Raw genomic sequence first — 72,089 nt, forward strand, 5'->3', positions numbered from 1 at the left:
ATGCTTTTGTTGCACACAGACTGTAAAATATTTATGGAGACAATGTGATTTGGGTCAAAGCATTAAATAAAGTAAAAGTTGCTTTATTCAATATGTGATGAACAGTATTCCATATTAAAAACCAGAGGGAAAAGTGTTCAAATGAAATAATATGCTTAAAACACATTCATCTTTTCAAAGTTCATAAATGTTTTAAGAAATGCAGAAAAACAAGTCTTGAAATCCATATTTACTGTACACAACTGAAAAAACTAATAGCATTTATTTACTCCAGAGGGGGAAGTGACTAAAAAATTGGTATTTCATTATCAACAACAACAAAAATGTTGTCCTTGGAAATTACCACAGTATTTATTGTTGGGCAAGTTACAATAGAGTTATAGCTCTTCTCTTGATAAATTAATAAAGCTGTTAGGTCAACATTGATCTAGCCAGAAAATATTTCCTCCAAGTCTGAGCGTATTTTTGAAGCTTGAATTCTGCAATATTTCTGCATTAAAATATGTGGAGAACACAAAGTGAATTTACTTGGCAGTGTGACTTCTGCTTTTTAAACAATAAACATTTTGGAAAGACCTAATCCCATAAAAACTTAAGCACAGGCTTAACTTTATGCATATATGAGATCAAACATGGCCTTCAAGTAGTGAGTTTTTAAAGGAAAGCAACTTAAATGGCCAAAGGTATTAAACACTGCTGACCTGCAGGTACTTAGTCCATGTAAAATATGTGTAGAATACAGTATACAGATATGTGACTGCGCAATTCTTGCCTAATTGAGACTGAAAATAAACCATTATTTGGCTTTCATGTTGAATGGATCAGAGGAAATCTATCCAGCCTTTAAGACTTCACCAGATCCAGGACTTCCTACCTACCATTCTTCTTTTTCATCATGTACACCTCAACATTCAGTTTTTTACTTCTCCTGCTGGCTTAGTCTGTCAGTCTGTCACCTTCTCTTCCTGAACCTGAATTTCGTTGTCCCCCATAAAACTGACTCATAGAACACTGGTTCTGCCTCTTTTTTTTTCTTTTTTTTTCATTTACTCTTTCAAAACTTTACAATGCCACAGCGCTTAAAAAAGCAGCTGTGTAATTACTACTCAGAAATGAGTTGTCAAGGCTGGAGGGTGTTTCCAAGGTCCCATATAAGTGCTGGGCTCGTGTCATGATGCTCACACCCCGGGTCTGATGTCACATATGCTGTGAGCTACCACTGGAGTCAGGTACCATGGCTTGCACAACCTGCCAAGCCATGAAGGTGCAGTGGCTCATTGTATGTCCAAGGCAGATAGTTGTTGTTTTATTTGTTGCAATCTTCTAAAAACTAAAGACAAAAGAACCATGCTTTTTGTGGCTTTTAAGCACTGTCAAGAGGATCTCAACATTAATTGGAGCTTAATAACTAATATGAATGCTATTTCTGTTCATTTATATTTTGAATTAATTTGTTTGGGGTATTTTGCACTGCTTATGCCTTCTTCTCTGTTCATTCTTAACACATCTGACATGCTGCTGCATAAGTAGAAGCAAAAATGCCACTGAACCCTCACAAAAGTCTTTGAAATAAATAGATATGTGTTACAGAAGAAAGTAATGTATTAGAAAGGAATTCAGCCTCTGTCTTGTGCAAAAACCAGTTAAAGACATCAAACTCAATACCCATTTGACTTCACAATACTCCCCCAGAGAGTCACTGTCACAGACAGAATTTTCTTGTGGCAGTTCTTGTTTTTTCTTCTATGACAAAAATCTCTTTGGTGACTTTCAAGCCTGGATAAAGGAATGGGGCACATCTTGGTGAACTTTTACCAGATACCTGCATGTAGGAATTTGACCTATGAAGGGACATACTGACCTTAGAGAACCATCAGCACTAAGTGATAAAGTGGGAGAAACAATATTTGATTTAGATACCATTTAAATAATTTCTGATTTTACTTTAGTCCAAATTCTTTCTTGATTAATGATGTGAAAACAGTGTCTCAGTATCTTCAGAATCAGTCATCTCTTTTTGCTTGACTCCCAGTTATTAAAAAATACAGTTATGCTGTCACATTTATTTCTATAAAAAGTTGTGCTGTCATGAGAAAGGGAGTATTTGAAAAAGTCGATAACAAAATAAAGTCTTTACATTTTACTTTTAAAATATCCTGGGTTTATAAGTCATATATACACTGTAGACTAAAACTATAGCACCAGATAAATCCCCACACAAACACACTGGCTATGCAAGAGTATTTTTGCAACAAATGGAAGAAATGGAGGAGGAAATATACTGAAAATAAGAATGCCTAGCTAAGAAGTGTCTCTGAGGTACTTTTTAGAGACAAACTGTTTTGTAAATTCAAGATAGGCAGCAGAAATATGTTGCTACTATGCAGAGAAGAAAACCAGTTTCTTCTTTTCCCTCTCTTGTGAAAGAAGACTCAGAATTAAGTAGGGTATCCTTCCTTCTGGGTAACGGGTACAAACTGTGATGTCACTTGCTTGGATCACAGCAGATCATTCTGCTTTCAATTTCTGTGTGTCACAGACCTTGCAGCAAAATATCCCTTTTTATATGTTTAGATTAAAATTTTTGGAAAAGTTTCAAGTATTCCCTCAGCAGTTCTCTTTTCCTCAGTTTGCCAACAAAACCAAAGCCCAGGCCCATTTTTTCCATATCCCTGAAGCCTGTCTGAGGACTGACAGTTTTCCTCAGTACCTGAAGCACCTCCAGTGCAAAACACACAAAGACTTCAGACATGGTGCTGATGCCTCTGGTTTGGCTACCACACATCCAGCGGGCTTCAGATGGATGGGACAATTCAGCAAAACTGCGAGAGTTTTGACACATATTATCAAAAACATTGTAGTTCTTTTGAATTTGTGATAGATGTAATTCATCATTATCCATTTTGCTGGAAACTATGGGGGTTTGACAATTTGTGTCAAGAGCTACCCTTCACATCAGTTACTGATGATGATCTTGTGAGTAACCTACACAAGATCTGAAAGCAGCCCGTCCCCAGAAAGGTTAACTTATTGTGGTAAACAGCCATCCATCAGTGTCCTTTATGTTCATGTCTGGGGATAACAGGGATTTCACCAACAGCATATATTTCTTTTGATCTTGGTACCACTGATAATTGCTGTTCTTTTTGTATCCATGCTGGGTTTCATATGGATGCCAATGGTACATGTACTTCCACTATATTTATTAGTTCACCCTGTGTTACCTGCTCCTGTATAAAGCTGGTACTGTCTGGCTGTCAGATTTAAAGCCTGGGATGACTAATGACTTCCCACAGCTAACTGTTAGAAAGACAGAAGCTTTTTTAATTGGGGCTTCCTGTCAGCTAAAACAAATGTCTCCTCTTCACTCTCTGCTGGAAGGGTGTCATCCTGAGCTCACTCATCCTATGAACAGTCCTGTCATCTTTATTGATTCAGGACCAAGTTTGATCCTTGTGGTGGCTGGGTTTCTAAGGCAGTGTATAATGCTTGACTTTCAACATATCAACATGGCACATCATGACTACTATAGAGATTCAGATATATTTTCTTTTCTTTCTTTCTTCAAGAGCATAGAAACAATGCTTTTTCTGGCCTTCCTAAATAATCTGGTAAAAAGTACAGTTCTTGCAAATATCATTTTCCGCTTTATTATTTTTTTCCCTTTTAAGACACAAGAAAAGCTAAAATTTTCACTTATACATCAAATCTAAAATTTCCAGTCCCTACATGAGGAGTTTGTCACTAAAAACCTAAAATATAATAGTCATTAATCCAACTAAACACATATTTCATGCCCTCTACACAGTGATTTTGGCTGAGTCACCATTGCAATAGTGACACCAAAGATATGGACCAATGCCAGACAAAGTCAATTACTTTGGTTTTCAGCGTTGATAGGGTGCAGTCACTTTGCACTTTTGCCTCTGCAAAGTCAAGTCAGAAAGGCAGGGCCATACAGCAATATATGATGATGCATATCCAAGGAGCAGCAATACCTGTGACTTCATTGCTATCTGCCAAATGAAAGCATTTATTCCAATTGTAATTTTTAATTATATTCCTTTACTTCTTACTTATCTATTGATTTTCCCCATGATTATGTCATTTCAATGACACCATTTAAATATGCACAGTTTAAAATATTTTTGTTCTAAGAATAAAAACATACAAGAAATATAAAAATATAGCTACATTCATGTATAGTGACAAAGCCACATGAAGTAGATGTACATGATTTGTAATACTGCATGGTCTAACTCAAAGAGGACACATAGGCTTTATATTACAAAGGGAACTGAGCTGAAGACTTAAACAACTTATTTCAAAAGACTGAAATAGTCTGTCCCCTGAGAACCTTAGATACTTCTTTCACCTTATGTGCTAAACCTTGTTTTATATTCTGTAGTTGCCAATCTTCTCTCTATGTCTGCTTACTGATGTTCAGCCCTGCGGGTATGCTCCTTCAGTTTTTCTTTTTACTGAGATTTGGGAGCCATATTCTAAAGTTCAGAAGTGTTACTGTAACCTTGGCCATATTTATGTTTGAACTAACTGTTTCAAGGCTGCTTTTTCTGAGAGTAGACTCGCGTGAAGTTATTTTACCCAAGTAACATCTTGCAAATTACTCAAAGCAGATAATACCCTTACTTGAATTATCAGGGTGAGGATCATGAATGCAGGATAAACTATAAGGAATGTGTTAACTGCATCAAGTTAATAGGTAACCAAACAATATAGTAAAAAAGGATCTAATTTCAATTAAATCAGTGTACAGGTACAAAGGGAAAATAGGTTTGTTCAAACACAATGATAAAGGTAATTTAAAACATCAATACTTAAAAAAGCTATTGTGATCAGTTACAAAGTTGCTGTAGTGAAATCTAGTGGTTAAATATCAGTGGGATAAAGTGTTCTAACAGGTATATTCTTTCACTATAGAGTTAATGTGAATCATGACTATTGGGGTTAGTCAAGACCAGGTGAGAGCAGTGCAAATTCAGTATCTGACAGACAGAGGAACTGCCACATTAAAACATGTGAAGGCATGTGCCTTAAAATTTGGGGGCTCAGATGTGTTGGATAGATTTCTGGTTCTTTCTAAGTAAGGTGGGGTGTTGCGGAAAACTTGATCCCCTTGTCATGAAGCAGTTCTGTGGGGATGGCAATGAAGGACTAATGGCACTCAGGTGGCTTAGTATGTATTCTCCCTGATATTCACGGTTCATTCACTCAAGACAGTCGCACTTACTCGCATCTCCAGGTTCCTGTATTGCTTGGGATGAAATCAGTGCTAAACTGGGGTGACAAACCCTGGTGTGCAGACATGAGGACTGGGGGCAGGATGCAAGTACCTGTCTGGGTTAATTGGCATAAAGGCACATACCAGCCAGCACAACCCACTTTCTGCTGACCTTTGTGTGCTTTCCAGCCCAATCTCATTTACACAACTCTTAAAAAGACCAGCTGATCTACAGCCAACCAGAAATAAAACCTCTACATGAGAGCACTTGTGCTGTCTCAATACTAGACTAAACAATCTGACACCCAGTTGCAATGTGTGAGTGACAGAGTCAGGAAAATAAGCTGAAGAGGAAAAATAAGGTCTTTGCTTCAAGTGCTGTTAGAGGGGTTGATTATTGTTTTGCATCCAGTGCCAAATATGTGGGTATATATCTTATTTTTTAAATATTGCACAGCAGTTCCTCTCCTTTCCCTAAAAATCTGTCTGCTGGTTAATTTCATAGATATCATCTGAAAGGCAGAGTTGCCAGCTCCATGTAACCCACCCCAAACCTAACAGCTGTACTTGTGCACATGCAGCATCGAGCCATCTGTGCAATGTAGCACAAAGCACTTACTTGACTTAGTAAAGGACAAGACAGAAAAGCTTTAGAACTGTTAAGAAACCTTTCTTCTGAGGAGTGTTTTGGCCAACTTGCTCCTTGTTTCCTGGGAAGCGTGCGGAAGCGGGTGTCTTGGAAGAGCCGCGAGGAAGTCTGGCTGAGCGGGGTAGCGTTCCTTCTGTGGCTTGCGGTGTGTGCACACCACCATTGGTGGAACAAATGGTAGCCATATGCTTCCTCCTGCTAGCTAGCCAGGCATATGTGACCACTGCCCTCCTTATACCAGCTCCTCTGTGTTACCACTCGAAAATCCAGCTCCCCAGGAAGGACCGATCTTGTTGATGTGATCTTTGCCAGGACCCATACCTAGGAGCAAGGAAGACGTGGCAGAAGCATATTCCCTCTCCTTTAGTGGCTGACTTCAATCTGGCTAATTTGCCTTTGTAAGAGGAATGAGTGGGGGGTTGTTCTTTTTCTTCTTCCCTAGTGTCTGTGGATTAGAATGGAGACAGAGAATGATTCAGCAATCACTAGGGTGACAGTCAGGTTTGATGGATATATTAACACTTTCATTTCATTTGTTTTTTGGTTTGTTGTCTTCTTGTTTTGTTTTTTAAGAAATAATGCAGCTCAAACACCTGACTTTCCAAAAACATGCTAATTTTAATTATGCTTTTTACTGGTGTGTCTCTTGACTTCCATTTGATTAGTTATATGTTGCAATATTGGAAAATGAAAACAGTACCCAGACTGTAGTGTCACTAATTCACTCTGGCTATGGGACGTGACAGTTCATATTCTGTGCAAAGTGCCAGTTTCAAGTACCTTGAAATGAAGTTAATAAAATGATACAAAGAATTAATTGCCCAAGAAGCTTGGGCTCAAGTTATGCTTCCATCAAGGTTTTGAATAGTGTACTCTACGGAGTGGGAAAGAAAGCAGGATCTTGATTCAGCCAGTTTTGGATTCCTTTTCTAAATAGAAATCAGTTTTAGGAGTGAAATCTGGACTGTGTTTTACAACATTTTAAGTATTTGAGACTATTTTCTTCATTCAGGGTCTATTCTAATTAAAACATGCCTACAGCCCTGGGCTAACAATTCCTTCAAAGCATTTTGCATTTGAGTCTTTCAAAAACAATCAACGTCTTTGAAAATAGTGAAGTAAGCCTCATTTATAAGAATAGTTGTGGCTCCACCCCTGAAAACAGGTGTTGCAGGAATATTCAGTTTCCAATCACATGACAGTGGAAGTAAAGCTCTCTGGATGTGATCAAACCGCTTAGGGAAACTGACAATATATTTTTTAGCTACAAGAAGAGAAGTGAATCAATAAAGTATATTTCAAACTGCATCTGAGATGCACACAGGTGCTCTCTCTCAGCTGATATTTTTGTTGGTGGAGTAAAAGGTTGATAGGATTAACAGAAAAATAAGTCTTAAGTCATGTCAAAATGAGTTCAAATAGATATCTATAAGAAAATAAAATATGTGGTGAGTCTTTCTCATTGAAACCTGGATTAACATTGTGGACTGCTATATTGTATGTATTTTTTTCAGTAAATTAACTTAAACCCCTTAAGTAGAGTGGAGTTTCAGTCACAGGGAACTCTTGATTTGCTTTTGCTTTTCGGTGGAGCCTGTCCTGCAAGGCAGTTACTGCTTGGGTTGTTATTAAAGTCACAGCTCATAAACCATGAAGATAGGCATAAATACTCCCATCACTGAAATGCATAAATCAGCTTGAATTTTCTCTAAAATCAGATACAGTTCAGATGTTGAACAGTTATTTCAATGGGAAAGAGAGTTTTAATTTCTTCAATAAATGAAATTAAGAGATCTAATGCTTGATTGGCAAGTGTGTAGGTGGATCTGATGACTAAAAGGAAGGAACCCCTCTTGAACAGAGAGGAAAAAAGTGGGAAATGATACTTCAAAATATTTTGGCATTAGAGACAGTTAGAGATTACTCTCTAATATGGATTTCATATGTGAAATTATGGAGCTGATGAAAAGTAGTCTTCTCATACTTTATGCAAACATACTTTTCACAATGTACAAAGATCTGGGAGTATTTTGATACATTTTCAAACCTGTGAAATGGGCATATTTATACTTATTTTACATAACTCCCAGAGGATTATTGAACGAACAGGGTTATATTGTCCTTCATGCAGTGCAAACTAATAAGAAAACAACATGTTTCAGAGCAGGTATGGTCTAGGTGCATCTAAATGAATACATAAACAGGATGGAACCAAAAAAAAAAAAAAAAAAAGGAGGAAAAAAGGAATTTGGAGATTTGGCTGCAACTATATTACATTATGTTGGAAAGTAAAGCAGCAGTTAGTGTTAATGGGAATTCTGAAGGTGGCTGGAGCAGAACATACAGATGGATTCAGCTGGACATGAGGATTGCAGCAATGATATAACAGACATTAATGTTTCCTGTGTTCAGGTGCAACTGAAGCTGAAATTTCACTGGTATGAACTTCCAGTTTGAATTAAGCTTCTAGGACATTATCTTTTGAACCCTCGAAAAGAGTATAGCTACTTTATCATCAGAGACTAAAGACTACCGTCTTACTCAAGAGTATCTGGAAAAAAGCACATATTTTCCTGCTGGAGGTTTGCCCCCTGGCATCTTGTCCAGTTTTGTCTCCATGTGACTGAGCAGACTAAACTTCTACGTGGCAATCAACAAAACACACTAGACAATTAGTAGACATTTATTTTATTTGGAATTATACACATTTTCTCTCATAGAATAGAGCTTGTGCTTCCTACTATCAGACAAATATTGGGCTTAAAAGGAAAACAGCAGCACTCTACTGCTTTAAGAGCAGAGACAGAAAGGCTGAAAATTAATTTTTAGTTAGTCTCACATGAAATGTCTGGATGTGCTTAGAAGCATCCAGATATAGGTCGATTCAATATACAGTGAGTTTGCTTTTTCTAAGTAGAAAATCTAAAATGTTTTGGTAGAACTGAATTTTTTTTTAGGAAACAGTCCTATGAATATTTTATTTTGTGCTGGCAAAGCATTCATACAAAAAGTGACCAGATAGCTCTGCCATAATTCTTGCTAGATTTATTAGTATTTGTATTATATTTTGTTAAGTAGATACACAGGCCTTTGTAGATTTGTCTTTTTATAACCTTTACAGCTAAATTTTAACAGAGAAAGTTAGAAACTGAAGATCATGTATCTGTTCAGGACATTGAATTTCATACACCTTATATGTGGAAACTGGCATGTTCCAAGAATTTTCTCTCTTCTCTTGTCTCAGCTTTTGACACTCTTCTGGAAGGATCTGGGGCTCTATCTTTCTGACATTCCTAGGAGGAATGAGAGCTAATACAAATGGATTGATCCTGAGAGCAAAGCTAGAAGATTAAGAAAACAGGTAACAAACTTAGCCAACCCCTCTCTTTGCCTCAAGAAGCCACTTTACCTTAAGCAGTCACTTTACAGACCATTGCAAACTCACTCATAATCTATAAAATGCAGATATCCATCACTTTTACTAGGTGGTGTCTGTACCAATAGCAGGGATAAAATGAGATTACACGTTGGTTGCTGATTTCTCACCATAAGTCCACAGCCATAAGAGCAGTTAGAGGAGCTCTGCGGGATAAAACATTCACACACACAGACCCACGAGACCTTATTAAACTTAATAGTTCAGAAATGCTATGAGCAGTTATATGAAAAATTAGAGCCTGGCATCATGCACAGATGAACAGATATTTCTCTATTTTTTCAACTTCTCTCTGTGATCTGCATGGGAGAGGGAAGGTTTCTTGAATCTCCCTGAAGTTATGAAGAAAAAAAAAAGAGAAAAGATGAACTAATTTAAAAATCTACCCCAAGGGAAGGTTGTTGGCTCTGGTGGGTTTAAAGAAGATTTCTAAAAACCTTTTTCTTGGTCTTCTTCATTCATTTACTTGACATGCTCTTTTCCTTGAGGGATTCAGGTGCATCCACTTCTGCCACTCTTGGTGCACAGACTTAATTGTAGAGATTACAGAAATGACATCTCCTGTAAGCTGATCTTATTCATCCATGACGATAACAAACCTGACAAAAGTTTGAGCTTGGTCAGTACCACACGAGCTAAGAACTGATGATCTTGGCCAGAGTGTTGATTTTCACAAACAGCCGTGCTGAGCGCTGCATTCCCAACTGGTGTGTTTCCTGTTGCATTTATCAGAGCCTGCAGTGGATTGAGCTGGAGAAAAGGAGGCTCAGGGGAAACTGTGTCACTCTCTACAACTACCTGAAAGGAGGATGAGCAAGATGGGGGTTCTGCCTCTTCTCCCAGGCAACGAGAACATGACAGGACCCAAGCTGCTCACTGGTAGGTTCAGGTGGGACATTAGGAAGAATTTCTTCATGGAATGGGTTGTGAAACATTGGAATGGATTGTCCAGGGAGGTGGTGGAGTCACCGTTCCTGGAGGGGTTCAAGAAATGACTGGATGTGGCTCTTAGTGCTGTGGTTTAGTTGACAAAGTGGAGATGAGCCAAAGGTCAGACTCAAAAATCTCAGAGGTCTTTTCCAGCCAAATTGATTCTGTGATTTTGTGATTCTGAGCTCAGTATTTGCTCTGGGAACCACAGCTGGAAGGAACCATTGCCTTCTCAGTGCTGAGATGAGTAGGTGCATTATCTTCTCTTCCGAGGAAGGTACGCCAGATCAACTACAAACAGCTATGGGTAGTGTAAGAATGATGGCACCCAAAAAGTATCCAGTTCATAGTACTTTGGGAATTGGATGAGGACTTTGATACATCCAAAGTCTGAGGGAAACCTTAGACCTGTCATTTTGTGCAAGGAAGAATACACTTAATATTTTATGGTATTTGAATCCTAGGACCTATTTTCCTAAGAACAATTTTATGTTGTAATGATTTTAATTTTACAGACTCACTGGAAAAGTGATTTTGCATTTTACAGCTTCTATTTGTCTTCTCAATCATATGTTTTACAGATTAAAATAAGAACAGGAGACTGATATTTGTGCAGGCAGGGAATATTACAAGATCCTTCTTTACACAAATAGATTAGTGACAAATCTTAAAAGCTCAGTGAACTCTACTAGCAATTTTAATTCTCCTCCTAATAGCTTTTGATAAAGACTTCTGAAAAATGAACTCTAATGTATTTCATCTGAGTGTTCCAGAGTTTGGAGATCTTAGTGTCAGATACTAAAGAGGGTTCATAAAACTACATTTACGAAACAAGTAAAGTATGTAAGGGAGCTCTTTGCGAGATAAAGGCACTGCAGCTTTGACATATGGAAAGTGAGATTTCTAGTAAGTGCTCTTTGGAGTGATGATCCTATTAGCAAGCACATAGCTTTATAACAACTAAGTTGTATGGTATGACAAGTCACACTTCACTAAATCAGACAGTTTGCTCTTGCTTGCTTTTAATCAGTTTGTGAGGAGCTTGCAATTTCTGCATTAACTGTGTAAATTAGGAAATGCTACAGCAATACTTGAACAGAAAGTTTTCAGGATTTTCCAAGGTGCATCTATTACCTCAATTAACAGTAATCATGTGTCCTTGCATTGTGCTCCAACAGATATTCCTATTGAATGCGCTACTTTGCTGATAAAGTGGGATTTTTATTTTAGAAAATAAATTTTAAACAGAAGATACAGTGTAGATTTATTAATGACTTAACTATCCAAAATCACATCCTGGATAAATTCCAATTTGGGTAATATATTTGCTGCTTAGTTAAAGTTAACCTATCTTCATAATTAGATACACTGGGATACTCCAGTGGAATAACTTGAGGTCAGTTGGAATTGTATTAATTTATACCAATGAGGATCTGGCTCAATACTTTTCTTCACTTGCCCTAGGATCTCACTAGGGAGACTATTAATAGAGTGGCAACATCACAAGGGAAAGGAAATGGGGAAAGGGGAAATTGAATAAGTCTTTAAAAATAAATTTAATGCAATCAAGACTACAGACAGTGTCAGAAATGAAATTCTAGTTATGCAGCTGCTGCGTACACTTGCCATGGGACAAAGTTCTTAATTTTTCACCGTAGCACTTTCTGTATTCAGCTTTCCCCTGTGGCAGTTGGTGTATTATGCTTACAGTGCATCATTCAAGTAAATTCTTTCCTATTGTTTTTATCTATCCTTTTGTCCATCCGTCTGGATAGATCTGCATCCCCTCTTAGACTCTGGGACAGGGGACCAGGAAGCTCATGTAGTGCCATGCCTGTGTGTCACCAAGTGAACACAGAATGAGATGGGGCACGACAAGCAAAGCCACAGCAGTGTTCATCAGTGCTTGGGGCAGACCCTGCTCCACTGGGCTTGTTTCACCTCCTGCTGAAAACCCGTCACAGCCTTCAGTCCCTACTGCTGGAGCAGGAGAGAAGGAGACAGTGAGACTTGGGGGACTTTCCCCCTCTTCAGGGCTGTCTACTCTGCTGTGTCTTTGAACACACCCATGTATGCATGTACACACAAACTCAAATTACACCTGAGTTCTCTGAGTTCTTTGAAAGGGAATTTGGGAACAATGGAACATTATTTCAGTTACTGTTTGCTTGCTTGAAGTAGGTCTCAGATCTGCTACCAAGTTGGCTTCCTCCAAGTCAGTAATGGCTTATGGAAAAGGAGAATAGGCACTCCCAGCTTGATTTTCAGCTGCTCAAAAGTGCCAGCAAACCTTTTTCAAAATTATGCCTTTATATCTCACGTACATAAATGTAAAACATTTGTTTTTTTCTGTCAGTCAAAGTCCAAATAATATCATTGACTTTAATGGCAATAAAGTTTAATAAATGCATTTTTCTGTGTCAATATTGCTATAATACTTAAATGAATTAATTTAACTGTGTTTGCTCTATGGTTTATTTTCAGCAAAAAAATCCAATCTACAGAGAGAAGATATTGTATGGCTTTCATTTGCATTTATTTTATATTTGCAGTATTTGACATCAGACATAAATCTGTGCATATGTGCTGGTAAATACTGTCATTATGTTTTAAAAGGGGGAATCTTTACAGGAGTGTACTTAAACGCAGAGTTATTGTATCACATCTTCAATCAAAGCTATGGACACTAATACTGCTTTTAGGATGACTTCTTTGTTTGTGCTATACATAATTTTTGTGCATTGTGATCTGGCAATGGACATGATGTTAATGACAATATACTTTCCATTAGGCAAGCAGCAAGGTTGGATCCAGCCTGATTTATAAAACAACAACACAACAACACTAGTTAGGGCATTGTATTCTACTTGCCAGATGGTTAACTCCCATGGGTTAATGAGTATACCCAAATTCTAGATGATTTAAGATGTCCTGCGGATATTTCCTTGGGTACGAGGATTGCTGGCTGTTAATTTACATGTGTACTGTATTTTTCCCTCTCTCTATTGGTCTCATGAGGATTCTGAATTTCTTTTTCTCCATAAAATGCTAATAAGCCACATTTAACATCTTCCCCTTTTGGTGCTCTGACCATCAAAACATTGTTTTCAGATTTCAAACACTTCATCTATTAGACCAAATTAGTTCCTCAGAAAGAATCAGGAATTGGAAATTTGTATATATATATATATATACAGATACAGTCTCTCACTCTCAAACACTTATATACATAAATACATGTGTATGTATATATATATATATATATATATATATATAAATATACGTATATATATACATAATACACACACCCACACACACGCCCACACACCCTTTCCTTCTCACCTTTTGCATACTATTTTCTTAAGTGCATTTTCCTGGAATTTCTCATTACTTCAACACAAGAAAATCGTTGAGCATATTAACAAATTTTAGCCAACTCTAAAAATCTAAACTATTGATTAGTGTGGATTAAATCTGCACTTTGTTTTATACCAAAGAAAAAGTCTGTGTTTCTGTGTCACAGAGGGTTGTTACCATTCTTGACAGCTGAAATCCCTGAAAATAATTTCTCTATAGTGGTGTTACCTCTGACTCTGCCTCACTGGCACACATTCACCTTGAGAGAGAAGAGTTTTAGAAACAACATGAAAGGCTTTCATCTAGAGGGAAAAGACATGATTTAAGGACAGCTGTTTTATTCTTGCATGTGGGGAAGAAGCAAAAAAAAAGGTGAGTAGAAATTGCAGGGCAGTATGTCAGAATTTCAATGTTAACTGAAATAGAGATAGAGCAAGCTGTTTTATCAACATAACTGGCCACCAGCCTTGTTCTGGTTTCTAGCCCATCTGTATTATCAGGTCACCTTATACCCCTCATGTACATTCAAAAACTCAGAGGATTAGGTACTAGAAAAGCTGAGGAGAGATGGTTGGCAAATGAAAAGAGAGAGCAGGAAATGAGGAACAGCTCTTTTGTACAGAAATATTCGTGCTGATGTCATGAAATCGCTCACAGTCATGTTCCTTGTGGCATCAGTTGCTGGCATCGTTTTGTGGAAGATACTCTAATGGAAAGTTCTTTTCTGATTCTCTATTATCTGTGTAAGGGACACATGTTCCCTTTTACCTATATAGAGGTTGAATTTAATTTTAAAAAACCCTACTAAACTCTTAAGATAAACAATATCCTGAGGCAACCAGTTGCACAAGGTCAGCACATATATTGCATAAATAATTTCTTTTTTTGTTTAGATAAAGTGCTTTTTTTCTACAACTTTTTGTATCTTTCCTAATTTTTGTTAAAATGGTATTTTAATTTACTTTTTACTTTTCAATTCACTCCTCAGAGCATTTTATTTGTCTTTTTTAATTCATTTGTTTTCTGCATGTTGCTCAGAACCCTTTTTGTACATCTCCTGAGACCTGAGTGTGCAATGCTGTTCAAGCATTGCATGTTACTGCTGTTTCTACCACTCACAGCAGCAGCAACAAACCTGGTGTTTACAGAAGACTCTCCACCCTTTTAGAGATATTCACTGACTTCTGGATTCTTTCTATCACTTCTTCCTCTTAGAATGGCAAAATTTCAAAATGAGATTTAATATGAGGGAAAGCCATCATAACTGCAAAGAAAAAAAAAACCACCTATTTTGTGGCATTCTATATGCATATTCTCCTCATTTTTTCTACTATAACTTTACTAAACCAGAAAGTTTTCCTTGAACTATTAATTTAAACTTTTTTTCCCCTCTGAGTCACCTCAGTTAATTTCAAAACCAGCATTGTGAATGAGGTAGATGATTTCTTCCCGTCAGCATCACTTGATGAGAATTCTGTTTCCCCACAGTAAAACTGAGGTACCTGGAAATACCATTCAAGTATTTCAACAGCACATAAACCAAACATACAGAGCCATTAGAAAATGAGAAATACAGCGGACCTTCATCAGCATATTTATATACCATTTCATATAGAGACGTCTCCAAGCAAATTTGGATTCACTACTCAAGTGAGTGGTTGATGTTCAGAAAATCTATCATCATATCTTAGTGCTCCAACTTGGTTTTCGAGCTGGGGATAATGTGACAGGGATGCAGTGAGTGCCCTGCTCTGCTCCAGGGAGGAAGGGGCTGGCAGGGTAAGCTGCCATTCCATCCCTTCCACCTAGTGAAGCATATCAGTAACCTGAGTCAAAGACAAGGAGTGTTGAAGACAGAGAAAGTGGAGGCACTTCTGCCCCGTTGCCCATGACAATTAGTGAGCAGAATGCTGGCACGCACAAGGTACTGAGCCACCCACAGTGCCCTGCGTGCCTGCATCCGCAGCAGCCTGGGTCAAGAGTCTGCAAGACACCTTCTGTCTGGCTCCTACCCCGATTTATAGAAACCTGCTTCCCTGACTGCAAAAGCTTTATTTCCAAACCTGGGTAAAATGATCAGAATCCACGACTTGAAGATTTACTCAGACCTCTGCAGCTAATTTGTACCATGAAGATCCATTCCACCATGGAAAGCCCTTCTGAGGCTGGAGATGGGCCTCAGATACCTGCACAGATCCCCAGAAGAGTGCTGAGCCAGGTATACACTGTTCACTCTGCAGGTGTGTGCACTTCACTTTTACCAGTTTCCTGGACTCATTGTTTGGTCATTAGGAGCACTGCCCTCTGCCTTCAAAGCACACTTTAAAATGGCAGCTCATGCTCCATGTACCTGTCTGGAGACCTAAAAGCCTGGATGCTGCAAACAGGTCTGGTGTCACGGACTGAGACTGAGACAGCCACCATGACCAACCACACAGTTATGGGATAACATCAAAGCAGAAATACACAGCTGTATTGTCAGCAAAATGTCTGAGGGCTCACAGTGACAAACCACCAGCGCTACAGGGACTTTGTTTACAACCCTGCCCTTCTGCCTCAGCTTTTTACATATCCACAAATATGCAAGGTCTGATCCCAGGGAAGTAACTCCCTCATAGTTGTGGTGGGAGGTAACTGTGGCTACTGTATTACATCTTCTCTGGGAACAAATAGCTGATTCAATGTTGTTGGTTCCTGATAAGGAGTATCCTGGCTGGTTCCTTACTGACAGGACAGCTGGCAACTGGAAGATGGGGAAGCCTGCTCAGGGCTCCTTAATTCACAGAACCCTGGTAACCAGACAAGACATGAAAGTGTAATTTTATATGGAGCCTATTCTCTGCTCATTGAGTAAGTTTTCAACTTAATCTCTTAACACCAAAACCATAAAAAATCCTGACAAGTATCTCATTATAAAAGCACCTAATTCTATTCTTATGTACAAAATCTAGTAATAATACAGTTAAGAAACCGATAGTGTAGTGGGCAAAGGAACAAGCAGCAAACAAGAAAAGTATAGACTAAGTGAGCCAATACATGGAAAGAGTTACAGGCTGAATGCCCATCTATGGAAATCTAATCAGCATGGGCTGAATACGACTCTGCCACCCAAACAGAGCATTATAGGATGCCAGCTGCATCTGCTTCTCCTCCTAGTTATTCCTATTTTTGAGCATAAACCAAGCTCTTAGGGAGTAACTTGTAATAGCATACCCAAATAAGCAATGCTGTGAGAGATGTTGTAAACCTTTAAATTGCCATTAGCTAATCAAAATCATTGTTCAGTGACCATTATATTTTATTAAATGACCACTGAATCAGAATGTTCTTACTGATTTTCAATTACAATGTAGAATAATTTCCAAGACTCAAGAGCACCCATTAGCAGCACTGGGACCACTGAAACCTCCACTACCAGGAGGAAATTCAGTGCTTAAGAAGCTAAGTTAATTTCTTCTTGTAGATGATTATTTCTAGGCAAACATATTTCAAAAAAGATTTCCTAGCAGTAACTAATGTAGTCACATACAAGGGTGTGACCTTCCTCTTTTACTTTTGAAAAGTCCCATCTCTCCTGTTTGAGAAGGAGTAGGGGGGAGCAACACAAAACAGGCACATGGAAGGGCAGAACTTCTTCCTCTGTGAAGGGATAATGCCAGAGGAATGGAGGATGACAACACCTCCCACCTTGAAGAGGATTCTTCCCTGGCACAGGAGCACCTCAAGAAATAAAACACTTTTAGAAAGGTTGAGACATGACATATTAAATCTGCTATGTATTGTGAAAATGCCTTTCAACTTCTATAATTAGAAATGTAACAGTAACTAACATTTGTGAAGTCCTCCTGCAGTGATAGAAGAGAGAGATTTTGTGATTTACATAACTATGGGGAGCATTTTTTACAGAAGAGTAAAACACATTCTGTGTGTATGAGTGCTCCTGCAGAGAAATCTCTTTTCACTTAGTATACTGGTGAAGGTAAAATAATGAATAGCCAGGTAGCAACGAGTTAATTCTCCCAAAGAAACAGAAGCACGTAGTTAAATACTACATCACAAATTACCATTTTTATGTCACCACCTCACCATGACTTTAGCACTAACCTATCTCTATCTTCATACTCTCATTAGGATATAATGCATATTCATGGTCCTGATTATATAGCCACTTTCTTGACTTGTTTTAATTGTGCATAAAGACATTGTGACAGGAGACCTGACCTTTTCAAGATCATTTTCTCTCCATTACTTTTCACAAAGCTATTAACTTGTCGCCTTCCATAAGATTGCAATAATTTATTTCCCATTAATAAAAAATTCCTGGTGCCATGCAAATTAAAATTTATTCAGCAAATAGAATTCTTAGGATTATTTTCTAATGGCTTTATATACTTCCAGTTTAGGAAGAAAAATAATATTAATGGATACAGGCTGAGTGGATAATTGCATACATTGGAGAAAAATGAATATACAACTGGTACTGAGGCTTACTGCACACCAATTACCCAGAAGAGTTCCTTTACTCTTTTTTTTTCAATAAATATATTAAATAATTTATTTGGGATATCAGTATAATCTTGAAATTATTCCCATTATATAAAGGGCTTGGCAACCTGATGCACAAACAACAAATGTTGGTGTTAGAAAATCCACACTAAGTAAAAGTCCTTGTAAGTGTAAATGAAACTAAGGGGAGGAGTAACTTTGACAAAGTTGCAACAGAACTACAATAGAATTAGAGAAGGGTTTCATGATGAAGTGGTAGACATAGTTTGTATTTCTCAACATTTTTCCAATAGGAGTGAATTATGCTGAAATTGCATAGCATGCTAATGACACAAAGGCTTAGGTTTTCTGAGAACTTTTCAGTCTTGTGCACTTGATAAAAATCTTAATATATTAGGAAAACAGAACATCATAATTCAGCATTATTTATTTCCTTTTTATTACAGCTGAAAGTATGACGTGCCCATGAACTGATTTACATAAGTTCCTGTTGGGGAAAATAGCTCACATAGGTTTCAAGCTATGTGTTAGTGATATACAGTAACTATTGCACAAACAGATATTTCAGTGTTTAGAAGCTGGCATAGAAACTGTAAGCCATTTGATAGCAGCCAGTTCAAGTCCCTGACCATCTACAAGAGAGTGATGACAATAAAACTCGGTGACATCTTGTCGGAACATTCCAAGGCTGTAGAAAAAAGAAGCCATTAAACTCTTTACTACAAAGTCACAGAGAAGTGAGTTGAAAGAGGAACCCTTGGTTACCTGCTCCCTCTGCCAAACAACTCAAAGTAGTTCCCACTCCAGCTCAGTGCAACTGTAAACACTTGCTTAGAAATCTTTTAAAACCTGCCATTGTGCATTGAGTAGCTTGGCTAAATGTAGGAAAACAAGGTGTTTAATTCATTAGCAAGTTGGACTCTAAAGGGAAATATGGAGAGTTGTATGGAAAGACATATATGCAAGGAGAAAGAAGAAATGGTTGGGGAGGGAAAGTAAACAAGAGCACAAACGACTGCAAGAACAAACTCTGGAAGAAAGAGCTCTAAATGCCCTTCTAAATGTTCTTCTGCTTGCAAGTTCATGGTAAGGATTCAGTGATTAAACTATGCAATGTCCCCAGTCCCTTAAATATGCAAAACTAGTTGCCATGTGGACCTCACCTTAAGAATCAAATTGCAAATAATTTCAAAAATCCAATTTAATTTTGTAGTTTATCTCAATGCAAGGAAAAAAAAAATCAGAAAATCTGCTGGCTTTTTTTTCGGTTGGCTTATACTTGTTCAAATCCCACATTCTCTTTTCCTGCCTTAATGTAACTAAATGAGTTTGTTAGCCAAACCCATGATTTATCCCAGAGCATAGGTGTTCTGACACACTTTAAATTCACAGTCAGAATTAATTCAGACATTTTATATGCCTGCAAATCTCCTAAGGAAGTGTTCGTAGTATAACATGAATGGCAAACATTCAGTAATAGAAAAATCATTCAAATCTATTCCAGTTTTATCAAATCTATTCCTTTCCTCATACAAATTACTTTCACAAGTCCACAGTGGTCATTACTGATCCCTGAATACTTACCAACAGTAATCGCAGTGATGCAGAAAATTAATTACAGCTTGTCTTTCATAGGATTGATGCCTCTTTCCTATTAGTGGAGTATCAGTACCTTTTACTATAGAAGGTGAGGAAGAATGGTTTAAATGTGGAAACTAGTGAAAGTTGAATAATATGACAAGGTAATTTCTAATGAAAAAGTTATTGTAACCTTCTCTGTTAATAGGTCTTTGCTAATAAGGACCAGGTTTGTACTGATGCTGAAGGTGTCTAAAAAGATTTGGTGTTTCCTTGTGCAATTGCCTGCATGTAGCTGCAAGACCTATCATGAAACAGTTATATTAGGGATTTCAGTGGAAGTTGGAATAATTTAATTGGCAATTTAGGCTGTGTTTGTATTTGAAAAATTACAGATTTAGGACTCTGGGAGACAGTGCTGGCAAAAAATGATGCTCTCCTTAATGAAAAAAGATGAGTGAACATGAACATTTTTGTTTGCTTTCACAAAACACTGTAAGGGAGTCTCAAAAAGCCTTAAATCAAATATTGAAATATTTATTTCAGTGAAAAAGCCCCGAACTAGCAAAAACCCCAAAATCAAACTTCAATCTGTTTACACATAGGATTCTTTCCATTTCACTTTTGTAGGAAAAAAAGCAATTTTATCAAATGCATTTGTTAGAGGGCTTTACATCTTACACCACGGTCCACTGACCCATGCTGTCTGCTAACATTTAAAACAGAAAAACATGCTGGACCACATTTGTATTTGGGGCAACTTTGCAGCAGTGTTGAAATAAACAGATACACTAGGGGATTAACTGGGTCTGGTTTGCCTGCCACAAACCCAACAGCTTTATTTTCCAGCAGCCAACAGTACTCTACATTTATTACAAGAATACAGATCTTATTAAATCATTGCATCACTTGTGTTTCCCCACACTGATGCTCACTTACCATTAAACTGAGCTCGGCAGCATTGCAAAGATCTTCTTCTCTTGGCCTAATTCAATGGTCTAAGCAAAGGTGACAAGTACACATATTCACAAGGCAATATGATGTTAAGGTGGGGCTTTGCTCCCCTTTACTTTGCAGATGGGGATATTCTGCACGCTTCCCACACATCTCCATCCAAATGCACAATATGGATGTTTTATCTTTCACAACAGGAACCTTCTGTTCACAGATATGTCAACATTCTTGAGAATATTTCTGAATTTTGCAGGATGGGACCTTACCTGAATACCAGATAGTTTGTCCTGTGAGAGTGATACAATACAGAGAGGAAACTCAGCTCTCCCCGAAGCCCTAATATTCTATAAGGCTATCAAATCTAAGAACTTAGAAATCATTGCTGCTTATTAACATGAGTATGAGTCTTGGCTTTTACTTTGACCGAGCCAAGATTTATTTGAGTCTTGATTTTCCAGCAAATAATTGATATGCATATTATAAAACCTAGCTATGTAGCAAGATATGGCACCTTACATACAAAGCTGATGTTGTTTTCTCATTTAGTATGAAGCAGAAGCTTATATCTGTAAATAATAATGTGCCACATTTTTTAAAGTTGTTTCTGTCCAATTTTTGCAGAAAAATACAAATATGCAGTTAAAAAAAAAAAAACAACCATGGTACAACTAGGAGGATACACATAGGCATAGAACTGATGCAGACAATATATTCTATAATGTTCTGATGCACATTACCAAAGATTTGTCCTTAAAAGCAAGCATACTATCAAGTGAGAAAGTAGACTTACGTTGCAATTATTTTCCTATTAGCTGCTGCCCATTGCTCCTGACAGGTATAAATTAGATCTCGCCAGGTTGCCTACAGATTAATGAGTTCCAAAACTGTCATTTAATTGTTTGGGAGTAAGAGGCAGAAAAGGAAGCTATCTGCAAAAAAATCTTTATCCACCTGTGATTAGAAGATATTCTCCTTTCTTTCTGCCTTTCCTTTCTCCCCTGGCATCGCTTGGGTGATAACTGACACTTCTATCAGAGGATTCCTTTCGACGCAGCAGAAACTTGCAGCTGAGGCAAGGCCAGAATTAATAATCTGCGTGAGCAAACACACAGCTGCTGTTTGTGGAGAGAGATTCTATTAACGAACAGTGAATTCTCATAATTAGCTGAGCGGTTTCTGCAGCTGCCTGCCTGACCCCAGACTACACAAATTGTGGGTGGTGTTCAGCCTCTAAATCAATCTTACCTAATTACTATAAGCATGTTCCTCCAGTCCTAATGACTGGGGGGGGTAGGGGGAGTGGGTATGGGGAGGAATAGACATTTCCTTACCCATTCAAATGTTCCTCTTATTAGATTCTCCTTTGTGCCTAAATTCGTATTTTTTCTATTAGCATTTCTAAGGGTATACAGGTGTGGTTACAAATCAGAAGCACAGAAGTATAATTCATGTCCTACAACCATGTGCCAGTGTGCGTCTGCTTTGCAAACAGTAGCAAAATGTGTGCTTGTTGGAAGCATCTGCCTTGCTTCAATTCACAAAACATAATTTAAAACACACATGTCTGTCTGGATTCAAAGCCTTTTCTCTGCCCTACTTCCCCCCACCCTCAGATTAATGTGACAAAAAATGGAAAATCATGAATGGTTGTGCCTTCATCTGCTCTGAAGCACGGTTACTACTGTCTTGTCACGTGGCACCCAAGAAGACAAGCACATTTGTCACTTGGGAAAAAAGGGGATGACTTTCCCTGACAACCCCATGCTCAGCGAGGGGCTTCATCTTCCCAAGCTGGGGAGGAGCATGGAGCCAAAGGGCTCACCTGCACGGAGGTGGCAAACCTGGGGCACCTCCACCTGTGGCAGTGCACCAGGAGTGCAGCTGCTGTCCCTGCATGGTGTCAGCAGCTTTTATTTCTGGTGGGGGAAATGTTAATTAGTATTGCCAACTAAATTAGATATGTGTGTTATGATCAGTAAAAAATTCCCAACTAAATTAGATGTTATGACCCCTAAAAAATCAGTCTTCAGAACCAACTCCCTTACCCATCCCCATCCTTTGTCTGATTATATACCCTTTGTCACCTGTCTGGCATTGCTGGTCTTGCAACAGTTCCTCCCTGATGGTAAAATACACTGCTGATGTCTGCAGCTCTTTGCTTCCTGAGAGTCCCAGGTCTTCAGCTTCTCCTGTAATGTCCTTCTAAGGCTTTGACTTATCTGTTTCTTCCATCAGAGTTGGCAGCACCCAGAAGATCTGAATTCTGGGCTCCTTTTATATTTTAGCTCAAAATTGGATCCAGGCAAGTCATTAAGGGCCTGAGAATGAGCTAGCTGAGTCTGATTCAGTGTTGACTTAGGCAGTAATTGGATATGGTTAATGTGAAATCAGACATTTGCTGTAATTTTGAGATTAATTAATTTAGGAATGAATGTACAGACAGCAACTTCGAGTGAAGCTTTTAGAATGACTGGAAATATTAACTCTCAGGAGTTTCATGTAGAGGTCCAAATAATACAGAATTACCAGCTTTCTAAGAAGAATTTTTGAGAGGGCAACATCTCCCAAGTTATTTTGTACATATTTAAGAAGATATCTGTGCTATGATTATAAATCTCACAGGTTTGTTTGTTAATGGCCAGATTTTCACTTGCTAGTCAGTGACAGCCTTGTTGTCAAGGGTAAAACTCAAGCAACAACACTATACCAATATAGAATTCAGATTCATGAAAACCAGCAGGGAGGGGCAAGAGAAAGGGATGGCTTGTAGGGCAACCAAATTACATACAGATATAAGAAAAATACATTCTTCACAGCACCACCCCTTGTGATCATTAAATATTTGTCAGTCAACAAAATCTCAAATGGATTCATTACTCATATTGTTTATAAATTGCTTTATAAATTTTTTTTTCTTATAAACTCTTAGAAAATCTGAGAACATCCACTAATTTTAATTTGAGATTTAGATTTAATTTTTCACTTTCACAATTACTTTTGTTTCTTTATTGATTGATTCCTCTTTGAACTGGCAGCCCAAATTTCAAATATTTCATTGTTAAGACACAGAACATTACTGGAAATTAATTTGTCTGAAGCAATTAGAAGCTGTGGTGTATAACCTCATCTTCCCAAGTTCATGTCATGGCTAGTACAGCTTCTGAATATTTATACAAAGTGGAAGCTGTAGGGCCACAACAACATCAAATCTATTTCACAGAAAGACTTGTATTTCTGAGAATATTTTCTAAGGAAGGAATTATTAAAATAATTTCCTGTGACACGTAATGAAAAGAATTAAAATATATTACACTGGCAACATGTCTTCTCCAGATAAAGGGAATGAACTGAATTTTATATGTAGAATCTTTCTTGGAATCAATGTGAAAAAAATACTTTTTTGCCCAGTCAAATGCAATGCTTCACGTTCTTCATATTCATAACAGGAAATTTCATGTCATGTAACTTAATGTTTAGTTCTTTAGTGCCACTTGTACCAGGTAATACTACACCAGAAATCCAAAATCAAATATCCCTGGGCCCTGAGTTAGCAGATTAACAACATAAAGACCAGTCTGTATCCTGCACAGCAGCAGCCCAGCTGGATTTGGTCCTTAGGTCATCTTACTTGCATACAACAAACCCCATTGACAAAACTGCTCTCAGTCTTTCAAGCACAGCCTCATACACAAAATTTGGTTGTAATAGTGTATAGAGGTGTTAGGAAGCAGCTTCAGTAGGTAAACAATAAATGGAGACATAATGCCCATGTGTTTTCTGCTGCATGTCAGTAATACACAATAGAAGTTATTTCTGTCTGTTTAACATATAGGCTTCTTATAATATTAACAATAAAGCACTGCCTGAAATATGTTCTGAAGATGCACATCTGTTGCAACCTACTGCATATACGGAATGCAGTCTTCACAAAAAATCTTTTAAAAACAGAACATGTTGGTCCAAATAAGCAAGCAATACACCAGGTTCTAACAGGGGTAAGAACAATCTTTTTTGGTTAAATTCATGTAATAAATATATTGCATTTCCTATGTCAGTCAAGAGAAAGTCACAATGTAGTTTGATCCTGTCTTGTAATAGAAAACTGGGAACAAAACAGTCTTTCAGAACTCTCCTAACAATTTGTTTTCATAGGCAAGATACTGCAGAGCACTCTCATGACAAAGCCCAGCCAGTAAATAAGGATTTGTGGCAGCAATAAGCAACTTGTTCTGTATCTGCAGCCAATACACCTATTGAATGTACAAAATAGAGTTGGTATGGATACAAACTAAAATAAAAGTGACAACAAAAATCATCTGGCTAGGTATATGGCATCAGCTAAAGCACCTAAAAATTATTAATCTCTTCCTATCTTTGCCAAGGGGGAAGCTCTTATGCTCTTCACATAGAGATTTGTCCAGCATCCCCTCAAATCATTGGACATCTTTTAATCTAAGGCCCACATGCTCATAAATATCAAAAAGGTTTTTTTTCTCTCAAGTTCTTAAAACTTTACTCTCTCCAGAAGGAAACCCAGACAACAAAACAAACGCTGTCTCCCTTCAGAAGAGCTGTCCTTCAGCCTGGGTCCAAAGGGAAGCGATAATTCTGCACAAGGGCAGAATGACATGACGCATGCATGAAATGCACCTCCATCCCCAGAAATAACAATTCCAGCTCACCAAACAAAGCAGCTCAAGTTTTATAAAGCCACGGATGCTGAAGTCTTTATCATATTTTCTTTTAAAAATGAGATTTTCCAACTTTTTTTTTCACTTGAGCAAAGCTAGCCAAAAAAAAAGAAAAATCCAGTGCAGTCAGTAGACCTTAAGAAAATTAGCTGGGGGGACAGACCAGTGCTCTTGTCCTAAGGATGTGCAGTCTGAAAATCTGGGAAAACAAAAACAACAAACCAGCATAATTTTTAGACAATGGACTAATGCACTGGCTGCATGTTATGCTTTATGTTATTCTCATCCTGTAGGCAGACCAGAATTGGTGGTCAGAGCCCTAGGCAGGCAGACAGGGGCTCAGGTAGCAGCAGCTGCTCAGTTTTCTGAACTGAACCCTTACTACTGAACCAGAAGTGCAGTATTGTGTGAAATGAACTTTGTTTTCTCAAAGGATGCTTTTATATCAGAATGTTTGAAAATCAAACTGAATTCTCTCATGGTAATATCTACTTTGAGAGTATATATACTTCATGCAAATTATTTTAAACAGAATGTTATGAACAATATGCTCATGGGGCTAGAAATACCAAAACCATTAGACTTTTGTATTGGGGGATATTTGCAACATTTTGCTTATTAACTTACCTTACTTGTTATATGGTCATATTTTGCCTAATATATAACTGAAACAACACACAAATTCCACTTTCTCCTTTTCTAAATGTCTCATTACAAATATTTGCTATTTAAAGTGTGCAATTATAGGAGTTTTAAACAAAAAGAATTTATTAATTAATACTCAACTGTACATACATGCTGTACTTTATCCATCCAGCTGTGGCTGGATAACAAAGTTGCTACTGCCACCTGAACAAATAGCAGTGGGAAAATCTATAATTTCAAATTCCTCATAGAGGATCAATCATGTCTTAGAGCACTTCAGAGAGACAAGGAATTCTCTGATGTTTTAACCACACTTTCCTCTATCTTTGCCATAGAAACTCAGGAGATTGCAGGTCCAACCCTAAATCCTGAAGTTCTGAAACAGCCTTGGTGTTTTCTGCCATTCTTTGCTGCTTCATGATTCCACTGGTATGTTCCCTTTCTGCAGGCAGCTCACCCCCTTCAAAAGGTGTTTATGAATGGGTCTCCCAACAGTCAAACAGGCTAAAGAGAGCATATTTCAAAGCAGATAGAGTTGCACACATCTGTATTCTTGTCCCTGCTCTTAAGAGAAATTGAAATATGCTCAATTTAAACTGCATGTATAGTAGCATCATCTTTAGGTACATTTGAAATCTTAATAACCTGCCCCTAAACTTCCAGTACAGCAAAGTCTCAACACATACTTGACTCAAAAAGTTAAAAGGAGATATTTTTCTGTAGGATTCATATTTGAGCCCTTTGTTGGTCTGGGGCCTCAGTCCTGTAAAAGGCTGCATGTGTGACACACAGAGAATAATACACAGACGCAGTAGTTGAGACACATTGTTGTGTCAGTGCACAGACCTAGAAATTCACAGTGCCAAAGCAAGGTGTGGCTGGAAGGGACCTCAGAACTTGTTCTGCCACTCAGTCTCAGGGCAGGAACAGCTCTACCTAGAGTATCCCTGGCAGGTGTTTTACATAACCTACGCCAAAAAACTGCACCACAGTCTTCTGAGACTCCTCTGCTAGTTTTAGTACTAGAATATTCTTCCTAATGTCTAATCTGAATATTCAGTGTCATTATTCCAACTCTTGTCCTGTCTCTGCCCCATATAATTCGTACCAGAATTTCCCTCAAACTACCCCCAGCAAAAATAACACAAATCCTTTCAGCCCTTTCTCCCAAGTAATTTTTTTCTAAGATTTTATCATTTTCTTCTAACTCCTACACCAAGATGCCTAAAATCAGCCACACTGGCCTAGCAAGGGGAATGGTCAGATCACTTCAGCTGTCTCCCCACGCATATACTCTTATTTGCAAAACTCAGTAAGGTATGTTTTGCTTTTTCTGCCGTAGCATTGTTGACTCACATTGTTTCTAAGCCAGTGTCATCCCCTGAGCATTTCCTGCAGAACCACTGCAAATCAGGTGTTCCTGACAAAACCACACTGATACTTTCCCGAACTTCTGCTTTTTCTGTAGTCTGCAAAACAAGTCATTTTGTAAGATGAATCTAGAGTTCTGTAAGAGCTGAAGTTGAGATGATGGTTTACATATAACCGGCACCAGCTACCCCCATTTGCCGCTATTTTGAAAATGTCCCTGTTTCTAAAGCTACAAGCAGAGCTCATGTTTTTTCTTCTAGATTTTTAAGTATCCTAGTGTGAAGCCCATCAGACTCAGCTTATCTGAAAGCATCTAATGAGCAGTCTCATCAACTCCAATGAGATGCATGTGCAAAGTTAAGCCTGTACTCAAGTGCTTTCCTGGATCGGGGCCAGAAAGCTCAGCACTTTACGGCCGAAGTTGCTGTAGGTTTTCATGACTGGCAATGGAAATACAGGACTACCCAAAAAGGATGTCATCACACCTTGCATGACTCAGGCACAGTGTAAGAACACAAAGGTTATAGAGCAGTGTATAGTATTTCCCTAAGAGAAAATGTGAAGTTGTTTTCAGATCGAGAGGAATGCCCAGACCCACTAGGATTAGAACAAAAAAGAAGCCTCTACATGACCTATTAGCCCATAATTACTACTGATATAGCAGCCTTTTCATGCATCTCCAGTGTGCAAAGACCCCGTTAAAAAATGAAAGGAAAACAAACCAGCATAACAGCCCTTTTGTGCAATAATTTGGGCAATAAGCAAGTAAAATAATTGTGGTTTTGAAAGGACTGCTCTTTGTGGGAAGTCCTTGGATTTCTGGACCACTTAATTCAAGACCCATACTTGCTGCAAAGGTAACAGAATCCAAGTGTAAATTTTAATAATTGCAGCAGTGATTACTTTTGGTTCTTGGCAGTTCATTACTGACTGCACAATTCCAGAGGCTCTCGTTAAATGGTGCATGGAATGAATCAGGCATGGAATTAACCTATTTTGAGTTCCCTGAAGCTGATGTCCCATGAAGGAGTATTCACATACCTCTCTTGGGGCCAATCCCGAAAGCCCTTCCTCATACGAGTAATCCTTACCCACACCAGACTGCTCTTGACTCCAGTGCCAGCATTTGTGCTAGCAGAGGCTGTGCTTTGAGTAATCATTTGCAGGACTGGGTGCGTGGTTTTCATGTTCCATTTGACAAAAGCAAATTACTTGCGGGCACAGTCCCAAGTCTACATGAAAAATTACACTTACTTGTTTAAAAAGAACCAGCATTTCTGTTACATTCTTCCTTCCTTTCTAATTGCAAGCACATTTGTGCTCTGTCCTAACGGAGGCAAATGCCGGCGAGATTGGGAGCAGTGGTTGTGAATCATTATTAACTGCACAGCACTGTTCAGATGCCAGCTGTGATGATCCGTGGTCTGTCTGCTAGAATTCCCCAGGGAAAAAACATCTGGGAAAGGGTAAAGCTGAGCAGAGGGCTAATAACTATCAAGGATCCCTTTCTCTTGTTTTAAAGCTTCCCTTTTCAGATGTCTTGCTTAAACAAAAAAAGTCAAAAAGAAAAACCATTCCCTTCCTCATCACCCCCCTCCCCCAGCCATTGTTTCTTTTAGTCTAAAGCTGCAAAGATGCAGAGTCCTGCAGTGTTTCATCTCTCTTCCTTTCTGGCCAAAGTCGGTGACAGACTCAGGAGGTATTAGTGTGCTGTCACCTGGTGTTGTCCCGGTGTCCCCACCTTTGTAGGCTGCTCGTGGTGCTGCTCACAGGCAGTGGGTGCTGCAAACTGCACAATGGGCACAGACACGCTGTCTTCAGCACAAAGAGCTGAGCCGGAGTAACCAAAATCAGAAGAGATCTCAACATGCACTGTCTGAACAGGCTCCTCTACATGGCTGTGAACAATCTGCATGTGTCTTCTCAACACTTTTAATGCACGACCTTTGGAAGCCAATCTTAAAACTGTGACAGGAATATTGTGTATTGTAGTATTATCTCTATGAAGGACAAAGCCAGTGCTTTAAAGATAAGCTGGGTGGTTATTTTTTCCTTCTGTGCCTGTTTTAGTCAACACCTGATTAAGACCTGACAAAATTCTCAGATTTTTCTTATATGAATAATATAACAAAACCCTCCTCTGTTTCTGTCAGATGAGTGGATTAGCTAGAGTAAATGAAAGCTTTGAGTCATTTAAAGAAATCTGTAAAGTCTATTCAGACAGTGGAGTCTTTTTCTTTTTCTCTTTTCTCTCTTTTCTTTTCTTTTCTTTTCTTTTCTTTTCTTTTCTTTTCTTTTCTTTTCTTTTCTTTTCTTTTCTTTTCTTTTCTTCCCATGGTATATGGACAGGTGTGGAGTTAAAATAGAAAACAGCTGGTGTTATCCTAAACTGCTTCTCCTAATCCTTCAACAGTAACTGGTCTGGGACAGCAATGTCTCCAGTTTATCTTAGTGGAAACATCATGTTGAGCCAGATACTATAAAGATTTTTTTTCTGGAAAATTACGACTCAGATGAGACTGGAAAAGTAATTTTCATAATTTAAATTTAGATATCCAAAAAAGAAAAGATCAGGGGCTAATCTTTCAAGGCCTCTCTTCTATACTCGGTCCTTAGCCCTGGGTGTAGAAAATCATCACTCAAAACTTGCAGACCCGATTATTTCACTTGGATATCTGAGGTGACATGAGGATTTTGAAGACAATTACAACAAAGATGCTAAATTGGTGAAACCTTTGCATAAGCAGTACCAAGGTGAAGCCTTTGTCCCACTTTTGGGATATGCAATTCAATTGCCTGCTGACACTGAAGATGTGGCATTGACTGACTGCTGGTAAGCCCAGCAGAGAAGCTGCCACTTATCTTTCAGTATTAAACCTTATCAGAGATTTTTTTTGGAACACTTAATTTTTGTAAAGCTTTTAAAACACTTCAGGCATTTGAGGACTCACAGCATGTAAATCAAAGGAAAAAAAAACTGTTGTGAAAGCAGAATACCAGGAACAATGCAAGGGTCTCACTGCATAGAATTGCACGTGTTTTCCCAAATGCATGAAACCAGAGCATAGGGACCGTCTGGTGATTGCTCCAGGTTCAGCAAAGGTACTTTTTAACTCCTTCAGAAATTTGCAAGGTTCATCCTAGCACTGGCTGGCTTTTCCTCCCTCAGACTCTAGACTGCAGGGCTGTTCCAGGCTCCATTGTTTTTATTAGCTGGAATTTATGTATATGCTCCTTCTCTCCTGGACATGTAGATAGTATTCATGTCATAAATAACAAGAAAGCAGGCGCAAAATCAATATGTGGAAAGCTGAGGCTTAAAATGTGGTATAACGTTTTAATGATCCCATGTAGGGCAATAAAGAGCTCTGGCACTGAACCGGGGACAAGGTAACCAGAAACTTGGCTCCTCCAAAAGAGCAAGGTGCTCAAAACAACCGACACTGTAGCAGAAGACAATCAAAACCAGACTGAGATTCCCTGAGATGCAGCAATAGCTCTGTCAAGCCCAGTCAAGCACACAGCCAGCCCCCTAAACAACCTCTGGGTATCACTTTTGCTGGAGTGCAGCCACCAGCTGCTCTGAGCCAACAGCGACCCCACCGCGAGGCTCCGCTGCTGACCTCCAATGCTTTAATTCCTCTGCATGCATATTTTAACATTATTACAAAAGGTTTCATTTACAATTCACAGGCTGAGCAACAATGAGTACATTTCATGGAGGTCAGCTTCAACCATTCCTGCTAGTGATGGAATTATAGTTTAAACAGCTGGAGCATGGTCCCAGGAGGGACACTGGGATATGGTTCCTTTACAGCAGAATAAATCCATCAGGCATATTTCATGTGTCCGATAACATTAATAGATATCAGGGCCTTTTAATATTTAATGAACTCACTTCGAGGTTGTTTACTAGAGAAGGAGCAATCAGAAAGGTGATCACAGTCTTTTGATCTCTAATGACAACAGAAAACCCCAAATCTCAGCCAATGGGCTCAGCCTCCCTCTCTCCCCAAGCCCTCCTGCTGCCCCTGTGAGCCCTGTCAGAAGCTATCTCATTCAGGACCTATTTCAGCTTCAGAATGTGCAAGGGTGTTTTTAGTTTTGTGGTTCAAAAGTTAATAATTTCCATGTTTCCCACAATTTAATAGAGATGCCAGAAACTGTCAAATGGCTTTCAGTTTAGTGATGGAGAAAACGGGAAAGGAAAGACAACTTGCAGAGGCAGAAAGCAAATAGTGTAGTGCTAAGAGGAGTCAGAATGAGCCTGGGTGTGCTAATGAATGTTGTGTCCATTAGCACAGAGATATCACTGAATGTGAGCTTTGGCAGTGACTCTCTTCACTAATGGCCTTTGGTCTTAATATTGCCATCATATGTTTCCTTTTTAATTTTGCTGTAATACCCAGTTTATTAGAGATTAGAGGATTTCAGCTGAATAGCAGCCTGATTTTCTTTCTTCCCTCTATTTCACATCCTTATTTTTAACATACTTCATCCAATTTGGTTAGACTGGGGACTAGAAGGAACTAACTGTTTATAGAGGAGATATGCAGTGATGTATCTGAAACCTCTGAATAAGAGTTTTCAGATACATCTTCCGTGGCAGAGGATTTTTCCAAGCATTTAGGATTAATTTTCTTTTTATCACAGCAAGTGTGAAGTCACAGACTTTGGCAGGTGAAAGATGTGCAACCTGCTTCTCAGCAGGATAGCCCCAACCAGTGTGAGAAGAAGCTTAAGAGACATGGGTTTTGTTCCTGCAGAATATGAAATAGAAACTGGAGCTCACCTATTCTGGAACCACTGGGGTGGGGTGAGCATGCTAGTTTTCACATGCAGATTCATGAACTACACTCACTGAGAAAAATCAAAAGACATCTTAACATGCACTGTCTGAACAGGCTCCTCTACATGGCTGTGAACAATCTGCATGTGTCTTCTCAACACTTTTAATGCACGACCTTTGGAAGCCAATCTTAAAACTGTGACAGGAATATTGTGTATTGTAGTATTATCTCTATGAAGGACAAAGCCAGTGCTTTAAAGTACACTTAAATGTACAAACCTCTGATGTGAGTTATGCCAGGGACATCACTGGCCTTGGCCAAGGCAAATATGAAGAACTTAGACCTGGGGTGCTAAGGAAAGATATGGAAAGAGCAACTATCTCCACATGAAGTATCAGCAAGACCCATGTCTCCCTGTGATCACCAGGGTGCAGGGGACCTGAATTCACACTGAGCAGGTGCAGAAACATCAGCAGGATAAGTGGAAGCAGAAAGCCTCTTGTATGGGCAGAAACAAATTGCTTCCCTTTTCTTATAATCTGAAAAACAAAAACTCTGGGGGAACAGAACTGCTTTCTGCACTCTTGGAGGTGAGAGAAGGACAGTCAGGATGTAGAAAAAATGTTTTCAACTGGAAGATGCTGTTGAATGCTGAATAGACAGTCCATGAATGAACAGATTTGGAAATTAAAAGAAGATTAGAGGTTAAAGTATGTAAAGGAGTGAGGAGCTGGAATAAGAAGTAGTAAGAATGAAATCATAGCTTGCTTTCAGATGAACATTGATATATCTACATCACTTACACAAGTATCATTGCCTGCAGTAAAAATTTGGATTTCATGGTCTTAGAGATGTCTTTGTCTTGTGAACAAATGTAGATTTGGGAGCTGTGTCCGTGTTCCATTCATCTTGCCTCCCTTCACTCAAAATATTCATTAATAACTATTTCTGAGTTACAAACAAGTTAGCCCAGGGTGGCAGACTTCATTCATAATTTTCTTACTTCATTTGTCAGCATTCATCAGAACAGGCTGCAGCTCTGGGTGAAAAACTTTAAGCAGATAACCCAGGGTTACCAGCTTAGAAGAATGAGTTGCTGTGAAAATTGGTGAACTATGCAGGGAAACACATTGCATGTGAAATCCATTAGGATTGTTCACTTGCAGGTTTTGCCTTTTTTTTTTTTTCCCCCCCCTCCCTGTTACTGCTTAGTTTTCAGATTTTCTGTTCCTTAAAAAAGTGGAGAAGTAAGCAGATGGTGGATTTCCTGAGAGCCAGGGATGCTCTACTGATGAAGTGCTGTCATTCTTAGTGAGAAAATCACCACCAGCCTTCACCTTTTAAAAGAAATCATTTTCAGGTAGAAGCACATTTAAAATAATTTCAATCAAAGCACTAAACCAGAAGCAGATGTTCAGATATGACTTAGGAATATTTAACTACTTTGGCAATGAATACACACAGATTGTTTTTAACAGGCACTGGATACCTCTCCATGCCTGTCCCCTTTTCCTTTTGCCTGTTAAGGACAAATGGTTAAATAAAAGGCTCAGCTGCAGCTTCATTAAATGACATTTATAAAGAACAGGTAAAAATACCTGCTTGTTAGAAGAAACTATTTAGATTTCCAAAAGGATCTCATGTCATGCTGATATTTGAGATGTGCCTGCAAAGGAGCTTCCACTGAAACATCTTATTGTACAGAATATTAATTTTTTTTTCCCCCAAATCTTTCTAATTAATGTGCTTTAGAAATAAAAAACAAACAAACAAACAAAACAAAACAAAACAAACAAAACAAAAAAACAAAACAAAACAAAAAAAAAAACCACAAAAACCTACAAAACACCCTTGAAAAAACCTCCTTGAAGGACAAAGTACCAGAGACCTCTCTTTGGAAACAGAATCTGCTCTGGAACAAAAATTGAAAGCAATAAAATCTGAAACTAATTTCCAGATGGAATAAATTGGTTCCAGGATTTCTTGAGATTTTGGCCAACATATTGCACAGCTGAAGCTGAACTCACTAATTTTACCAAGGGAAAATGTCTCAACAGGGACACACTTCCCTTGAGACTGTCTGCTGCTTGTGCAGTTCTGTTTAGACTCAGCTATCTGTTTCTCCCTGTCTCCAAAGGTAGGGCACACATCCCACCCAGACTGTCACTGGCACCCTCTTGGGGTTTCTGCCCAGCCAGTCTTGACTTCCCTGCCTCGCTTCAGACTCGCCTAAACAGTCCCTGAACCCTGTCAGCCTCCAAAGCTGGGCAGCCAGGCAAGTTTTATCTGATTGGAGCAGGGTGGGTCTGGTTTATTTATTGTTTAATTAAGTGTAATATCCTTGACAAGGTGCCTTATTGACATTGCAGCAAATTAAAGACCTTATTATGTGACAAACACTGTCATCACTCAAGCAAAACTTAGTTCAGAAGGGAATTTTGCTGGAGAAAGGACCACAGTGTTTGAACTCACTGTTTATCTGAATACATCCATGGCAGCATATGGAAAAGTATTCTGGGATTAAAATATGAGATTTTTCTCCACATGTTACCTGTTGCCCCTTTGCCAAGATTGCCAGCATTGACTGTCCTTATGATACAGACCTCTCCAGAAGAGAAATCCCTTCTTTTTCTCAAGGCCAGGTGTTCAGACATGCATCTGTGTTTGAACCTGTGCTATGTAAGATATGGAAGGTTCTGGTTATCCAGTCAATGCAGAGTACTTATTTTTAAAAGAGAAAGCCCTCGTTCAAGTACAGCAATATTTCCATGCCATGGAATCACAGATCTTTCTCCTTTCCAACAGAAAAGGGGAAAAAGGCCTTCTTAAAGCTTTTAAAAATAATAAAAACTGTTTGTTTAATAAGTGCTCTTTTGCAAGCTTGCCAACAGCACAAACCATATTATCCAGAACAGTCATCTGTTTAGGGTTTCCAATGTTAAATAAAACCTCAACCAAGAACAAATATGAGAATAGGCTGCAAACACTGCACTCACTGGCAGCTTATTCTCCAGCACACAGGGCTGGAGCCCAAGGATAGTTTATTGCATAACCTGGAAGGCCTCTATCAACCATCACTATCATTCAGCTCCTGCCTATATGCACGATCCATGATTTGTTTTACATGGTATATGGAAAATGAAGGGGAAATGTACTTGTTTCTAGCCAAACCATCTACCTGCGTTATTTTCAATCTCTGTATCCCAGGTTTTGATGTTTTGGCTAACACAAGGTGGTTCTAGGGAAGATATGTGCTAGGCAGAGAGGGAGTAGAGGTTCCCCAACTCCCCATGGGCCTGTAGAATCACAAGTGGATTTAGAAAGTTTGGCCTATGCTGAAGAAAAGTTAGAGAGTGACAGGTTTTGTCTTGGGAATTTTGCGTGTTCTACAGCTCTAGATAATTTATAGAGCAATCTATCTCTGTGGATAACATTCTTCTTGGCTCAGAGTAGGTGCTTCTCATGCCACTCTAGAGAATGGCCTGCTAGAGCTGAGACTATCTACCAGTGAGCATCTCCTGCTGTTCCTGGCTGTGCATATTTTTGAAATTCAACTAAAAACTGCCTTTTAAATATCTTTATCATATCCCAGTGGAGATGATTTTAATTCATTCCCTGCATGGCAATGAAAACCAGAGGTGAGACTCTCTATTTTGATGAACTAACCCCCCTCCCTCTGTAGCCATATCACCGTGGCAGAGCAGCCCTCCCAGGGCACAGAAGGGCTCTCACTCCACACCACTGCTGTGCCTACTCATGCATTATTTCTTGCTGGGGTAGAAGGAGGTTTTCTGTCTCGTGAGACCCTCTTGTCTCTGCTAGCCCTACCTGCAGGTTCCGTCACAGAGCAGTTCCTGGGGAGAGGAATAGCAGTCAGCTGAGGAGAAACACTGCATGCTCTCCTCCTCCTCCTCCTCCTCACATGCCAAGAGATACTGAATAGCAAGGATTCTGCCTCTGACAGCATCTGACAGCCCTGATCGATAGCTATTGTTCAAAAAACATACTAATGAAATTACAGCTTTTTGGTAACAATGTCTCCTCAAACAAGAACCTACAGAATAAGATCCCATCTGCAGCCCCCTTTCCCCTTGTAAAATAGAGGAAGAAGGGAGCTTTGGATGCTTTGTATTCTTAGAGGACCAAATATCACACCACTCTGGAGTGAGCCATAAAAGCTGTGAGGTTTATTCACCCGCAAAAACCATTATTTTCCAAACAGAATGGCACATGTTAGGGCAATATACATGTCACTAGGAAGCAAGAAGTTTGTTTACCTTGCTGAATATAGAATTGTTCCCAGTTTAATGGGTTTGTGTTAAAATGTTACCCACAATATATTTTTTTTTTCATTTTCTCCCATCAACCACATTACAGACTGATTTTTTTTTTCCACTGGTGAGTGCAAAGGTGATACAATGATCCACAATTTTCCCTCAAACATGCCATCCATATTTTATTAACCAAGTAAATTATTTAAACACATTCACTAACACATACCTCCTCTTATACACATGCCACACATTCCTGCCAGTGCAGCCTACCTAGATGTAATGAGATGCTCTTCTCGGGATCTTTTTGCCCAATCAGACTGTAATTAAGCCTATGAAGATGCAGGTAAATGTGCAAGATGCCTGTTTAATTAAAAACGAAAATGAGGGTTTAAGTATCAATTTGTGTTCTATTCAATTACCTGAAAGATTCGCAAAGCAACTTTACCTTTCAGTACCTTTTAAATAAAAAAAAAAAAAAAAAAAAAAAAAAAAGAAAAAGAAAAAAAGAAAGACAGCACAAAACTGAAAGTAAGCCACCCTAAATTCAAACTTCCATATGGTATGGCTATTTCTACATGCAGGAGAAACAGATAATCCCATGAAAAAAAAAAAAGTTTGCATCAAATCATGGAGGGAAAAAACCTAACCAAAACAAAACACATTGCTGTCAGAACACAGCAGACTGAGTCAATGTATAGCTTGCATATGGAAACAATGACATGATTGTTTACTCACTGGTTTAATGATATTCACTTTCTCTTAATGGCAATGTTGAAAATGTGAATGCCAGATGTTAAGCCTACAGCGCAGAAGCGATGAACACTGTAAAGTCTATAGAAAGGAATTTATCCTGACATCAAAATATAGTGTAACTCTTCAGTTTATTAATGCTGCAAGTGGGTTTTTTTTTTAAAATTTATGAAAAGAAATAGTTTCATATTTGCCATTTAAATTTCCATATTTTATAACACTTCAGCAACAAATTTACATATTTCCTGGAATCTGCGGATATAAAAGCGGTAAAACACTCCAGGCATTATTAGATAGTAGATTATAACCCATTACTATTGTTTCAATTAGCAATGTAAAAGTGACCTGCAGTGTTCAGATGACCCACTAATGGATTTAAATGCTTTCAAATATTAATGCAGGTTTTCTAAAGATGAATCCCAAACCCATTATTCCTGGAATAACCGTGAGCTGAAAAGCTGGCAATGATTGTGCATTATGTGGAAAGGCTCATGGTTAATTAAATGAATACCTAGCATTACACTGTTCACTTTAGTGCTACAAAATTATTTCTCATTGATTTTTACATTCTGAGCCTGTGATTCAATTTACTTCTGCAATTTGTGTTGTTGTGTCAATAAAACAGAACTGCTTGAAGATGGAAGCATTAGAGAGGGATACATACATTAAGGCCCCATGAAAACCATAGTTTTCCTATTTTTTTGCCCCGCTGAAATATCACTTGTAGGCATCACTTCATTATGTATTATTAATACAATTTTTGTTTGTTTCTATCTGCTCTTTCGTAATTTTTATATTCAGGAGCTGGAATGTTAGTAATTACTTAAGGGTGAGTAGCTAATTTTTTCAGTAACATGTTCTCCTACTATCAAGAACAAAAGCACCATCAACACAAGTCTGTTATTTCATGTTAAATGGACTAGAAGGATTCAATTCATCAAAGCAATCATGCTGGAGATCCAGGGAGTTTTTAGTTTGGCAAATTCATGAAGCTGAAATTTTAAGTTCTCAAAATTGATAATTCTGAGAATTGAATGCAGAATCAGAACAATTCCTGCATGGGTTTTGGGAAATGCTCATTCTCTTTGGTGTACAAAACTGCCTGGAAGAAGGGATACAAAGTCTTTCCACGGAGATGCCCACTGAGGAAAACTGATGCTAGTAAGATCTCTTGTGGGTTGTAACGCTTCACTGCTGGTTTTCTGAATATTTTCTTCTCTAAAGAGGGGTTTTTGTGCTACTTCTGCACATTTTCTATGACAGAGTTGATAAGTTTCTCAGAGATCTTTGGTTTTAACCACCTGTGAGTGTTTGTAGAACACGTGTTTTATAGCATGTGAAAATATTTTAAATTAATCCCCTTTATGCTTGTCTTATGTTATGTATAAGGTGAATGCAGTAACATTTTCCTTACCTTTCTCTTGGGACTTTAAGTAAATTTGTTCTCCAGAGTCAAAAAGAATTGATAATGAGCGCTGCATGTCAAATTCTAAGCCCTCTGCAACCCTAGTCAGATACGGATCAGGCTCCAAAATGAGTTTGGCTAATAGCAAGATCTTCACAGAACTGCACTTACAGATCTACTTCTGTTGCATTGTACCTAAATGAGTCATCATTCATTCGTGGTCATTATTATTATTATTATTATCATCAAGTTTTTTGAGTGGGTGTGTGAATCTCAATTTTCTTACATTGGGAAAAATGAAGAGTAATTCCATTAGATCCAGTGCAACTGTAATGATGTAAAACCAGTGTAGGTGAGAAGAAAATCAGGCCCACACTGTTCATTGTGTGACACAGTCCTGTAATCACTTACTTGCATGAGTAATGCTGTCTTCAGGAAGTTCACCGAGTTCAATTGGATTATTTGCATGAGTAAGTATCCCCTCATGTGTGTGCACCCTATTTTCATATGTTTAATGCTTCCAAAAGGGAAACTAGCTATAAACCAGCATTGTGAAGAAACGTAAGATATAAACCACCCTAATAAATATGTAAAAATTGGATTGAATTAGAAATACTAAAAAATACACAAAAAATCAAAGAGAACAAACTTGGTTTTGCTTCAGGGCACTGCTTTTCAGAAACCAGAAGGTGTGGCAGAAAATCCTATTCTAAGTTAGGGTCATTATGATCTCAGATAATTAAATGGCTAGGGAGCTGTTTTGTGTTCACCAACTAGGACAATGCATTCTGAACTAAATATGTAGCCTCACTTAGAGCATTAGCCATTACTTGAACCTTGACCATGAGCACTCAGTGTGACAGTAACCAGTTTTGCATCCAGAGAGAACTAAATGAGGAAGCATGTTTGTAATATGGATTAGACAATTTTTGTGATGGCTGAAAAAACCAGAAGGTTTGCAACTGGCTTAACTGGAAAAAGATCTGGCTTTCATTACTAAAGGTAAGCAGTCCTGAACATAATGAAAGATTTCCTGCAAAATGGGATCATTCTGCCAGGATTCTTGCAAAGGAAGAATTTCATACTATGCTATGCTATGATCTGTAGGTAAATACTACTTATGTACTTCGTATTTTCACTTGGTGAAAATGTCATGTATTCATTAAAATGTTTTAAAAAAATAAATCTCCTAGCCACTCTATCCCTGTAATGAATTCATTCTCATTTTATCACTCTCTGGAATGCCGTTTCCTTTTCCTCCCACTTAGCAGAAAAAAATGTAAATATGATTATTTTCCCCTTGATATGTTGTCCATTATGCTGTAAAATACAGTGAACAAGCCCCAACAGTTTGGCTTGTAGAGAGTTGCTTCCTGAACCTGAAGTGAGGAAAGTCAGCTGTGCCGTAGTAGCACATCCCTCAGCTGTGAGGAGGTGGTGGTGGTGGAGGGGAGGTGATGTTTCAAGAACTTTCATGGCACAGAGACTCTCATCCCCTCACAGACAGAAGCACAAAGACAAAAGTCCCATTAATACATGTTTTCACTAAGTGAGTAGTACAGGGCTTGGATTCAGCAAATATGTATTGAGAGGCCTGACTACAACTGATAAAAGTTCCAAAAACCATATCAGAGGGAGGAATTCAGGCACCTAAGCAGTGTCAGGATGAAACTTAGGAAGTATATGAGCAAGCCATCACAGTTTCCCAACTTCCTGCTGTTATACAGGTAAATGCTCGTACAGTCATGGCCTTTCTTCTTATTACTATTTTGAGTCAAGGAAATTTTCATTCCTTTCTACTGAGTGGTTTAGCTTCAACAAATAGGACCTCAAACCTAGGTCACCTGCTCCTCAAGCTGGCATACTGAGCATCAGGCTCTCCCTCTGCAGTCCTCCTTCAGCCAGCATTTGCACAGGACTGTGCCACAGTCTGCCTCGAAAGAGTGACCAAGGCACTGTTTTCCTGGAGGGGATTTTAGGTCTTTAATGTGGGTCTTAATTAGATATGTAAAAAGGGACTGAAATGAAGCATCTGACTCAAAAAGTACACAGTGTTTTATATGTCCCTCTCTCTCTGAAGCATTTTCTCTTGTCTGAGATATCCTGCCCCCATTGTCTACTTGTGGTGGATCTAAGGCTCCAGCTGGAAGCTGCTGTGTGGGGACCTCAGACCTGTGTGCCTGGTTCTGGGCTTTACTGGTTACCACAAGTCACTAGAGATGATGCACACCCATTCCCTTCGAGCCAGGATAGGAAAGAGGGAAAGAAGAGGATTTTTTCTCCTCTGGCTGTGCACACAGAGGAGATGTCTTCCAACCTGCTTTCTTTGGTGGTGCTGTTAGCAGAGAGAGGTGTGAACACCAAAATCCTCTGCAGGTTCATTCACTCCTGCTTTTGAGATGCTGTAGTCTCTGTTCAGACTTTGTGCAACTTCATCTCACTCAAGTCTGCTACACTGAATTTCACAAAGTTGGAAAGGTTGATCTAACTATAAGAATTTAATACTGACCATCTTTCTTTTTTAACAAAATTTATTATTTTTTCAGGGTGGGGGAGGTGGTTGGATGTTTGTTTGTTTAGCAGTATACATTCCTTCTGATATTCCTTCACAAACCCCTGTATTTCCCACCCATTGTTTTAAAAAGAGAATTTTTACCAAGGCAAAACAACAGAATTTGGTGCCTTTTAGATATGCATGTGCTGTGATTACAAGCATTCAAGATTAAATTACATGAACAGAAAAACAAATATCCTGTGTAAAAGCTATTCTGTAAAAGCTATATAGTCTAATTAGAAAGACAGAAACAAAAATCATTATGGCAATAAAGAATTAGAACACAATAAAGAATGTAAATTTTAGAAATTTATTGTAGTGTACCAACACCATGTATGGATTATACAGCTGTGAGAAAGTAATTTGGAGAAATATTTACTTACCAATACATTAAGTGTAACTGTTTAAGAGTATCCTTTAGGATTCTGTATTTCTAATAAAAAATGAAGAGAAGTCTATTGTTTGGATAGAGGACATAGGGAATTTTACAGATTAGGAAACTCAGCAGTAACATGTCCAAGATTTATTATTAAGGTGGAAAAATGTAATTGAATTTGGAAGAAATTCTGAAAAAAAAAAACCAAAAAAAGGAAAGGTACAAGATGAAAGCTTTTTTTATACTAAGATAAAAAAATCTGAAATGGTATTTTATGCAAAGCTTGAAGCGAATTCAGATCCTTTGTTATGGTTCATGTATTTTCAGCTTCCCACATTTAATCATAACAGGCTCCTTGTGGTTTAATTATGATCAGAGTTCTGAAGATGATTCAACCACTTGCACTGAGAATTTGACTTGCATTGATCAGAAAAAAAATTATCTCAAGTCTTAATTAACCATTTAACTGAAAAACATTTCTTTCCTGAGACACTGCTTTATGCTGTGATAAACGAAAGATGTGTAAACTCTGGATCATAACCTGGGAAATACATATAGTAGCTGCTTAAATGCTGTAAATAAGATTGCAATTAAATATGTTGGTATGAATTTAACCCCTTTGTACACAAGCTTTTACATGGGTTCATTTGAGACTGAATCAGATTTGGGGAAGAAGTAGTGAATGCATGCTGTGCACATTTAGTAGACCTCAGTTGTGGATATTTGCTATAGGGCAGCAGTCCCTGCAAAATTAAGTGTGGGTTTTTCAGAAAGGCTCAAGGTGCACTGAATTCTCTGGGTCCAGAGGGAAGTAGTTGCTGAATTCTTGTGAAAATCCCGTTTCCCGTTCATGAAATGTATTGACTACAACATCAGTCGGAATGCAAACCCTCTAGGTATTCTAATTTGCCCTTAGTATTTCAGTCTAAAATGAAGAAAGTCTTTTAGCTGAGACAAATTTCACAGTTACAAGAACAGATCCTTAGACTACTTACACTTCTAGCTCAATGACCAGTTTTATTGACTTGATAGAAACAAGTGCATCTAAGTTTTTGCCCTTGACAGTAAAAGAAAAAGCTTTTTTCCCCCACTCATGAAATATAATAAAGAGTCAAGATGACTGAATCTATTTCTAAGAGCATCACTCTCATTGAAAAACCTTATTAATTAGATTACTTGAAAAGTTTTGAAAAGTTTTATATATATATATATATATATATATATATATATATATATATATATATATCAACCACAAAAAAATGCATAAAACTCTTCCATTTGACAACTAAATTCTAGTTCACTTGATAATTTCAGCTTCAACTCAGACTAGATTAGGAGATAATAAAAGCATATCTGCTTACTCACATCAGGAAATTCAGTAAGTAAAAGCAAGTAATTTACATAAACATTGGATGAGCTCACACATGCATTGACCCAAACTTCATATTAAATAGAAGTGCATATAGATGCACAGTGCAGAAGTATAAAACTGAAAAATCTGTTCTTATTTGTATGCTATTAGAATGAAGCCTTTAAAAACATTGCTGCTTCTGCCAGTCCCTAAACCTTAACAACACTGGACAAGAATTCCTGTGTACGCTAAGATCTGTTCTTTGTTAACCTTTAATTTCTTCAATTTTCAGTCTTGTTAGAGATTGTCCAACAGAACTAATCCAGAGCATTTTGTACTCAGAAGTAGCTGCTGGACATCATCACAAATTCCCACCTCTGTGGAACTCTCAAGGTGTCAAGTTGAAACGACTTAATCAAGGACAGATCTTGAAATCCTAAAAAATCATCCATGCCTTTGAAAGAAGGCTTAGAAATATGCATTTAGGAAGAAAATGCAAAATTTGACACCATTCCAGAAAATATTTTTTAACTTAAAAATGAAATTAAAGTCAGCTGAAAATTTGCATTGAAATTAATGTGCAGCAACCTTGTTTGAGATAAGATTAAACTGCTGCAATGCTGAAATTTGTTGTTGATAAGGAAGCTTAAATGTGTTACACTATGCTGTATTTTGCCTTCCTTTCACTCAGAAAGTGTATTCATTATAATAAATTCACACTTTACTATGTAAAATTCATTCGTATAGCCAGAAGCTTATAAAAAGAATATAGACTAAAGAGCAAGTTGCATAATGAGATCTAATCTATGTAAAATAAGTCCCAGAAGAAATGTCCTTTACTTTGATCATATCCCTTGAAACAAGATCCCCTGCTGGAAACCACAATAAAATGAGAGCTTGGGAAACTCGCCTGGCAAGCAAGTTAGGTTTTTAAAAACAAAAGCTCGCCAAGCCCACCGACCTCATGATCCCAGACAAAATGTAATTAAGGCTAATAAAATCTTTCAGACTCCCCGAGGCTTAATGGGAGAATAAAGATTTTTGGGGCTCACGGTAGGAATCCTGAGCTCTCCTCTCTGCCTCTGTGCAACCGAAAACCTCAGCTTCCTGCCATATGCAGGAAAAGACCCTAAGTCCATCCGGAGGCAGCTGGCCATGGGGAGACCCTTCTTCAGCACACACACTCGTGAGCAGACACAAACACACACAACCCCCCCAGAAAGCCCTTCTGGGTTCCAGAGTATTTTAGTGCTGGCTGATGCCTCTGATGAGCAGGGATAATTTCCGAGTTTCCTTGCCACCAGCACGGTGGGTGAATCGCCACTGCTGGGAGATTATAACGTTAAATTAATTTTTTTAAGTGCTTTGCTCTTGCAGGATGAAAGGTGTTATGCAAATATAAAATGTCTTTATCATGAACTAAGAACTAAGAAGGACACATTGGAGTGGCCATCAATGTAAACTACCAGCAAATAGCACCCTGTGCCCGAAGGGGAAATGCAAAGAAAACCAGTACTTTCTTCAGCAACTGTATTTCTTTTATATTGTACTTCATTCATTGATGCTAAGAATCACTTTAGTCATGAAACAAGATAATATAAATAATTTCCTATCAGGGAAACACTAACATATTTAAAAGGAAATTAAATCATTAATGTAGAAATGTATTATTTTCTTCCTGATGTGACAGGCAGCCTGAGAGTGTTATTACAGAAACACACTACTTGAGCACCCTCAGTGCATCCTCCAAGGTAATCACAGATGCTGGGTGTGCAGCAAGACCAGGGGGTGAAGATGGGGGGCCTCTACATCAGAAGTAAAGGTGTTGGAAACAAAGAACTCGCTTTCCTGCACATGGAGAAGAGTGCAATCCATTTATTTTGTTTTCTGCAGGAATGGCGAGCTGAATTACTTTCCAGTCACCTCTCTACTGTGCCTTGCACTCAGGGCAGATCTGAGGGAAGTGATTTGTCCTGTCCTGGTTGGGTTGAGCTGGTCAAATTTCCTGCCATTTTCTCACTGCAGTGTCCCAGCATGCTTGGATAAATCCTATTCAAAAGCTGAGCACAGCAGCAGTTTTATTCTGTCTCTCTTCTTCCTCTGACTGTCAGGAGCTCTGTGTGTGGTAAAGGTGTTTTCCAGCAGTGAGTTAGTCATTGCCCAAGCTCACAGTGAAGTTTGAGCTTCCTGCTGTGCCAGTGAACTGGTGCAGGTGCTGCCTAAAGTGTCACCACCCCAAGCCCCGAGGACATCAGGGATGACAACAACCACCTTCTGGAGTCAGGGAACGCAGAAGCTGGGGAGGCACCTTGGCTTGGCCCACTAAAATTTCATAATTATTTTATGAATAAAATTTTATAATGCTTGCCCCTTGTTTTGGTCCATTTTGGGGCAGCTGCTCTCTGGTCCATTTTGGTCAGCAGCTGACCACCCACAGAAACAGCTCATGGTGTTGGAAGGCGACTAACAGCACCTCCTGTGTCCTGCTGGGATCAGAAGCAGAGTATGTGGTGCTGGGGCAAGAGAAATCCACTGGCCCCACCATTCCCCACCCTCCCCAGAATTACTTCCCACCATCCCTTTGGGACCAGCATTGTATTACCAACCTTTCCATGAGCCAGCCTGCCCCCATCTTTCCCCTGTCCTTTCCCTACCCCCTTAGAGCAGAGGAGCAGGGTAGCCACAAAGGAACAGAGAAAAGGTCTTTATTGTCTCTCTACCACCTGTACACATGGGCAACATGTTCTGTCCATTTGTGCTGAGGTGGTGAAAAGTAGTAATTGTTTCAGTATTCCTCTAATAGCTCTTTTTCCCACTTGGCTTCGTCTCATATATACACTAACCAGTTTACAAATATTACTATCAAGGTTGAGTTATGGAAAGTTTATCTAATGTATGACTTGCTTTTAAGACTGTTAGAAGAATCACTTCTGCATAATAAAACCTCAGGAATACACAAGTGATCTTAAGAAATACAGTATGACTGCTGTGTGGTTTCCCATTGCCTTTGTAGTTTCTGAGACACTATAACATTATTTAATTAGCTAAAATTTCCTCTCTCTTGAGGATGGAAACTCAATGAAATGTCAACAATGTTGTCAGTCTGCTTCGGGCTAAATTCATTACACAAAAGCTTGCGATAAAAATAGTCCAAGACAGATTATTTTGTTGCAAAACATAGGCCACACAACTTATGCCTCAGAAAACAGATGTGGAATTCACACAAGTGCTGCATTTTGAGGGTTAATGGGACTGTTAAGTTCCACCAAGCAATTACAGATGTTATGATCTTTCACTGTTCCATATTTGACCAGTAAAAAGAAAAAGACTAAATCCTGTCAATGATTTCTCAGAGACTGATGAGGGATATTCTCGCATTGGTCAAAGGCTGATATGAAATCTGTATCTTTGCTTTAAAAATTCACCTTTTCCCATCACTGAGAGAGTGAGCAGAGATTGTATTTTAAGAAAAAACTGACAAAGAGCAAAGAAAAAAATTGTTTCATTTAATCTGAATGATAATTGATATTTCAGAATACATGTGCTCATTACTAAGCATAATAAAATTTGGCATTTTCTATTGTCAGAGGATTTATAAAGGCTAAATTTCTTGATTTATTTAAATAGACAGATAGGAAAGAGCAAACTACAAAACAAGTGCTATATACTGAAGGCATGTGAATTACCTCCTTCCCAAGGATAATGCAAATTAGAAGTATGTAAAGCTTTGTCTGCACCTGGGATCTTTAATGAGGATAAAGAAAAATCAGACGGAGATTCTCCTGGGAAAGGAGAGGATCGTTATTTGAATAACCTGCAGTGAATTCTAATCAATGCAACGTGACTTTGAAAATGAATATGGTTTTTCAACCCGCTGTACATGAGCCATAATATTAATCATAACTTCATGGTACAGTAAAGCCCATGACAAATGGTTATTCAGTGGACTAACAAAAAGGCAATTCATAGTAGGAGGAAGGTAAGGGCATACATAGAGTAATTTATTTTTGGTTTTTTTTGCAAAAGCACTGTCTAAATATGCACATATACCTATGCATGTATGTGAACATACACATGTGTGTGCACACACTTGTACTCACATGTGTGTGCCTCCAGTTTAGCACATCAGCATAAAATAGATTCATTTTCCTTCAGGAGTAACATGAACAAGCACTGTCTGATCTTGTTATTCTTCAAAGAGTATTATTTAGTATTACATTAGCTAACACAAAGCTTGAGATAATTTTTTTTTGAAACAGGGTTTTCTGGATGTTTCAGTCATGTATCTTCCAGTGTTTGAAGCCTCTACTGTGCCTCTAAAAGGCTGGAGGTAATTTGTGTCTTCTTTCCACTATTAAGCTTTGTTCACTCTCCTGTATGTGGAGGAAGGGTTTAACATAAAGCATGGTTCACTGGCTGCAACGTACAAACACCATGCTCATTTATTTACCTAGAGCACAGAACAGAACTTTTATGTGTTTTTTCCATCTCAAGAATTAAAATCAATAAGCTTTTTGACATTTTCACTATTAACGTGTTTATATCAGCAAAACAAGCTGTGCCAAAACCCAGACTTTCAAAGAAACCCCTCTGAGGGAAATCAGAGGCATTTTGCAATGTTTTTTAAAGGGTGAGTGCATATTTTAGCCAGAGGGTTATTTTTGTAGGATACAGTGAAGTAAATATATCTTGTTTTGCTGATGTGATGTGGTGAGGATGTTCATATATAAGCAGTAAAATGTGACAAGCCATGCCACAAAATGCTACCCCAACACGTGTGATGAGATGCTTTTTCTTCCCCACTGTATCTATCTCCCACTTGCAAGTGGCATTTGTCACCTTTGCCTGTGGGTGGATGCTCACTCGAGTTCTGGCCAGCAGGGAACTCCAGTGGGGTGACCCAGCCAGCACCATGGAGGGGTTGGGTTGTGTGGGGATGGTGACCATGTCAGTACAGCACTTGTGTAGCCACATTAATACATTCACATGCATACTGAAGTACAACTGCTGCCTGCAGCAGCCCTCATGCAAAAGCTCAAGAAGAGCATAAGGGCCTTGAAAGTTAAGCTCAAGATCTGTCAGTCTGGGGTAAGAAGCAGACTGTAGTGCTAAAGGCCTTCCATGTGCAACACCTCACCAACCAATCTTGGGCACTCAGACTGATAGCACACACCTATCATGTATCAGTGATCTGGGGTAAGAGAAGCTGATTTCCCTATACCTAAAAAACCAGTAGCACAAAAATAAATTAATAAGAACAGACCTATGAAAGAGGGAGTCATTGTGGCTATCTAGCTGAGCATGTGCTCAGAGTGCAAAAAACTAACAAAATCCTTGTATGGAAATACTTTGGGACACCTAGCAGATGCAGCATCCTAAAATCTATCTTTGCAGTACTATTTCTTTTGTAAAATCATGCTTTTAAAAAACCCAAAACAAACAAGGAGCCACAAGGTAATTTGGATCTGTTGAAGGAAATTGGTGGTTGCAGAGCAGCTCAAGCTGGCTAGCTTCCCAAAGCAAAGGGAAAGAAGTGATTTGATCAGAGTGTGTAAATATGTTTTGGGAGAGGAGATTATTTGAAGAACAAGGGTGTTTAACTTAAGAATCATCTAGAAAAGAGCTGCATTTTTACTACTTCAAATTTTGAAAGAAGACTGGATAGCTTTGTAGCGAAGATGCCAGAGTTCCTTTGAACAGTGTGCGTGTGATGTAAGAAACATTTGATGAAATGTTATATTCTGTGTTAATGAAGTAGTCAAATCATGCACAGGTTCTTTTAGGACTGTTTCTGCCTTTGCCCATTAATACTGGCCAGTCTGATGTATATTCTGTTATAAGAGACATCATGGTGTTCTCATAGATTTGGTCTTCCCAGAAGATTTCTGACGAAGGGTGACAAAACATGGGAGTAAGTCATTCTGTGTTTGCAGAGAGGTACCATCACCAGAATCTTCCAGTACTTCTCTTGCCATTGTCCTTGGTCTTACCTGGTCTGAACCTGAAACTGGGTTGTTACAGCTTGTGGCATCATCTGGGAAGACACAGTTTTGGTGTTGCTGTGCTTTATTTTACAAGGTTCCTGATTTAATTGCATTTCATGCTGTCAAACTGAGCTGTTGGTTTTCTGATGCTTATATTTTCTTATATAATACTGTCTATAAGAAGAGAATAAATAGCTGAAGTGGTGGAATAAGCTGCTCTCACACTCCTCTTGAAGATGTTTGAAGCAGCAATGTCAGACTGTCTTCTTGCTATGGACGTAGTCCTAAACCTCTCCTAAGCTAGCCAGATCTGAACCTGAAATCACTAGGACTAAACATTCACAGTTGGGGCTCAAACCAACTGTCTCATTTTCATATTCCCTGGCTTGGGAAGAAAAGTTTGGATATCATAGCAGTGCTAACTATAAGTGTACTAACTAATGCCATTAAAAAGACTCTAAGATGATTAAACTATGATGCTCACAAACTTGGATCTATCTAAGCCTTAATAACTTAAAGGTTGATCTAAATTTTTTTGGTTTTAACTATGCCATATCTTTGGATACTTATGGTGCACATAAAATCATCTGATCTTTGGTTATATGTGCCTTCAAATATATAACTATATAACTAAAACTCTCTTGTTTTTTACTGTTAGTTTTACCTAAACCATTAGGGAAAGCTTCACTGGGAATTAGAGTTGGGTTGTTGAAAGTGACTGATACTTAATTTGTGCTAGTGGATTTATCTTCAATTAATTAAAGAGTTTCCTGCAAGAAGTTTATTTTCAAAGCAGTTTTAAATGCATCAGTTAAGGTGTGATCCCAGGAAGTTCTTCCTGTGTGTCTGCTTGTGTCCATCTTAAAAGTGAGAATCAGCACTGAATGAAAATTCATTCAACAAAGAATAAAAATTTGAGCCCAGTGAAGTCATAGATCGATGACTCCACTGAATTTAGTAGAGTCAGCACCACCCATGAGTTTTGGTTGCATTTTCACACTATTTGAATGTCATAGGAGATGCTGAACTTTCACAAAGAGAAGGAGTATAACCACTCCCACATAACAGAGGGGGCAGAGAGGAAGGAAAGTTCACCTCCATCCACCAGAGAAGAAACATACTTTGAACTTCTTTTCTTCTACTTCAAAGTGATTTAAAATGCATAAATATTTTTTCAAATTCCTTGAAGAGGTGTAGCTATAGATTCACAGAATAACAGAATCACAGGATTGTTGAATTTGTAAGGAACCTCTGGAGGTCAGCTGGTCCAGTCCTTAAGGACAATCACCTAGAACTAGTTGCCCAAAACCACATATTCAGCCCTTTACTGGATTCACCAGTATTCAGCCTAGTTAGCAACAATCCTTGATTCAAAGGGAAAAAAATCCTGACATTTTTAGAATGCAGAGATTATCTGGTGCCTTTTCTCAAATCCACTCTACCTTATAACTTGGTTGCTTCTTTGAACTCAGTTCAGATGCTCTTCCTTCTTTCACCATTGCAACAGATCTGCAGCTTCTGCTTCTGGCACTCAGATCTGGTACCAGAAAACCAGACATCAATACGGATGCAATAGTAGCCAAGGTCCTGCTTAGCACTGCTCAAGCCTCAGCCCTGCAACTGTTCTCTGGTATTGTTTTTAACTTTGCCCATTTTAAGATGCCATGGTGTATGTGTGTACTCCAAAAAACTTGCATAAAAGTGGAAGAAAACTGTGATACCTATTTTTTGGTTCTCCACCATGAAACACTGTTAGTTTAGGCACAGAAGCAAAAATAGAAATGCTCATGGGAATAGGATGTCACATGGAAATAGGCTGATAATCTACATCCTGGTAAAATGAGAATACCAAGGGTGTCCCCAGTTTCTCCTTCTATTAAAATAAATGGCTTTTCATAAACGTTGTTCAGATAGCTTGATAATTGCAGCATGAAATGGAAAACAAACTGCCATTGATAAGAGATATGATCCTGTTCCTATTAACGACAGCAAACTGGCAGGATCAGACCCAAAAGAAAGAGTAATACAAAGATTGTATGTCTGATTTCAGTCACACAGAAGGATTATTGATTTATCCAAGGGTTACTGAATGAAGATCTGGCTCATGGTTCAGGTGAGGATGGGAGGAAAGTGATTACTGCTTTATTACAGGCCTTCCCTGTAGATATAGGGTGTGGAAATAATCAGGGCTGATCTTACAGGGAGTGCAGCAGATGCACAGCATCTGGTCTCTGGTCTCCAAGGCTACATCTATACTAGTAAACTAAACAGGCTTAGGACATGTTTAAGCACTGCTCCATGAGATCTATACTATTTAACCCTTCCCCCCATCTCTGGAGTCTGGCTCTTGCCAAACAGCACTATGCAGGTGCACAGGTCAGCAACTGCTCCCCAAACACAGTGGGGACAAACCCCCCTTGTCCTAGGGGAGAAGAGGGTGAGACAGGAGCAGCGTGAGCTGAGCTGAGCAGCACAGGGCTCGAGGTCAGAGCATGTGCCATCATTCATTCCATTTATTTCAGAAAGAGTCTCCTGACAACTACTTTCTGACCATGCTTAAGACATCTCTTCACTTTCTCATTTTCTCTTGCAACAAAACACATAGCCAAAGTATTTTTCCCAAAGAAAGAAACACATACTTAAACAATTTCCCACTCTCCTTCTAATTATATGAATGAAGACCAATTTTCATCCCAGCTCTGGTCTCTATATGTATAAGAAAACTCTTGTCTACAGCTAAAGTCCTATAGCCTGAAGGCATATTCATACAAGTCTTTAGCTGGCCAATGACAAATTTCCCTGCACCCAGTGCCTAACATGGACTTGGCCACCGTTTGTTCCCTGATACACCGTGCCAGGACAATGTGAGTTTTCCTCTGAAATGTGTAGCACATTCATGTTCTGACTTCAATGACCCAGACCTCAGCACTGGCCTCCTGAAATCCAAATTTATAACTCTGGGGGTGGGTGGGCTTAGCTTTTTATTATTATATCATAGAATTTGGTTTTGTTATATTTCACTGTAGTCACCAAGCATCTCCCATGTTGAATAGACTAGTAAAAGGGAAGTCCCTTGTGGGTTTCTTAGATTTTTTTGGCTCTTCTTCTTTTTGGGGTTAATTTAATCAAATTTTTAAAAGGGATAATTAGATTTTTACAACTTTTATACAGAGGCAAGAATTTAAACCTATTTCCACTTTGAAGAAATTTGGAAGGTACCCAAGACTTCCTTTCAAAGTAACATCATCAAATAATTTTCTTGTGTATCTGAGATTTAACATTTCAGATTCTGTCCCCTGCACCTTTTATTGTTCCTATTTACAGTGCACCTGAAACACATTGTGTAATTGGCAGAGAGCCCAGATTTTCCATTTAAGAACAGTTTGATGATTTCACTATTTCTTTCTCTCTCTCTTTTTTTTTTTTGAAAACAGCAGGTGCTCCACATTGTAAACAATGCCAGTCACCATAATATTATTAGCTTTTGCATTTTTATTACATTTTTGCCTCCCTACATATTTTAAACTTCATTGCAAGGCATTTTTGGCACCAACTCAGAAAGCTTCTTATTTCATAAGGAAGATGGATACTAGTGAACATAGTGCTTTGTTGTCATTTATAATTAGAAAGTGTAAGATTTACTTAATCATTAAACCACCCAATATTTGCAGGTTTGTTTCTCATTTTCTGTGTGATACATCCACATCTGTCCTAGGCAGCCATTAATTCCTCTTCTGTAATACGGATTTTTCAAACATTTAACCCTTCTCTTTGTATGGCATCAAAGTAATCTTTTATAACATTGCTTTTCTCCTCCCTGTCACCTTGCCTAAGATCCTGTAAACTGCATTTCAGATTTTTCACAGTTTGATGGGTCAATAGCCAGAACTGACATAGCCCAGTGGTTCTGCAATTACTCTTGTTGTGTACTGAGAGTTTATATTCCATTGGTTATTAAAAATGTGTGCAAACAAATGTAGTTGAAGAAAAACAAATCAGAAATTCATTTTAAAGAAATCTTGGAAAAAAAATCAGCACAAGGAACAGATGAATACTCCAGAAATGCAAATAATGCAGGGCAAGAATTGTCTTTGTGTACAGATTTTTTTTTTTTTTATGTGTGTTTTTAAATAATTTCTAGATAGAGGACATATCACTTGAAAACAGATTTAAGCAAATGTCATATGCAATAAATATTTATTGTTAGAAATATCTGTGGTTTCAACGAGGTCTTCATTAGCAAACAAAGGAAAAAAAAATCAAGCTATTTTCATGTTTATACAGCAAGGATGTCTTTTGCTAAACTGCATTTTGAGCTACATTTTTTTTCCAGATCAATTCAATAAGAGAAAGCCCAACAGAGAACAGATGCAATATAAGAGCAATAAAGGGAAGTAAAAAAAATTAAAAATCCTTTGTTCTCCCTGCAGTACATCCGTAAATCTATTAGTGTTATTTTCCTTTCTTCTCTTTTTTGCATCCCAAGCCAGATCTCAAGTTCTCTGAAGCAATCCTTAATCAAGCTCCCCAAAGGCCTACGACTGCATGCAGCAATTTCTCCCCTGCTCTCAGCACAGATGTTTCGAGCACATTCCATTACACCTACATGCCATTACAGCTAATGGCTTATTCTGATGAAGAAAGCTGCTTTCTGCTCAGTGCAGCAAAGGGGAAAATAGCCTCCTGTACAGTTCATACACTGCAACAATGAAATGTGGGGGCAGGTGGTACAACAGAACTCTCTAATGTTAATTACATACTGTATTACCCCCAAATTTGGCTGGTCATTAATTATGCTAATTTACCTTCCTGAAAATTAGCACCACTCATGTGAACATTTGAGCAGTTTTTAGCAAAATGAACTACGGAATAGTGGTTTGTAAACTCAAACCTTTTGAACCACCCGAACACAAGATCCCGGTGGCTGCCAGACGTGGTGCTGAAGGGGGACACAGCTGGTGGGCGAGGGACCCGCCAGTGACAGTGGCCCTGTTACACTCTCCTCTGTGACCCTGAATGCCTTGTGCCTACCTGCTCCTTGCCTCAGTTTCTCTCTGTGGAAAGTTATACCTGCGTCTCACACAGGCTGAATCTCCTCATGTTTGAAGAGCAGCATTTGATTCATCAGCACCTAAAGGATGAGGCTCTCTTCTGCTGCAGAACAATGAGCAACAGATTCCTGGGAAAGAAGGGGATGTCAGATAAATGATCAGAATGTTTTGCTCAGGCAAAGAATGTTTATCCATTTTTAATTTTAAAAAACCCTCAAACCAGTCAAAACCTTCCTTTGGAATAAAGAGCGAAAATGAAACAACTAAATTGTGATTCACTGTGATTCTACAGTGAATGTAGATAAACTCCACAACCTGCTAGAGAGGATGGTATTGCAATTGCAAAGCTTAAAGAGAAAAAATTTCTTCTAACTACTTAAAACTGTCCAGGCAACTCTGTAATGATTTTTATATATATTTAGATTACATTAGGTCTCTATAAAGAGTGATATAGTAGCTTCAAGTGTGCCTATAGCTATAGATTGATTTTTTTTTTAACTGTTCATAAAAAATTAATCTCTGTCTTCTTCCAACAAAACCTAAGATTTTATCATATTGATTATGGGCCTAACAAAGTAAGGTATCAGATTTAGATTCAATTTGTTTTCCTATGAATTAAATGCATTAAATCACTTTTTACTCAGGTTGAAATTGATTGAGTTTCAGAGTTAAACAAAATATCTTCTCTACATTGTGAACTGTCTCCATTTCTTCCTCAAGGCTGCTGTTTTCTTCTATCCATCTCCAAGAAGCCATCATCATATTAACATAGATGACAATCTGGCAAGGAGGTGCTGATCAAAGATAAATTTCACACTCGCACTTCGCATTTTCTAATTACACCATCTGTGTCAGACTCTTTCGTGGCAGTTCTGCCCAATCTGTCAAATGCTGCATGCCTATGGGAATGCAGAGGAGCTGAGAAAATCGCCTCCATTTCCCCCACCAGCCGATCCATCACCCCAATCGGAGCTGGGTGGATATATTAGTCTAATTGGTACTGGAATGAAGGTTCCAGACTGCATATGAGATGAGGTGTTTGGGGGATGCAAGACATGAGATTTACAATTTGAATCATATTACAAGGCTTGCCCCAGCTTGTTTCATAGCAAGCTGAGAGCAAGCCATGCATGCAATATCAGCATGTGGAGGTGAAAAAAAAAAAAAAAAAAAGAAGAAAGAAATGAAGAATATTTAAAAACAAATAATGAATGAGAAGGTGTCTCCTTTATTACTTTTGGTTTCTTCCAGACATACTAAATGTAAATTATTACCAATAAGTTCACATGAAATTAATTTATCCTTGTATTAGAATGTAAGAAAAATAAACATAAAGCATTATATGACTTAAACTACCAGAGATGGCTAGGTGTATTCTAATAAAGTGCTGATCTATTAAATCCAGCAGTTCTATCAAAGTAGGGATGCTCCTTTTACACCAAAAATGTATTACTTCCTATCCATGAGGCATGAGATTAAGTCACACAAGGTGAAAAGTTGCAGCTCTTCTAGGAAGGCTGACATTTAAAATTATCTACTTTATGGGTCAACTTTTTTTCTGAGAAATTAATCTCAACCTTGAACCTGTGTGTAAAATATTGCAAACTGCTATTGCTGGGTGCAATCAAATCTGGTGTAGTAACTCTGATTCCCTGTGCAATCACATTTGAAAGTGAAAATGAGCTGCACTTCTGGGGGCATGAATAGTGGTGTGCTTGTTTATTATAGGGTCTGCAAACCCCCAAAAAAGGCAAGTGTAAAAAAATGCTCTGACAAAAGAAAATCTGGTAGTGCGGTAATGCAGGCTACATCCACACCTAGGATACATATTCTTTCGTGAGGTCTTAGTACATTTGTACACACACTATTGATTAAAAACTTCACACTTCTTTTTTTTTGTCTAGACAAAACACACACCATGGAGACATACTCGAGTCCATCTGACACATCTGTGTTGAAATCGGGGTTTGAACTCAGGTTCTTACCCTTTTTGGGTGTTGCCTTCAGCATAAAACGGGTCCAACTAGGGGTTATTTAATGTTTTTATATTTAAAAGGAGAGGGAGCAAAAAATTATACACCAATCGAAGACCTCTATTTTCAGATATGAATTTCTGTAGGATGCAAGAAGCAAGATGCAAACACATTATCAAGCACACTTTTTCTGCTCCTACCTTTGGTTTATTTAGTACAGTTTATTTAGACGCCAAAGGCATCACTGATGTAAGAATGTTGTTGGTCGGCAGCCTCCGCAAAGCAACGCTACCGGAGTGCGATACTTTTAACACCCTTTTCTGCATTCAGAGTGGGCTGAGGAAAGAGCTGTTCAAATATTCATAAAGGACAGAAGACAAATATTTGGCAACTCCCAACATTTCAGTGCTAAATCATTTAGTAAACACAGGCTAACAGCATTAACACAAGATCAGACAAAACTGCCCAGCACCACTCAGGGCTAGGTCAGCTGAAAGTAACCTTAATGCTGTAAATCAAGATTTTACTGCTACATATTTGACTGAACTTGTGTCTTTACTTGAACTTTTGAATTTTTCCCTTTCAAAGAAATGTATAAGGCAGCCTCAAGGTGGAATATGCCAGAATGACTCCACTTCAGAGGCACAATCAATGAATAGCAATTATCTCAGACATATTTGAGCTTTTTATAGACAAAGACCTTTGTCTGGGTGGGTGCTGTGTAACATAATGTGTCTGCACAGGCTACTTCTCTTTCCCCTGTGCATTTTAATTACACTAGCATTTTTTTCCCCCCAAATAGCTATGAACAGAATTTCAATTACACTTATTCATGAGTGTGCAATGCTCATCCCTGCTTCTGTGAGCCTTGCATATGGGATTTGAAGAGGAGGCTAGGAGCTGCTGAGAGGCAGGCTGGTGTCTGTACTGGGGATGGCACGGGACCCACAGATGCTCCTCAATTAGAGAAGGGTCCGCAGCCCCCACAAACACACTTTGCAAGGGGTTCACAGCCAGTAAAGGCTGCCTCATGATTTGTTACACACCTCTTCCATGTGGGTCTCTGTGGGGCTCATGTGGGTGTCTCAGGCTGCAGAGCAGGGTGGTCTTCACTGGGTGCCCACCGTGGGACCCCATGCATGAGCACTGGTGGGAGGATGATCAATGTGCTGAGGAGCAGCCATTCTCTGCCAGGCCAACAAGTTTCTTGTCCCTATTATGTGGAAACAGCTGTATAGCAATAGTAAAAAAACCCTAAGTGGGTACCCAAAAGTATCATGGTTAGAATTCAGCCTCTGTTGCTCTGCATTACACTATCCCTATTCCTTCATGTGTTCTCCAGAGCTACAACCCTAGAATGACAGAATCTCTAAGGGTAGAAAATCTCTGCACAACCCTAGAATAACAGAATCCCTAAGGGTAGAAAAGACCTTCTAGCTCATTGAGTCTAACATTTCGCTGAATACCACCATGTCAACTAAACCATAGCACTAAGTGCCTCATCCAGTTATGTCTTGAACACTCACAGACATGGTGACTCCACCACTCTACCCTGGGCAGCCTTTTCCAATGCTTAACAACGCTTTCAGTAAAGAAACCCCTTCTGATATTCAGCCTGGACCTTCCCCGGCACAGCTTGAGGCCTCTTCCTCTTGCCTTGTCAGTGGTTGCCTGGGAGAAGAGCCCAACGCCCACCTGGCTACAGCCTGCTCTCAGGCAGGTGTAGAGAGCAATAAGTTCCTCCCTGAGCCTGCTTTTCTCCAGGCTAAACAACCTCAACTCCCTCTGCCACTCTTCATAGGACAGTCTCCAGACCCTTCACCAGCTCTGTTGCTCTCCTCTGGACATGCTACAGCACCTCAGTGTCTGTTTTGCAGTGAGGAGCCCTAAATTGGACACAGCCCTTGAGGCACACCCTCACTAGTGCCACTGAGCACAGGGGGAAAATCATGGCCCTGGTCCTGCTCACCACACTATTGCTGATCCAGGCCAGGATGCCATTGGCCTTCTTGGCCACCTGGGCACACACTGCCCACTGCCCACTGATTATGTTCATCCAGTGTTGACCAGCACCCCTATGTCCTTTTCTCTGTGCCACTTTCTAGCTGCTCTGCCCGAGGTTTGTAGTGCTGCCTGGGGCTGCTGCGACTCAAGGGCAGAACTTGGTCTTGTTGAACCTTATCCTTTTGCCCTTAGCCCATAGATCCAGCCTCTCCAGATCCCTCTGCAGAGCCTTCCTACCTGCAGGTCAACAGTCCCAGCCAACTTAGTGTCGCCAGCAAATTCACTGAGGGCTCACTCAATCTCCTCATGCAGACCCTCAATACAGATATTAAAGAAACTGGCCCCAATTCTGAGCTTTGGGGAACACCACCATGACTGGCTGCCAACAGGATGTAGCACTCCTTTTCACCACCCTCTGGGTCTGGCCATCCAGCCAGTTTTCAATCCAGAGTGTCCAAGCCTTGGGATGTCAGCTTCTCCTAATATCACCCTCTTTCCTCAGGGCTGACCCTGTGTCACAGGCTGTCACCCGTCCCTGGCACTGAGCACACATTCCTGTGGTCAGGCAGAAAACGTATGGCCTGAGTTTTCTCTGCAGCCCTCCCTCTCTGCAGGGTCTTGCTCAAGTCTCGCTTCTTCTGCTGTCACCAAGTTCCAGAAAATATGTGGAGGTTTCTTCCCTTTGAGACAGACATTGCTATCTTGGGTTACATTTAGCAAATGGTTCAAAAATTATTGATGATGGGCAGGCAAAGTCAGTGCAGTTGTGAAACGATGAGGAAAAAGAACCTACAGATAGAGAAAATCAGATGAAAAACCCTCTTGCTGGAGAACTGCATGACAGTATTGACAAGGTGAGAGTATATCAGAGAAACTGGTAAGAATGCAACCACCATAAACAGCACCAGTTAAACACCGCAGGGTGAAGCTGCGCCAGTGCGCATAAGTAAAGAGCAACTGTTTGAGAAGTGGGAGAAACTGTAACTGCCTTTTGTATGAAAGGTGTCTGTGCAGCCAAGGACATATTGACGTGCCTGGAAAATCCCCCTTTTTTCTGCAAGGAAGCCCAGGCACAAACTGTCTGCAGTAGGAACGCCAATGAACCTTCAGGCAAGTCTTTCAAATCTAAACAAACACAAAAGAAGAAATTTGCTTGGCTGCTTTTTTTTTTTTTTTTTTTTTCCTGCCGTTGCAAAGACTGTACCTGTTTTTTTTTTTTAAACAAAATCTGGAGGAAAGGCCCTGGTGTCATCAGAGTGCTGATACCCCATCACTGACATCCTTCCCCAAAGCCATGTGATGGTGGTATACGGGAGGTATCCTGATTTCCTGAAAATACATGATGTTCTTCTCCAGAGAATGGAAAGCAGATTTATTCCTTCTGTGAACTTGGAACAATCTGCTCAGACAAGTGACAGAAAAAGCCATTTCTACCATTTTCTGTTGCTACCCAGGCTGGAAGCTGAATCATTCATGTGTTTTCTAAAGGCTCACTGGCAATCCTCATCCCTTCCAACTGCCGGGGCCCAGGCGAGTCCATGGTTTTGCACAGGTGTCATTAAGGACTGTATCTGGAGACAATGGGCAAAGAGGCAACTGAGCTCTAAGAGGACTTTGTTGTTGGTGATGATGACAGGTAAGAGAGAACAAGGACTTGCAATTAGAGAAATCACTCTATATTTGTAAACCAAACACACCTGATATGAAAATCACTGACAAGAGACTTGGCTGCTCTGTGCAGCTCTTGCAGGCTCCTTTCAAAGCAGGGCTATGCTTTCAGCAGAGACAGACAGGTTTTTAGAGCTCATACAGCTTCAGTCAGTAAGTGTATGCATCATTGTGGCTGAATAAATAAATATCCACTAAAGGAACCTGGTTCAGAAGAGTAAAATAATTAAGAAACATGGAAAACATTACTGCCCATATTCAATTAACAGCTGAAGTATTGTTAGAAAGATGGATCAATCTGGAGCGATCAGACTAAAAGGAAAAGTTTAGATAACTTGTCTGATAATGGCATGAGCATACCCCATAAATGCCCAGCAATTCCATATCATTAAGCCTTCAAGGACAAACCTGATTGATGGCAATGTACCTGCAGGAAACAGCTCAGATGGAAAAACTCCAATGTGTGCCAGCAAAGTAATTACCTGGGATGGTGACTATGCTCTGTGGTCAGATAGGAGCAGGACAGATAATGCAGTGCTCTGAGCACTGCCTTGGCTCTTCCTGCTGAGAGGCAGCTCCATGCACCAGCTACCGAGGCACAGGGGGCTCCTTGCTCACTCCTCTTCTGTACTTATTCTACTGAGTCTTCAAGGTCACTGTGTCTGCCTCATTTCAGCATATTTGCACTACTTTTATGTGGCAAGGAATACTGTGCCCATCTTTATGCTTTGTGTAGCACTATATGAACTGTTCCAAATATAAGCAAATTTCAGATGGACCAGAAATTTGAAACTAAAGGGGTGCCATCTCCCATTTGTAGAAGCACGTGAGCTGTTTATCAGTTAACAATCACCAGCAATGAATCTTTCATCCTTATTTTTTTCAAATCTGTCTCCTGTTACCATTCAGCACAAGGACTGAAAATAAGTATGTCACAATCATGTAACACAATCCAAGTAATCAAGCATTCCTATTTCAGTAATGCTCTTTATGTATAAATATTTCAAGAATAAAGATTATTTTTGATCTCTCAAATGCTGAAATGTAATATTTACACTTACAAAAGTAATACTTGGAACAAGAATTCATCAAGTAAATAATCCTTCTCAGCTTCCTAACAAATGGAGGCAGTGTCTTTGCCCTCATGAGAAGAATTCAGCTTATGGGGAGGAGGGTAAGGGTACAGCAATGTAAAAGACCAACAAATCTATGTCTTGGTAGTGTCCTGTTCCAAAGCACACAAGATGAACAGCCCTCACCAGCAATCAACTCAGCTTCATTTCCAATAAAGTACATAAAAACAGGAGAACAAAGTACAAAGACCTGTACAGAACTTAGACTGAACTTTTGATAGATAAGGTTTTTTTTCTTTAAATCTCACCCCTGTCCCTTGACTTACCAGGGTACTTCTATATTTAAGGTTAGGTCTAAATTACACCCCAAGTCTGACAGTAGGTTTGGAAATCCAGCAAGGTTCATCTAGAGTTTCCCAGTACCATTGAGAATTTTTAGGTTAAATAAAGAAGATACCTCTGTTATGATCCTTTGGCAGAGGTGATTCCTGGTCCAGAGGCTTAAAAATTTGGCTTAAGTTAGTCTGAGCCTCAAGGCATAAGAAAGTCTTTTCCTATCATGTGCCTTCCACATGCAGAATTTAAAATTAAAGGAAACTACCTGCTCTTAATCTAAACCACCTTACTTGTTTTTAATTTTATTATCTCTTAGTCTTTTCAAACACAATGTTTATATTTAAATTTTTGACAGAAGTACCCTCCTACTGGTTTTACTGGAAGTGGGATCTGTCCCAAGGAAGACATCAATACACTTGTACTTTATGGGCTACCTATCTGTCCCTTAAACAAACTGTGTCAGAAAGCAAAAGCTGACCACATTCAAGATGTTGATTTTGTGTCTTGGACCCATACCTAAAAATTAGCACAAAGATTGAATAAGCAAATTAAGAACCGGTAATTTTAATTGCTATTATTTACGGGATATGGAATACACCGATGTGAATATTTTGCTTCAGAAGATTATTTTTTGGGGACAGTCAGTCATATATTTCTTAGCTATGTTCTTAGTTATGGCAAAAATAAAAATTAGCAAAACAATTCGAGGCTTGTTTAAGCAAATTCAGGCAACTGTGACAATTCTGTCATGAACCATCCGATATTCTACATTTACAGGTCACAAGTGACAGTCAAGGACTGCCACACAAAGTTGACAAGAAAAGCTAAGGCTCCATCTTGGACCTTGCTGGTCCATGCAGTTCCTGCATGTGGAGACTTAACCAGAAATCAGAAATTCCATAAATCATTTATTAAGAAAAAGATGTCTTCAAAAGCAGAGACAACACTGAAAGAGCCAGATATCACGTGAAGAATTAGTTGGGAATGTGAAAGAGATGGTGAGGAGGGCATAGTATTTTGCATCAGCTTGATAAAATTCAAGGTCAGTTCAATGCTCCAAGATAATTCAAAAAAAGCATGCAATAAAGAAGTATCCATTATGTTCTGCCTCCTTTAAAAACCACAGCAAAATGCCCACTGGGTTTATGGGGCAGGACTGACTGAATGTGGCATCCATCATATTCACAGATACCTCATGTTAGACTGTTTATTTCTGCTATACTGTATAAGTTGATTTCTGCTATACTGTAGGTGCTGCCTACTTCAGGAGAAGTCCAATCATTGTCTGAGTAAACATAAAAAGTTTAGCCCACAACAGCCATGGTGCTTTCCACTGAGGTGTAGCAGGTTTTCTTGAGTACTAATACCACTATCTACTTAGTCACTCCGGGAAAAATAAGCAACTGAAACACCAAGAGTGCTTTTGTAAGTGAATTTTAAGGGAAAAAATGTTGCAGAAAACTTTCATGTACCTGTTTCAATGCTTTCATCTGTCAGTGTTTGTCATCCTACTTCTTTGCCTTTCATTTTCAGTGGCAAAATAGAGTGTGTAAAAGGCAGAATGTACTGCTCAGAAAGCTACAATATACAAATGAATTTAAAGTGTTTTACTTTTCCTTTTAGCACCATCTATATTTCTCAGATTCCCCTTGACTGGCTTGTCACTTGGTAAAGAAATTATGGTACTCATATATTGTTAAAAAGAAAATAATTCCAACTCCAGAAGCCATAAATTATTAGTGTACAGAAAAAGACTGAAGTTAAATGTAGACCTCTGTACAGGATTTTTGGGCTTTTTTTACACTTAAAAGCACGACAACTGCTCAGAAAATCTGGAAATATGGAAAGGTGATAGCATCTCTTTTCCATGACTGAAGAGAAATTATACAGCTACATTTGATAGTTTTCTGGTAAGATTTTTGATGCTGACATTTGGCTCTTCATTCCTGTGAGTTTACATATTCCATGTTAAAAATACTTAATCCTTCAAGCCAATCAAGATAATATTAAATTAAAACAATGAGTTTTTCATAATGGAAAAGTACATCCAAGGAAGCATTTCATTTGTAGTATTTGAAGGAGAGGAGCCATTTGTTTAATGCCTTGACACTGATAAAGTGGGGACAAACAAATTCCATGGAACAGTTTACTTGAGTGGTTACTTACATGTTTAAAAGTTTTTGGGATGGGCCTCTAGAACGTGACTGGATTCACTGCACTAAAATCATCAGAAATCATAAAATCATAAAATATTTCAGTAGTGATGTCAGGACAATGACCATTTCAAAGTTTTTTCCATGTTATTCTCATTATTTTTCCTTGTGACAGATTTTTTTAAGGCTATGTATTGTTAACACATGGTGTGTGAGTTATTAGTATTGTGCATATATATGTATATGAGTCCTGTGTTATTGCCCAACGTAACTAAGATTTCAGTGGAAAGACAGACTTGGAATTTCAAATGTTAAATTCCAGATGTCTTCTCAGTAGACCTTTTCTACACAAAGATGCATTATGCATTTATAGTTTACTACCTGGAGAGAAAAGAATTAATATAGGGGTTGCACATGTCCAGTTTCTATGTCAAGCTCAGCTGAGGAAATCAGTTCATACCACAGCTAGTCCAAAATCTATCACACTTTTACATTTTTGGCAGGATGTCACCTTAGGCACTGTAAATGGTGTATGTGTGCTATATAATTATATTGTCCATGGATTTAAGCACCTGTGTTGCATATTTCATTACATTTTCTTGGCCTGCTTATTAGGACTATATTTTACATTTCTAATAATACAATTCAAATTCTACCAAATATGAAACACTGACTTTCAAGCAGAGCTAAATGAAGCTTAAGTAATTTAACATGAACCAATGAAAGACAAAAGAATTTTTTCACTCATAGGCAAGGTCACGAGATTCCTCTTGCTGCTCTTTCACCTGCATTTTCTTTCTTTCTGCTTGCAGAAAAAATTGAACCAGAGAGATGTAATTTTAATCCATTTATTTGCTGACAATACAACAGAAAACTCATTCCTCTTTTTGGAAATAAAGTGTTAATGGGACACTTGCAGGAAATCACAATGAGCTTGGAATCTTTTGTGGAATCAAATCAGAGTTCATACAACAAATATCATGCGTATTTTGTTGTTTCTAAACATCAATTGGCCGTATAAAAAGTGTAATAGAAAAATTAAAAATTTGTGATTACAATGACACAGAGCGTGTGCCAACAACTCTGTGGATGGCTTTTTATCTCATTCCCTTAGTGAAAACAGTTAACTAGGCACTGGTGAGATATTCTGTAACTGCGCAACAAAAAGCTGGCACAACTGCCAAGTGTGGCATGCCAGATGTGTGAATACATTCTGGAGAGCAGTATCAGCAGCTCCAACAGAAAGCCATAGCCATTAATCTAGAGACCTCTGGGAGTTCAGGATCGTGCTGTAAAACCTAGACCCTGCCAAGACTGCATCAGATAAAGCCATCAATGCATTGTAAAAAAGACACAAAACCTATTTCATGGGCTGCACTGATCAAGCAATTACAATCATTGACTACATTAAGCAAAGAAACAGCGGGGTGCCCTATAAAATTGACTGCCAACTTGAATAATCAATAGACTCCATGTAGAGTAAATTAAATAACTGAAAAACTATTTGGAAAAGCTGAAGTTAAAAAGCCAATCTGTAATCCCTCATCCATGGAAAAACAATCTCGCATCCAAAAGATTCTTTTGCTTGCTTTCATTGTTGTCACTGGGAAATACAGCAACAGCAAACTAAGAAATTCTTTAACTCTCTCATTCACCAGTTAATAATTGTTCATTTAACCCAGGCATTCATAATCAATGTATGCATTAGTATCATACCTCCCAACCTGCCAGGTTTCAAACACAGTCCTAAATTGCAGGGCTAATACTCAGAACAAGGGAACCCAGAGAAATTGTATGTACTCTGGGAGGCTTAAAATGATACACTTTCCCTATTACAAGGCATACTCAATTTGGGCTGACTTTCCTGATTATTTCCAATGTAAACCATTTATAGCAATAGCCATAATTTTGTAATTGATAGCAGAATAGGTTGGAAATGTTACAACAGAGATTTTTTTCCCCCCCAAATAAAAGATGCTGATTCATCAGAAAGAAAGGTTGTGGAAACAGAATGTGTTGACTCAAAGCTTTTTTAGTCCAGGAGGGTGATTAACAGAGAGCTTCCCCTCCCTCCTCACTGCAAATATGTGCAGGTGGAAATGATGTGCTCCTCCACCAAAGCTGCCCATCAAGTCAGCAGCTGGAGCCTGTGCTGGCCTTACAGCACTTCTCCAGGAGAGAAGTCTGAACCCAAGTGCTAAGCAAGGACTTCTACCCTGGATTTTCTCCCTTCTGGAACTCAAATGCGTTTTCTGAGAAATATTAACAGGTTTCGAGTTTTGGATGTAAAGAAGTCTAACATTCTGGTTTGCCTTATTTTCCCAAAATTTTTCAAAATTCTGAGAAGTTTTCAGGTTTGCCTAAATGGCTGTACAGGAGTAGCCTGCAGTGGTGCTGTGCAGCAGTTCCTGTAGATTTGCAGCCCCCTGCAAATTGCTGGAGCTGGGTAGGATCTGTCTTTTTCTGCCTAGACTGCACTGTCAGTGGAGCTAATCCAGGCAAGGCTTTGGACAAGGACCACTGACTGCAGGATCATGGGTGTTTCTTTTGAGGCTGATACTTCCACCATAGCACTGGGACAGCCAGGGGCGTATTGCAAAACCCAAGTCACTGCACCCTAACAGGTACCATTCACATTGTTAGCACTTCCAGGGCACAAATGCCTGCAGGAAGAGGAGCCAGCTATTGGCATCTGAAGACTACCAGTATCTAAGGATGCTCATTACTTTGTGCCTCATTACTGAGTGGAACACAAGCCTGAGCAAAAGCAGAGTGTGGGGTTTTTACTGCTGTCCAAACTGGCCCAAGGACAATTTCACATGTCCACAGGTTTGACTGTATTCCCTGAAATAGGTTCAACACTTGGCAAGAAATACATTGCAGACAGGACATACCACAAAAGAACAGTTCAATGGTATTAGACCACTCCATATATCAACAAGGAGGGACACTTGTAAAACCTCAATTAATGGTAATTATTCTGCTTTTATATCTAAGTGGAAAGGAGTACTTTTTAATTGTTGTAGCAAAACAAAAAATACCCCTTTAAAAAAATTGTGCCTTTTCATGCCTATGTAAATTTTCGCAGTTTTCATTCCCTTGTTTTGAAAGAAAAGTCCCTTTCTGCAGTGAAAATATATTCTTTCTTGGAAAAAAAAAAAAAGCCTTCTGTTTTCATTCTACCAAACTAGGAAATATCAAAGGCAAAGCTGCAACATATTTTGCTTTTCAGAGAATCCGAAGAAATGTGATTTAGCAGTTTTTCCAGTGGTGCAAATATTTTTTACTCACCTCACACTAACATGTTTTTTTTTGTATGTGGATAAATTAACACGTAAGCAAGGGTGTTAGGCTCTTTACCTATGTTAATAGAATGAGCTGGGTTCTTCACTGGCAAATGTTTTCTTATTTTTTTTTAGCTGAAGCATAATGTAGAATTTAGGATTCTTTCAGTCTGGTCTGCAGAGTAAAGAAAAACAGAAGAAAAATTGAAATTAACTCTTCACTGTACACAGTTTGTTCACTGGGTTGAAAAAGCACTTCTAGAATTTATTCAGCACATAATCAGAATAAATCTTGGAGCTGTCATCATTACAGAAAAAGAGGTTTATAAATTAAAGCACCTGGGAAATCTATAGGGCATTAATTTATTATTTGTGGGAGTTTTGCAGAAGCATTTTTCTTTCTTGGCACACAATAAATAAGTTGACAATAAACAGAGCAGGATAACACTATGCGCTTTTTCACCTGCTTAAAAAAGCTGGAGACAAACGTCCTGAAAATGTGCATTATAAGTGAACTCACAGCAACTACATATCAAGCAAAATGAAATATGATGAACTAAAAGTGATCATCTGTCACAATAACATTTTCCAACTTGTCTGCTGATTAGATGGTAATGCTGCCCATAAAAGCAAAGTGGGGGGGGAGGAAGCACTGCAGAGAACCTGATAAAACATCCTATTGAAACCTACTGTATTTACGACTTATTAGATTCTGAACTCAAATAGATCTTGATTGTTGAGAGCTTGGGTATTTAAAAGCCTTAACATCATCAATTACATTACTCATAATTTCCACATCTGCCTGTTCCTCAGCAATTCAGAAGGAGAGAGAGATAGCTGTTATAAGAGTCTTTCTGCAACTTGATTACTATGAGTCTGTTACAATGCGCACTTGAAATGCCTTTAAGGATTTGAACTGAACTGTAATTTGCAGATTTCTGGAACTCCAACGTGGATCACTTTGGTGATAGGGAAAATCAAATGAGTGGAGATGGTCCAAATTACCTGGAAGAAAAACAGGTTCTTATCCACTCAAAGGAACACCTACAAGCCTGCCAAAAGCACAATAAATGCACTCTTCTTTCCTGTGTTGTCTGGAAAGTGAAGATGTATTTCAAATTAAACAGAAGCACTGATTAGCATGGTTATTATGAAGCTAAACAGCAAGAAGACTATGTTTGCAGAAGCCATTTACAGACTACAGGGAATGTCACTTCCCTGTTGTGTCACTCTTCTTAAAATGAATACTTTTTAAACAAAACCTTTGCTTTTGTCAAAGCACTGTCACCCGCACCCTACTTCCCATTAAAGCCAATGGAGAACTGCCCATCATCTCTTGTGGGAGCTGGATCACACTAATGGAGTGCACTTTTTTCATTCACAAGCATCCAAATCTATGCCGAGTGAAGACAGCACGAGGTGTTCTTACTCTGAGATCAACCTGACTCTAGGAACAGAAATATGCTCTTCAATAACTCTACCAGCTGCTCTACAGTGCTGTGGAAGGAGGCAGGCATGCACAAAATGGATCAATCAAATAAAGCACTGCCGTGGAAATAATGTGGAGGCACTCTTAGAGATTGCACAGAAATAAATACATAAAGGCATTTTCAGAAATTATTCTTACAAAGGACAAGTGTAGAATATGCAGCTTCCTTAGCTGCCAGAGTTTCAACATAACTTGCTTCTCACAGAGAGAAAAATGCTCTCAATGCTGCTTCACAGAAGGTGTCTTTAGGGAAGTCCATAAAACTCTAGTTAATATAACTTTTTTGAAATTTACTTTAATTTTTTATAGAACCGATTGTCACTAACTCCTAATGTGATCTTCTGGAAAATGAGGAGTCTTGTTTTAAGGTTACCCCCCATACCTATCCTTCATTAAACAGACTGCAGAGAATTTACATACAAAAGGCTAAATGTTGGAATTGAGGCTCCAAACATCCAGAGATGGGCAACTTGGAATCAGAAATGGGTTTCCCAGGGAAGAAAGGATGAAAGAAAGCTAAGGAGAAGGAAGGGCAAAGGAAAGCATGGGCATAATAGAGGAAGCTATAAAGTCACAAAGACAGAGTGTAGAGATGATGGAAGGGGCCATTGCAGGAGAAAGATGACAAGGAAATGCACACATTGCTAAAGTAATAGAAGATATGGCCAGGAAGAATAGCAGTTCTCAAGAAACATTTTCACCATCCTTTGATAAATGCAAGCAAGAATGTTGGGGCAAAAATAATGATAACAATCAGACTCTATTTTGAATTACTGAATCTACTTTGCAAAACCCTGAAAACAAGAATGCTGGCGACATGAAGATTTAGGACTGCCTCATCCAAGGCACCTGCAGGACTATACAATAGGGAAATGCCACTTCTGTCCTGGTAGTAGGGCAGATTCTGCTTTCACCTCATTGCAGCAGACACAAGTATGATTTACACTGGTGGACGTGAAAGGTGAGGTAGGCTTTCCTCCTGGAGAAACGTGACAGTTCAAACAGAATGCAGCACTGCTCATCCTGCATCAGAGAAAGGCTTTGTGATGCAATACATTCTCTGAAAGTGACCCACAGAACTCTTATCCCAGAACATGGTTTGGTTGTACTGATTTGGGGGTGAATTATACCCTCTTATAATTATACAAGAAGACTGAGCCCTCCAATTTAATGCAGTACAAAAAGGCAGCATTTTGTGTCTTTCAATGGCATAATTGATGTTGCTTCTTTGGATCATCTGTGTCTGTGTGATGTTCTACCTCTCTGGGATTCCCCATTGATCTATGTACATAAATGGATTACATGGTTAGGATTAATACCAGTGCAACAATTTTGATTTTCTCAGGCAAAGTGGAGCTAATGGTGAATGTTTTCTACTGAATACACCACTACTACAGCACTTCTGTGGACTTTTCCAAGTGCTATTTATAAATAACTGTATTTATATTCTGCTGCTTTCTGTGCGCAGCTCTTGCTACAGATTTAGATATCAACTTTCTGGGAAGCTTAAAAGCATGGAAACGTGTTTCCCTTCTAACTATAGAAGTTTTGGGAAGATGGAAAATAACAGCACTGAACTGTAAACTGAAGCTAAGTAATACTTTCTCATATAACTTACCTTAAAAAAATCCACTATAAAATGCATTTACTAAGTAAATATGAAATGAGTATATTGCCAAAGTACTTTGGATTAGAGGTGAGGCTGTTCTATGCATAAATGGAGCTACATTACAAAATGTAGGATATCTTAAAGTGCTGAAAATTGACACAATTAATACTTTTTACTTAAAAACTGAAATAGATGTAAAGAGACACTTAGAATGGGACTTATCTTTCTTCATCTCATTCCCCTAAACATTAACACACAAATTTAGGTTAATTGTCTGAGGTGTCTTTGTACTTTATAGACAGAAAGGATCCACCAGAAGCTGGATCATCTTATGCCCAAAACCCATCTCAGATCAATGAAATTAATCACCCTTCAGAGGTTCTTATTCTTTCCATCAAACATAGCAAATGCCCTGGACCCTGCAATCTAATGTTCCAATGCAGTTAGGTGCAGTTCTTGCTACACAGAAGGGAATTGCATTCCTCTGTCTAGAGAAAAAAAAAACCAAAAAAACACTTTGAAATAAAGCTGGATCATTCTTATATATAGCTAAGATACTTATAGTTCAGTCTACTCAACATGGGATTGAGGACCAATAATAAATATGGCCTATAATGTACAGATCCACGCAGAATGAGACATTTCAATAGCCCACGACTAGTCTAAATATACTCCATCTAAAAAATTTGTGGGAGAACATTTTAAAGAACACGGTCTCAGACTTTAAAGTTTGTCTTCCCACTCTAAGAGAAAACACCACATTAAAATTTTCTTTTAATTTTTGGATGTTTATATTGTTGTGTTAGAACTTAGATTTTATCAAGTGTGATTTTTGTTGTAAGTCTAAAATGTGAGTTCTTTTCCTGAACTTTTTCATAAACTCATATCCTCTCAGATTCTTTATTATTTACAAAAACTTTTTTTTTTAGTTCTCTCTATTCTTGCATATTTTATGTCATTTGTTGTTGTGATGTCTTAACAATGAGGGCAAAACCTTCTCAGTCACTCAATTTACATACTATAAATCCTTTTGTACTGCAAAGAATATGTAGATACATACAGACCATAGGATTTCCTTAAATCAACTCCCATTGGAAAGAAAATATATCTGTTGAACAAGTATAATAAACATTTTTCAGATCCACAAATTCCCTATCTCTCTTGCAACAGCACTGCAAGAAAAAGTTTCTGAGAAAGTGATTGATACAGGTTTCAACATTAAAATAAAATCAGATTTACACAAGGAAATATAAAAGGCTTCAATCAGACAGGTGTAACTGCACACTGAAAATACACTCCTGGAAAATTCAAAATATAACACCAGATATAAATATCCATTGCAGACAAACCTTTGCTAATGTTATGGCAATAGGAACATCATTTGCTCAATTAAAAATAAAATTGAAACCGAACAATATTCACATAATCTAGAAGGCAATAACTAGCAGAAACGCGTGTGATACACTGCACAAGGAACTGCCCAAATGGATATTAAGGAAAGGTGGAAAGCTGCTTTTTGGAGCTAAGCTGCTGGATAGATGGATGTCAGCAAATGCTGTTATGGAATCAGTAGATTTTGTCATATTTTCAATCTGTCTGATGAATCTGGTCTAAATTGTTTCAGTGATTAACAGAAAGAGTTAGTTAGGGATCCTGAGGGCTAGTTGGTAGGGTAGATTTTGGATTAATTCAGTCATGTCCAGGTAAATGCCTGAAGATGGATTAGCACAATATTGATAATGGGCAGTGACATAGACATAGCCTAGAAGAAAGAAACAAATAACATGAAAATAAAACCCCTTTTTTTCTTTCATTCAGTTGCTTCAGCTTCCTTTTCAACTAGCTGCACAATAGAGTCACTATCACACTCCATGTATGATCAAAGGATGTTTTTTAAGCCTATCATTGTTTGAAAATCTTTGTTTGGAATCCGTGGCTTATGTAAAGAGATCAGCTTCTTGCCCTCCAAATCTGTTGAGTGACAGGCTGAGAGATGCTGAGAAAACTCCCTTGGACCAAAGCACAGCGAATGCCATGCCCCACACCTCTGAACCTGAACCACAGCACCCAGAGATCAGGAATGTGCCATATTGTCATATGTTCAAAGTTGGTTAAACACCATTCATCCTAAAAGGGAAGTACATTTTGTAAAGGAGAAGACGCATCAATACCTGAATCTTTGTCAAAACTTTGGAAAAATGTTATTATATATTCACCTCTGTGCAGAGCTCAGATTCAGATAAGATCATATTTCTGAGCAAATAACCGAGGCCTATTCTGCAAAGATGTTCAAGGCAATGACAAGTCACGGTGCCATCCCAGTAACTGCAAATCACCACTGGAAGCTACTATTTCATAGCTGCTCCTACCGTCATAGAAACCAATACAAACAGCAGAAAGTAAGTCAATTTGCAGAAAGCCTTGTGCATTATTTTGCTGAGTAAAAGAAGCAGCAGATCTGTTTCTGTTTGGGGAAGTCAGCTGTGCTACAGGAGCACGCGCCCCTCTGTCACCAGCCTTGGGGGGCACGGTTCTAATAGGACTAAGATTCAGACCTCATAAAATCAAATGTAAACAACTTCTTTCAGTACCATCTAAATCTTATG

Source organism: Onychostruthus taczanowskii, unplaced genomic scaffold (assembly GCF_017590055.1).
Source record: "Onychostruthus taczanowskii isolate IOZ18803 unplaced genomic scaffold, ASM1759005v1 scaffold4, whole genome shotgun sequence".
Classification (NCBI taxonomy): Eukaryota; Metazoa; Chordata; class Aves; order Passeriformes; family Passeridae; genus Onychostruthus; species Onychostruthus taczanowskii.